We start from the raw sequence: 60139 nt of genomic DNA, 5'->3' as shown, positions 1-60139 counted from the left end.
CCTTCTTGTAGTGAGGGGCCCAAAACTGAACACAGGATTCGAGATGCGGCCTCACCAGTGCCGAGTACAGGGGCACGATCACCTCCCTACTCCTGCTGGCCACACTAGTTCTGATACAGGCCAGGATGCCGTTGGCCTTCTTGGCCACCTGGGCACACTGCCGGCTCATGTTCAGCCGGCTGTCAACCAGCACCCCCACGTCCTTTTCCTCTGGGCAGCTTTGCAGCCACTCTTCCCCAAGCCTGTAGTGTTGCATGGGGTTGTTGTGGCCAAAGCGCACCCTCTGCTAAAACTTCCATTCACGCATGGGTTTGGAAGGTTCAGAGAAAAGCTCCAAAACCTAGATCTTCCCGTAAAACTTCTGTGGGTCATTCCCACTTTCTGACCATATCAAAGCCATTTCCACAACAGCTGGTGCCCAAGTTGCAGTCATAGCAATCTGGGAGGGACTTTGCCCAGTGTGGTCCACCTATGTCATTTTAAATGGCCAGCAGTTTGTATCACAGGGGATACTCAATGCTGAGTTAATCCTTGTCAGAAAACACATTTCCCTGGCATGCAGACAACAGAGAGAATGGAAGTATATAGTTTCATTTGCATAATAAACGATACAAGGTAAAAGTTTTATTTCTCAGTAAAGACAGAATCTCTCTTTGCAGGCACAGCAGCAAAGGAAAGTAGTCCAAAGAGAAGACGCCCCTTGTGTACAGCATTACACTTTATCTGCATTCGTGGAACACAGGACTGGAAGAGACCTTGTTCTGCACTTCCAAGTTCAGACACTTGTTGTTTTAATCCATGTCTCATATAAATGCTTTCACAAATTTCCTGAGCACCATCATCAAAACAGTTGGGCTTCTTCTATGTCCATTACTCAGGATGGGAAGACCACTCCACACTGTCGGTGTCTGAACAGGTATGAACTACCTCTAATTTCCAGGCTATAATTACCTGTTGTCACTCAATACCTATTTGCTGTTGTGTCATTATCATTCACACATATCTTAGCTAGGTCCTCTTCCTCCATATGTATACCTCCTTGATATACTTACTAGAAGCAAGTATAATCTTGGCTTCTCTTTTGCTAAGCTGATCAAAACCAAACTCCCGCCCTCTCCTCTCTTTAGAGCAGCTGTCCATTCGCCCGATTAGTTCATCCACCTTGGAGATGAGGGACAAGAAATGTGTAATTGCAGTCCAAAGGTCTTTGAATAAGACCCTAAAGTGATGTCACCACTACTCCTTTCTCTGCTGGATATCCCAATCTTGCCCATTCTAGGATCACATTTGCCTTTTTCACAGCTGTCCCACACTCTGTTTCATAGTCCTTGCCCAGTCCAGGAGGGCAGGCCTGCTTCAAATCCAATGAGATGGACCATTTTTCTCTTTCCAAAATGAGAAGCTGAGTGAGCTGAAGGCACAGTTCCAGGCTCTCAGCGAGTGCCAAACTTTTGCCTCTTGCCTCCTAGCTCTACTGAGCCAGAATTCACTGTGTGCCATTCAAAATTGGCTCCTGTGCTCTCTTTCACATGCATTTTGTAGACTGCTAATCCCTTCCACAGTCACCTAGCATATGAATGTGAGTTGTTTCCAACTGATAAGATGAAGGTTTGTGTTTTCTTTTAACTAAAATCCTCACCTTGCATTATACTCTTGGATTTCATCCATTCTTATTATCCCAGTCCTCTTGGCTGCTCAGTTCTTCCTGTACAATATTCCTACTCCCCAAAGTACTGCCACCATTTGCTAACATTATGGCATCAGCACATTTCATCCTCGCTCGCGCTCTCTGACTTGTTGTGCCAATATTTGTAATGAAAATATTCAACAAGATATTACGTCCAAGATAAAAACCAGCACCTCTCCTTCAGTGCATAGGGAAAGGGACTGCTCTGATGGGGGTAGGTATCAGAAGAAACTGTCATTTATGTCAGTGGGAAGGTGGCAGCAGTTTGTGGAGAATCAGTGGGTGCCTGTGACTGCCTTTCCTCGCTCCCTGTTTCCAGTAAATGAACCGGATTTCTGAGGCAGCTCATGTGTAAATACAGGATCACACAAGCTTCCTTAGTGTGTTGGTGGGACTGTGCAAGTTGGCAGCATTCTTTTTAACTTTTGCAGCCTACTTATGATTTTGGTGAAAACGGACAGAATTTGAAGGTTTTTTTCCCCTAAGGCATGAGCCAAGATTAACATATACATCATGCCTAATGAGGTCAGAGGCATAACTGCACCAATATCCAAACACCTTTTACCAACCTGAACACTGATATGTGAAGATGTAAATTGAGGTGAAAAATAACCATGCATAACGCTTTACTTTCTAATTATTCCCCATCTTATGGAAGCTCTTTTGCTAAATGAAGACAGTGATGTACGTAAGGATGGATTACCTGTCTGATCCATTCCATGCACATTCAAACTTATCAAAGATGCAGTCATTTTCATAGAGGGAACACAACTTGCTTCTAAGGTAATCATGGACCTGTTTCAAAGAAAATAACTGTTATTCTTGAAATAAAACAAAATATAAAACTCCACAACCAGCCCCCCCACTCTCTGCTTTATCTCCCACGTTCATGTTCAAAATATGCTGCACAGATCGGTAGCTTTGCAGAAGCTACTGTGTTTAAACTCTAAAGAAGCTATCTGTACTTTTCCACAGCCCAATTAACCAGGAGCTACAGAATTATTGTTGCAGGAAGGCATGAAGCATACCTCCCTCAGCAGGCTGCAGACCACCCCTCTTCAACATATTTGTTTCCTGCTTGGGTGATTTTCTCAGTGCTAGCCTAATTCCCAAAGACATTTCACCAGCTGATACCCTAGATGTGCTAATTAATGTGCAAGAAATCTAATTTAAATAGTAACAGAAATGTCATATTCCAAGATCAGTGGACTCTCACTTGTTGTGGCAGAAAGAACTTGACTCTATTAAAAGAAGCTGTAGTGTATGGTATTACATATATTTAGGTAAGGTATTTCCGAACCCAAATACAGTACAAGGTTGCAGTTGCACAGGCTGCAAATTAGAACACTAATTTAGCCCAAGGATATCTCCTATTTGGCTGAGAGTTAAAAACAACATTGTAAATTCTCACTTACATACTTGAAAAGTGGGACTAACCAGCAGAAGACCTCTCCACTGGGCCACACATCTCTGCTGAACAAGGGTTATCATAAAGAGACAGATCTCATGCAAACTGTTTCAGTCCTTTGCTGAATTTGATTAGTTTTCCTTCTGGATGATTGGTTTCATTCCGCAAGGAAATAATGAGCTAGAAAATCCCTGCCTAGACAAATTTACTAATGCACTTTCACTCCTGATGTTTTCTTCTAGCTGTTGTAGAAACTGTAAAACAAAGACGTGTAGATGGCCTCTCAGAGCACACATACCAATCCAATAGCCAAGGGGCATAATTTAGCTCTGGCATACAGAGGTACTGATTCTTGCAAGTCCAGGGAGACTGTTCCTGCTCATGGATGCTCAGCATCCTCCTCTGGCCTGAGGGCGTAAACATTTTTCTTCTAGTAAGATAACTTGTATCAAGACCAGAAGAGGCACAATGACCTTTCACTTATATTTTCTTTAAACTAACCCATTTTCAGTAGCCAAATTGTACAAGTATCCTAAGAATATTTGTAATGTAAGGTTATTAAGGATCATAAATTTTAGTCATGGATCAATTTTCATTAATAGATGGGTGAACACTGAGCTGTATATCAACAGATAATGTATTATCCAGCAAATAATAGGCAAATGGTAGATGCAGATAAAACATTTCACAATTAAATGCATTTACCCTCATGGTGAGTAATAGGTCAGAACACTTTTACTACTGATGCAGTTTCTTGCACCCTCTGTAATTAAATCCTTTCATTTTCTCTTTACGTAAAGCCTATTTATGTTAGCAGTGTAATTTGTTACAGAACTGGAGTTCTTTCCTTTGTCATCTTTGTGAGCTCCCAACACTTGGAAAAAATAGAAAGGTTGGATAAGGCAGGAGAAGGAAGTAGACTGCATTTGCCTCATTGACTGTCATTTCTAGGTCTTCCTCTTGTTACCGTTTCCAGTAGCCATCTGTCATGACCACTGTCATGTATACACGCTTTGTGAAGTATGTCCAACTCCACAGCTTGGATCTGTGCCTTTCTATCAGCTCTGTCAAAAAGCATTTTCAAGTTCCTCTCTCAGATTTCTTACTGATCTCTTCAAGGTCTCAGCTCGTTTTTCTTGACTGACTCTGCCTGCAAACTTGCACAACTGCCTTGAACAACCAGTTTGCTCTTCATGTGGACCCTTTACCACATTTGAACACATTCAGACCCTCAGAATGACTATGAAAAACTAACTGGAAGAAACACTTAATTTTTACCGTGTTTGCATGTTCATCCGCCACTACCAATTGAGGGTAAAATCAGATTTGCCTTGTCTGCTACCATAGATGTTATTGTTCTTACCACATATGAATAGTACTTGATTCCCAACCAAATTAATTCCTAATTACAAAAGGCATTCTCCTTTTCTTCACCGCACTGTTTTAGGTCAGACCTTCATGGAATTATCTAGTAATTCTGTGTTCCAGACTCACACAGCAACATAACTACATGGGGAGCTATTTCACTGGGACTGAATAATCACAATCAGGAATTGCACTGGTAAGTGACACATTAGTCCAAATCCCTATGCAACAAACTTGCCAAAAGTGGATCAAGCTATTATCAGCTATGAACTTGTTCACCTCCGGTTGCTGCTGGTATGGTTCTGCTGGGGTAATTCACCTGGGCAGCATCAAAAGAGTATCCCGTTAGGCAGGGCTGCCTTGCAACTTTCAAGCACTGGCCGTTCCACTGTATTGCTCTTTTAGTGCTGTCCAGTGCACCATACTCTGCCCTTTTTTCTTTTATGTGAAGCATAAACAGGAGAGTATCATGTTGAATCATTGTCAGCTGATAAAATGTTTCAGCAACGCTGTTCTATGCAGTAGCATTCTTTTAGCCACAGCATTGATAAGGAAAAGAACTTGCATGAGGAATTCGATTTTTTTTGTGATACTAAAATTGTAACCTGATAATGAAGCAGTACAGTTACAGACTTTGCTCTTTCTTACAACCCTGTGGGGAAATCTCCTGTTGAGACCCTCTTCATTAGTCTCTCAGCTAGACAATATCTAAGTGGCTACCATGCAGCGGATGAAATGAGAAATTCAATCTTTTAATTAATACCTTTTAATCTTTTAATGATATACATGTCATCATAATTATGTTGGATACGTAACTGAAAATGTTAGGTTTATTTGTTGTCTTCGGGTAATCCACCACAAAAAACTTGTTGAGAGATTTCCAAGTTTATATATGAGATTTATGTATGTGAGAGAGAGAGATACCTCTAAGACAAATCATTTAAAAGAGTAATTTAAACCACTTTTTCTTAAGAACAGAATTCTCTACTCTCTGCAGGTGAAAAACTTTAAAGGTTGCCCAGAGCAGTTGGACTGTGTGAATCCTATGCAGTCCTGTGCTATTGGCTTTCTTTTATTGGCTATTGCCGAGTTCCAGAATCTCCTTTAGTCTGCTGCAGCGCTCAGCAATGCATCTGTATACGCCTTACAAGGCACTGGATAAATATTTGAAAATGAAATGCAATCTATAGGTTAAAGTAAGGCAGCAAGAACACTGACATTTGCAGGGTTTTTGTTGTTCTGGGTCTTTTTTTTTTTTAATAAGCTTCTGATTACAATAATCAGTACTGAAAAATTTACATTATAGCCATTCTCCACATCTTAGCATGGAGAAATACAACTTTTTAATTGGCCCCACTGTTGGGTGTCAGACTGATTTAAAGGTGACCAGCTTGTCTCACAGCTACCTACATGAGGAAATAAAAGCAGATGTCAAAGTCAAGACAAACACGTTGGCCTGACCAGCTATTCCTCTCCAGGGACAAGGTTGCCTACTCCATTAGCATAAGTATAAAATAATATATTACCTAATTTCCTAAAATCTAAGATATGCTTCTGTTATATAAAACACAGTCTCGCCCTTACCCTCCCACTTCATTTTCACAGCATATCAACATTTCTAACACATTTAGCATTACAAGTACTGCCATTTTCAGAGCAAAACCAATTCTGTAGTTTTAAAGGTATACAGGCTCAGACTTTCCAATGCTAACAAGAGAGACACTGAAGAGTATCCACCGCAGTGTAATGGGTGCATTGTAAACACTGGGGCCCACTTTGTCTACTAAACACCAGCTAATAAACACCTCTGATGTTATCGATGTCAAATTTTGGTTGTTTTGACAAGTCACGCTACCAAATTCTCATTACATGTTATTTTAAAACCAATCTTAATGATAGTTACTGTGAACTGCTGTACCCCACCTGCCATTATTCAGACACAGAAAACAAGGGACTGTTGCAGCAGTGTCATAGGACTGTCTACGTAAGCAGTACGAGCCAGATGAATGACATTTTTGCTACTTTGCATACTCTTCTGTAGTAGCTTAACAGCTTTTTCTCATTGCATTTTCATAACAAGCAGTTTCTGTGTCACAGACATATTTTTCTTCTTCAAGGCAGAGTCAAAAAATGTAAGCTGAGCCCTCTACTGCCAAACAGAACAGATGCCAGAGGACAAACTCAGCGCTGGCTGGAGCCACTGGCATTTTGTCTGGATAATATCGCAATGAATTCAGGCAACCAGATGTGTGTGTCTGGCATTCGCAAACTGCTGTGTCAGTGGTGATGTTAGGGTTTAACACTGATTGCTTCTAGAACTAGGCACAAGGGAGAAGCACATAAATGAAGCTTTCAAAAAAAGTTTTGAAATGACAAAGGTGTAAACTCTCAGCAGTCCCAGCGGGAGCAGAATGCTAAGCAACTCACAAAATCCTTTCCTCAGTTTCTTTTAAATGTTAATAGTGAAATACATCACTTGAAAACAGATGCCAAAGCGAAGAGATTATTTCCCTTGTTAGAAGCATCCTTTCATTCAAGAGCCCAATCCACAAGGAGAGTTACCCTGACTCCCCCGGCATTACACTTCCTTACTGACGCTGAAATTCCCCTTTTGCAACTACAGGGCCACTATAAGGTTTTTAACCACCTTGATTAGCAGCTTTCTTAGCTAGCCGCTTCTCAGACCAAGCAGTGAGAAGTTTAGGAAAACATTCAGTTTTTGAACAAAGATGCTTTTATATTGTTGCTATATCAAGATGTAGGAGATACCTACCTGGTACGTTTCTACAGGCTTTGTTTCCATGTTCAGATCCCAAACCTTGACAGTGAGGTAATCTCTTGTTAGCATGTATCTACCGCTGTGACTGAATTTGACATCTGACACTGAAGAGATAATTTCTGAAAAAAATGATCTGTTACTGGGGTCTTCTGGTTCTTCATAAACTGTTCAAAGAAAAAGAAGCAAGACAGAAATTAGAATTCTATAAAAACTGCTCTGTTGTACAATCTCTACTGTGTATTTCTTGTGAAACAATGTAGTTCAATGTACCAATGAACATGATATAAAATTGATTATATGCCCAGCACTTAATTTATTCTTTTATCTTTATATAAAAATACAAACTGTAAGCTTTAAATATTACAGTAATTAACCTTATAGCTATGGGCCCAAAGCATCACTGGGGGAAATTACGTAAATACAGCAGTTAGTTGACTGTAGCTACCTACAGTAGTAGTCCACTACTCACCAACGTCTCTTCATCCTTCCCCAAAAAGCCTGCGCTAACTCTAGCCCTGCCTACAGGCACCTAGGACAACTCCTTTGCTTTTCTGCAGGTATCTGTGGCCCTGTGATCCCAATGGCCTCATATGGTGAACTTTAGTAGAAAGTCAGGCTTTCGGGGCCTTTCAGTTCTCAGCAAAATCAGTAGGGTTTTGGCAACTATGTCTAGAATATTCTTTGAAAACTGGCAATTTGGTGAGCATCATTTTCAAGTTTCAAAAGCAGGTAAAGACAAGCCATGTGATGAGACACAAAAACGTGCTGAAAGTAGAACAACTTTTTACTGTCAGTCAAAACAGATGTTTTTGTGTAGTCCACTGGAACATTTCTCTCTCAATTAATTTATCTATGACTATGATTCAGACTGTGGAAAGCAACAAGGTTACAGTTTCCATCAGGTGAAAAAATGTTCTGCTGAAAGTTAAGGGTGAGTATGTGGGTGAAGTATGTGGGGTAATGCAAAAAATTACGGGCAATTTTCTTTGGGGGCTGGCAATGGCATGCAGCCAGGCGTGCACATGAGAATAAGGTCTATATTTGAACATGTACCACGTATCTAAATGGTAATGAACGACTTCAAAAAGGGGGAAAAAACTTAACTTTTCAGACAGACTGTAAACGAACAACTTTAAATAGCTCTTTAAAAATTTGCCTAGAGATTCTGCAAAGCAGGTATTTTGTAATTATCCTGTCAGACTTTCAATAGAAGTCTGACGAGCACGAAGCAATTATCATTTCTCATACCTCTTCCCTTTAATCTGTCCAAACTATGTATTTGGCTGGCAGGAATTTCATCCTCCTAATTATGATGTGAAGTTGCTATTAAAACCAGGAAAGAAAAAAAAAAACACCGCACTAACTGAACTATACCTTTATTTATAGCTAAGATGTGTTTTCTTGGCTCTATGTGTCTTGTCCAACTCCGAATGATTAGAAAAGGAGTAGTATTTGTACCTAGATACTCTGTATTTTGTTAATTAATGAGATTAAACCATTTCATCCCTTATCTGCACTGTTTATTGCTTTTCTATCCTTACCACAGTAAGTATTAGAAAGGCTTAGATTAATTAACTGCAGAAACTAATGCAGACATGAAAGCCTCATATCACTACAGAAAGATAGTGGTAGAAATTTTATTAGCAGCAATTCTTTGCAGATAGTTCCTATAGTCAGCATAACCAAGCCAGGAAAATTGTTACAGGAAATTAAGCAGCAGCTCCCAGTGTTACAGAGGAAGCTTAGCAACTAGCAGCATATGCCTGAGCAACCAGAACAAGGCACTGGCCTCAAGAAATGAAGGTGAGACATAGTGTCCTTGGGTCTTAGCTATTTCTGGTTTAGCATCAACAGAAGGTTATGCATACACTGCAAAAAAGCACAGTCTTCATTCAGTTTGGCTAATCCAAGTTGAGTAATTGGAAACAGGACGGCAATGACAGCCATGTGACTTGGACTTCAGCTCAGGCAAGCAATCCAAATTCAACCCTGGCCTCTTCAAGCTGATAAGAGAAAACATGGTGCTAACCCACCATTTGCAAAATCAGGTTTGCCAGCCTGCACTGGAAACACAATTTCTGTTCATTACAGTTTAGACTTATCTTTTGGAGGCTGCTCTTCTGCCAGGGGGCAATCAGCACCCAAAACACGAGACTTCAAATCTAGCTTATTTTTCTATATCTAAATAAATCTTGTTAGACCAGGACTTGGAATCAGAACTTTACTGAGATTCGATTACAAATTCTATTATACTCCTCAATTAATTTCTTGATTAACTTCTTAATAACTAACTTTTGCCATGAAAAAGGGTATTTAACTTTCATTAATATTTTTCTTGATAACCTTCACAGTGTTAACTATATGAAAGACACAAAGCTACCTATCTAGTTGCAGACTAGTGAACATAGGAATCACAAATGGTGTGGTGTGCTGAGCTTTCACATGACACTGCTAAGACTTAAATACGACCTTCCACGACTGTGGAATAGAGAAATATCATGGGATTACAGAGGGAAGCTGAGCATATCTCTGAGGACAGCCAGTGTTGGAGAGGAGCCTCCAAGTAAGACACCATTCCTGCCCCTTACTCCACTGGCAAATAGATAGAAAAGCTGGGAAGTCTGCTTAGGGAAATAAAAATGTCCAATCCCTTTCTGCACGGCTTCCTGCTCACAAGTTAAAAACCAGGGTAGCTTTTCACAGAAGTAAGTCCAGACTTCGGAGAGAAGGATGGGTTGGGTGAAGGATACTTGCCAGAGCACTGTTTTCCTGAATCCTGAAGAAAATCTGCAGCATAAAAATATGCTGCTTCTTTCTCAAAAGAAACTGCCATCTGCTGAAAAACAAACTCTCATCTCTTGTAAAAAAAAATTCCTAGTGTCCCTTGAATTTCTCTGATCTAATGTAAACATGGAGACTTTCCTTAGAATCAGCAGACAGAAAAGGCATCTCTAAGGTGTGCATTTATTATGCTGAAATATATGCAGATGTCTAAAGTGAAAAACCAAAAAAGCCAGGAACAGCCAGAGTGGGTGGAAAGGTCCGTCTCACTCAGCTTCCTTCCAGACACTGGCCAAAAGAACGCAGACGCCTCGGGCAGTACCTACGAAGTGTGGTGCACAGGCACTTCCCACTAACACCCTTGCGGCTCTCATCAAGCCAGTGAGCTGCACTCCGGGTGTCGCAGAGCTGCACTCTGGGCGCTGCCACTGCAACTTCCCATTTATTTTAATATGGGCCTGATTCCACAAACCTATACAAAGCTATAAATTTTGGACAAGACGCATCCAATAAAGAAAAAAAAAACCAAAACCCAAACTAATCTTCAAGTTCAATTCTAAACAAGAACTAATGGCTGACAAAAATTACGGCTCTGCATGTGAATATAACCTTTCTTACACATCTTGTTTCTTAGTTTTGCGTTAATTGCCAAAAACGTCTGATAATGCGTAGTCTAGAATGACTCACTCCACTCAAAACACACCATACAAACTGCAAGGGCCACGAGGTGTGAGTGCATGCTTTGAAATCCCACTATAACGGTCCGGAGAGAGACCTGGTAGTCCCCGATGCTGCCTTCCTCTTCAGCTTTGCCAGCTACCTTTAGCTGCTGTACCGTGTTCCAGTTTCCCAAAGACGTAATTGTGAAAGAGGGATATCAAACAGCTAGGAACACAGGAAAGTGATAAATCAAACAGCACTACTGTGCACACTCCACTAAAAAGTAGTGAGTAGACTGTAACTAAAACATATTTTAGGAGTCAACCAACCATTATCCCAACAATGTGGTGTTGGGATAACTCAGCCTCAGAAGACATAAAAACCCATGTTCTCATAAAAGGTTTTTCTCTTTGTTTGTCCCATTTCCAAGAATGCACATTTTTGATGGAGTCACTGGTATTCTCCAGACTCCAGTATCACTGAAAATTAATATTTTGGTTGCTGGGCAGAGCTTTAATCATTGCAGGGTGTAAATTCTGGCATATGTGAACTTTAAAAAATAATAATAATGCTAAAAATGGCTCATATGGTGGGTGCAGTGTCAGAATCCAATATAGCATACAAAATCCTGTACTCCTCCCAAAATCATTGCAACAAGGAGTATGCATGATTCCCTACATTATCCTATAGGACCTTGGGTAATGCCTCAGCTGAATTTTCAACATTCCTTCCACTTCTCCTTTTCCTCTTACCTTCTCTCTTGCCTGGATGAAATAAAAACACAAGCACTCACAGCACTGCTGCAAGGCAGGTGGTTCCAAAATACAAATACAAATAATGTTTTTAAAAACACAAAGAAGGATGATCTAACTAAAGGGAAAGCAATAACAGTATCTGAGATAATATGGGGCAGGGGTTAGAAAAGCTATCTATCTAATATAATGAAAGTCTACCTGGAGCTACTTGTTATTTTTGACCTGAATTTGTAAGTGTATAATGGATTGATGGGATAGAAGAAATGTCAACTGTATACAGTTAAACAAATCTTTCATTGCTTTTAGAAGAGAGAAACATAGAGCATAAGCTTTGGCAAAATTTTGTTATCATGGCCTGAGCACTTGATGGTAACTGCAAGGGTTTAGTGTGAAATATCAGTGAACAAGACAAAGAGAAAAAGAGAACTAGCAAGGGAGAAGATTCTTGATGATAACGCTGTGTACTCCTTCAGGCATAAAGATATGAACCTTGAAAATTTCTGTTACTGCCGACCAAAAGCAGAACTACAGATAAAACCAACTTTTTGCTATTACAAAGCCAAATATATTTAAAAAGAAAAGCAAAGATGAATCATGCTTACATATATTGCAGAACATGTGATCATCTGGGGGGGAACAAAAACAAAACCAGGGAAAACTTGAAGATGAAAGCTTACCAGGTCCACAGATTTGGTAAGAAATTCCATCATTCATAGGATAAAATTATAAGCAGCCTTAAAAAGTCATTCCCTGTAGCAGAAAAACAAAGCTTCTTCTGAACAAATAACAACTTAATAAAGCTTTTTTCTAGAGGATACTGTTAATAGTTTGCATCCTGTCCTGAAAACTTCTGTTTTTACAGCATTTAAATGCTGTTACTTAGATTTAAGTCCTCGGAAATCCTGCACTATGAAATAACTCTCTCTCTCTCCCTCCACAGACAGCTAATGGATGTAAAAAATTGTCCAGTTCTTGTTCAAGGGTCACAGCTACAAATGAGCGAAGACAGTTTTGGCAACACTGGGAAAAGAGGCAGTGGAGTTAACGAGGAGGGAGAAGACCCACAGAGGCCAGAGCCAGCGAAGATGCTGGAACAAGAGAGGGAGAATAATTTTCTTTTTTATTATCCAAGCATGCAAACAGTCTGCAGTTAGCCAGAATTCAGGACGTATTGCAGATAACCTCTGGGTTATACATGTACACAACAGGTGTATTTCAGCTGGACCTGGAAATACTGGGGGTGGATCAGGTAATCTCTCAGCGGGCTTTGAGTTTCATAAACACAGAAAACAGATGCAGTCCCAGGCGAACCAATTTATCATCTAAATAAAGTCTCTCTTTCATTTCAGATCCCAAATGAAAATGGCTGCAATACCTGATTAAAATGTACCAGAAAACGGTACCTTGAAATGTATGGAATCTCACCCATCTTGACAGACCAGCCACAGCAGCTTGCAAAAGGAACAAAAACCAATATGCTCTCCTGACAGCTGATAAACACTTTTAAACATTCTTTTTTTCCGGAATACATGGTCATCCTAATTAAATGTTTCTCACAAACATGATCCTAAGCTAAAAATCTTACAAATTATTTAACTATACTCTAATATATTTAGATGGTAAATTAGCACCATTCCCCAGGACAGCTGTGATTTACTCCACAATATATATTTCACAAAGTTTAGTATAAAAACCCTAAGCTAAATTTCACTGAATTTATATAAAAATACTATTCAAATTCATTTTTTTAAGTCCATGACACCTGTTACTATCCTTCAACACAGAAATCTTTTTTTTTTTGGTGCCATTTAATTCAAGATGTGCTCACATCTTGAGCTATGTGTAGTTCTGGTCTTTTCTCTAATGTGGTAGAGGTCTCAAGAAGACAGAAAAATGGGCAATAACAATGACCAGAAGTATCAAATTACTTCCACGCAGGGAATGACTAAATAGACTGGGACTCCTTAGCCTAGGAAAGACTGAGGGGGTTGTAATTAGGAGTGGCATGGAAAGGATGAATAGGGAATGACAGTTCACTTTGTACACTGTCTCTTCCAATCAACAAGTAGGGGTCACCAAGTGAAACTAGGAAAGGGTAAGTACAGAGCAGATGGTTCTTCATACTATGTCTAATTAAGCTACTAAAGACTTTACTGAAAGATATTGTGAATGGTAAAAATTATACACAGGTTTGAAAGTAACTGCACAAATGCAAGGAAAAAAAACCTCCAAACATCCATTTGAGTATTGTTAAATGCAATCAGTTCACTCTCATTAAAGTCCCTGAACCCCAAGTGTCCAACTGCAAATTGCAGAGGCTAAAGATTATACACTTGCTGTGTTCTTACATTTTCTGCTGATGTTGCTACTGCCCACTATCAGAGCCAGAATACTGGGCTAGAAGGACCTCTGGTCTGCCCAGCTATAGTCATTATTATGCACTGTTTAAAATCTACTTTAGGATTTCATACTGAAGAGTTCCTGAGTTCACTCTAAGTGAATCAAGACCAACTGCAAAGCTTCCTTTGAAATTCATGGTCTCTTTATGCCTTTTAGCTTCATTGTTTATGATAATAGTTTGATTTACCATTATTATTTACTCTATCTTTCACTATCTCTGAATGTTTTACTGTTTTGTATTAAGCCAATCCACTTATACATTCACCTCCTTCAGAAATTCTCTTTCAAGATCAGGATGTTTTGTTAATATGTCAATCTTGCCTTCATGTTCTACACTGATTAATATGGTTATCAATACGGTGTGGGAATTTTTGAGTCCACCTTCATAAGCAATCTAAAATACAATTATTTTATAAGACATGAAGTATAAACAACTAACTACAATTATTTAACATTTTATATTACCATAGCCTGTAGTTACTTATGCTGTTTTAAACTGAAAAGGTAGTATCTTTTTATATTTCAATTTTCTATTTGTTTTTATATAATTCAGAGGACACCTCTTCATGCCCTGGTCACTGACCCATCATTTTCCTTCTCTGAGTAAAAGCAAGTTTCTGAAGCTACTTCCACACCACAAGACTGAAATTCCACCTACTGTAAAGCATTCCTTTATCCAATGACCCAATATTAAAACCAGGCTTCTCATCAATACCTCTAGAGAGTATAGCTTTTAAAAGTGGAGCCTCAAATCAATATTTAAGAATCTGTTCTACCATCTGCAGTGAGTTGCTGCAGCTTGTCACAAACCACAAGAGAGAGTGCATTAGTGCTGAAAGGCAAAGCCAGATCAATAGCTAAAGATCAGTGGGTGGGAGATTGACTACAGAGTTGCTTATATTAATGTAACTTTGCCAATGAGTTTGTTAATAAAAAGAAATAGCACTAAAGAGAGCAAGGAAGTGAAAAAACGCAAAGCTAATCTGGAAGATCAAGCGTCTTTAAACCTTGGTCTCACAAAGACTTATGTGCGTGTTTAATGCCACGTGTTGTGAGCAATTCCATGGAGTTAATGGGACATAAAACTACTACTCCTCTACAGCCAAATTCATGCGTAAGTCTTTCTGATCTTGATATATAAGGTTAGTGATAACTGGTTCTTTTTTTCTCCCAGTGAAACAGGATCTTGAAAGAATAATGTTGGTTTCATGAGACGTTGAAAAGCAGTATTTGTTGCTATTAAAAAATTAAGCAAACAAGACAGGAATTTTAATAGACTGAATAATTAAAGCAATCTTACAGCAATTATTTGCTTTATCTGTGTGTGGTTGGGGGAGAGGGGTTAATGAAACACCTCTTCAATCATAAATCATTTACCATTGCTTCAGGCTTTTATCTTTCTTCTTACTATTTGATAGCTAGAAGTACATAAACTAGTTTTTTTCTTTCTCTGATTTAATTTTAACATATCTTGCACAACTGGAGGAAATACTATATAGACATAATTGCATTTCTGTAGAAACACTTTTGAATTTTCCTTAGCCATGTTTTAAATGTCTTTATTATACATTCATCCAAACTGAGCAGAATGGAAGCTTTAGAGCCCATGCTAAAGGGAATCTTCTACCAAATTTCGATGGGATTCCTGCACAAGGAAGGATCCCTTCCAGGATCTAGTTTAGCACGTGTGAAATTGTGGTAACAGATCTTTAGTGACAGTCACAATTACAAAATTATCAGGATACAGGCACATTTTTTCATTGGGGATATAAAATCAGCAATGAATATATGCCTTTGCAGTGCATATTTATAAAATAAATCCAGAATTAGGATCAGGAGAACAAGCCTTTATTAAAGCACGGGGTCAAATCATTACGGAAGCTCAGATAAGTTTCACTCCTGTCACATGAAACCTTGCAGATTTTGCCTGAAGTGGACATTACTTTGACAGTGGCCTCTCAATGCACAAAGGGAGAATGCCAGCTGTCTCTGCCTCAGATGACAACCTGACACGAGACCAGATGCAGAAATAAAAAGCATATTTTAAATGTAAAGCTCACATAAAAGAAAAACAAGTTGTCTCTTTTCCAGTCATACAATAAGCATCATTCATTCGGAAAAGTCGATATTAATTAGCAAATCCAGCAGGGATATTCTGTCATAGGCTTTTTTGTGCATCTAGTTGTTCTCTGTTGCAAATGAAAGATAATCCATATTCAGTTAGAGGTCTGAAAGCTGTCTTGTCTCTGAAATTCTAACCTCTTTTAAACGACTGGTAAATATAATTAATTTAATTTTAAAAATTCAACATGTTCAAGTAGATTATCCTTGATTTCTGTTTTGGCTGCTTCCACAGTTCTGAATTCTTAAGTTTAAAATCAAAGGTAATCTCAAAAAAAACCCAGCAGATAACCAAACTGAGTTACATGCCAGACTGACAGGATAGTGGCATTTATCCTTGGGGAAGGGCTGGCATGTCTTTCATGCCTGGATTTCAAGTAAAAATGTGGTAAAGGACTCTCAAGGAAAAAAGACACCACCACCATCTTTGGCTGGCATCTTTGGGTCACAAACCAAACCTCAAATTCACTCTGCATTGCTCCGAAGACCATTTTATACTTTTAAGATACTGGTTATCCATCCCATGGAATTGGGAAGTCACCAGCTGAGATGCTTTGCCACTTTCAGGGAGATTCCAGAGAAAACGGCTGTTAGGATTGCCTGTCATCTACAAATGCTTCTTCGGTCAAAGGGAGGGGGGCTCTCAATGGCTCCTGTTATAGACCCAGATGTCAGAAGCTTGTGAAGTCTGTATGGAGGATGGAAAGCATGAACTAATGGTGACAGAGGCTAACTGCATTATGTAACCCCGAAGTTTTATTTTAAAGACCACCATGGCACATGGAGCAATAAACTTGAAACTGCAGCTTCTCCTTCCTTGAAGTATTTTGTTGTAAATTTTGCACATGGGTAATGGGTAATTAGAAATAGGGTTTTAGTCTACAAATACATATTAAGAAATGAACACTTTAAAAACCCTTAAAGCAACATTTAAATAGATTATAACTTCTGAAGTATGCAATGACTTTAAGATATTAAGGCTATTACACAGAATATCAATAGGAGTTATACTCCTGAGTGACTCAAATTTCCATGTTGCATAACTATACAGTTATTTACTTAATTCTGAATTTAATAATTCTGATGAACTACTGAAAAAGCTCTTCATTTTTTTCCAACTTCACATGCTCAAGCTCAGTTTTCTTTAGCTGATTGCTTTATTAGATGATTTGTACCTATGTACCTATCTAGTCTACAAGCTGTTTGGAAGAATGGTATTATCTCCATGCACATTTATAAGGACCTCTGAACATCATATTAGCAAGAAAAGATCAAAACCAAATTAGCAACTATTTGTTAATTGAACAGTTGCATATTATACTGCTGTAAGTGTTTTTTAGTCAGGACGCTCTTACTGCAACAGTATCCTTATGCTTGTCTTCCTTGTCACCTGAATCCCTTGCATGAGAATTTATGGAGTTTTGAGTGGGGGGTAGTTCTTTTATTTCTTGGATGTTCCCAGCTAACTGCTCTAACAACAAATTCTTTTGCAGCTGTTAGCTTCCCTTGTTTGGCTGCTGTCACCGATTTCCAGTATACTGCCGTCTTTCTACACTGCATTGCCATGCATGTTGCCTGAATAACACCTCAAAGATGATCTTTGGATGTTTTGCCACATACGCTATTTAGATGACAGCTTCCATATTATTTAAATTAATTCCTTATTTCTTGCTACTTGAGTCTGACTTTCACATCTGTTTTAAATCTTTACCTATAACCCTGTGGACTGCAAGAACACCTTCTTCTTTATTCTCATCCCTCTAATATTCTAAATAAGCAGGGACATGCATCTCTTTTTTACCTTCTCTACAGATTATTTTGATGGAATTCTCTCCACTACTTGCGAAGTCTAATAATACCACGGAACAGTATTATGTATGTATCTCCCCTATGGTTACAGATTGGGCTTTCCTGGATATCCATTCGTAATGGCCACATACGTTCTGCTTCCGATTGCTCACCCAGCATTGCATGATCTATTAAAGAGGTGTTATAAGAAGCAGTTTCAAGTAGTCTATTAGAAAAACAACACATTTTATCACACCTTATCAGTATCTCAATGAGAATTTAAAACTCAGCTACTGACCTGATATTCTGTCAATGCCTTATGGATGGATTTGGTGGTCTGAGACCATTTTTCTAAGGGACAGAGTTCCCCATTATAGCTCATCACACAAATTGGCAGCTTGCTAATAAATCTCAGCATAGGCACAAAGGATAAGTAAATATGGAAGAAGTCTCTTGTCTCTTCCATGTCAGAGCCATGAAAGATTTATAAGGGAAACCTTGTAGTGTTGCTGTCACTAATGCTGAACAGAGAGATTTTGCCACTGAGTTTAGCAAAACAGAAATCTTCAAGAACACTATAATTTATTAACATCCTGTGTCAGTGACTTACACTACAGATATTAGTATGTAATTTATTTGTACAGTATGGCACAGTAATTATTTGTGGCACTCTCTAGACTTGTACAAATGGAAGGGCCCTTCCCCTAAAAGCTGCAACTGACTTTAGCCCAGCTATAAAGATTTGGATAACAAAGGGTCTGAAAAAGGAGTGAAACCAAAATTCACCACGTATGCTCAGCATCCAGGTATTTTTTGTAAGTTTTACATTGGATCTTTTATCCCTAAAAATATGTATATCCATTACCATTTCGGAACAGCATCTGAAATACAGCACATAGTGATATTAGACTGAATTAAGAAAGTAGGGTTGCATGGCAGAACGTGAGGGTTTACATTGACTATGGTCGTAGCTGTTTTGGTTGAGAAGTGAAGTCAGTTATGGGGAAAGGTAGAAAGGCAAGCTGAGCTAGGAGAGTAGGTACCGATCGTGCATATGCACCACCTGTAAAGCAACTGTAAAGAGGCATCAGATGCACAGTGAAGGTACTGGAGGGACAATTGTGCAAATATTTGATTTCCCAGACTTATTGTTTTTTATGATATATCCTTTTAGCTTGCTATGGGCTTTATATATTTAGCTTTGCTTGCCTCTGAGAGCTGTACTCAAACCCCTCCAATCAGCAGTACACGGGCCTACTCCTTTTAATGCTTTGGAAGTTCTACCACTGCTGTATCAATTTTGTATTGTACACACTCAGCTTCTCAATGAGCTTGACTTGAGTTCAGTGCAGCAATGCTACATTAAATGGCTATTTTCTAACTCATAGATCTGGAAAATAGGGTTTAATCAATGACCATTAGACCTTGCGCTCCCTTCTGGCATAAAATGCCTTCTTTCATCCAGGGTTACTGTATTGTTGTTTTAATAAGTTACAGTTGGCATTTGGCACTGAGTTACAGGGGCACGGAGGCCTTATTAGCAAGAAGAAATGAAAGTACTATAGAACAAAACAATTAAGCGGGACAGGATAACTCACAACAACGTGCCAGATTGTATCATGCTTGCATTTCACTTCATGGTATTGAATTTCCCCTACAAGTACAAGGGGATACAGCTAACTAAAGTAAAACACTTCTCTGCTTAGGAAATTGTCCTGAAAGGTTATTTTCTATAATTGGAGACCACACCCTAAGAGGTTCTGAGCACGTGCACTTCTTGCAGCCAAAAGGCCTAGTCATAGGTTCTTTAGTACATTTACTTCAGTTAAAAAAATAGCTTGTGTGCTAAATCTGTGCACCACTTATGTCTCACTTGAATCTTCAGATGTTTTCTTCCCCCCCCTCCCACCCCTACTAATAAGACCCGCCTACCTCAAAAGATTCAAGTAGGAACTGAATGACATAAAACCTCTTATGTGCCCCTGGCACTAAGAGAATTTCTCCTGAATTTCCTTCCCAATGTTTCAACATTGCAAAAGAAATTGAAGAGCCAATTCTGTGAGATGGAATTGTCCTGGAAGCCCCAGTCCTGAGGGTGGCTAAAGCAGAGCCACCACAGTTCATTTATTAGGTTCTCAGCTCCTCACAGGAACCAGCCACATGACACAATGCCTTTGTCTGGTGGTTTTCAGTCTCAGAAGATCAGGAATAAACAGGTTGTTTGCACAAGGCAAAGTGCCCAGGCTTGCCAGATTACTGGTGGGAAGAACCATATTCTGTTTTATCTGGTCTATAAATAGCTGATAGCAAGACGTTATGAACATGCATTTTCCTTCATCCTTTACTTCGAGAACAGACAGCCCCACATTTTTACATTTTACTTCCTTGTTCTTATGTAGGTTTCAGATATGAACTGTCATGGATTTGTGGTTCTGTCTCAAAATTTCACAGGATACAGAAAATCACTTTAGGACAGATGGCCCCTTCTATACCAATACAATATCTTCCCCTCCTCCCCCAGTATTACTTATTGCATTATTTCCTGTGTATCTGTACAGACACATTATTGAAAAAGTACATATAGGGAATGCTGGGCTAAATTTTTAGGAAGGACTCCGACATATTTTAATCCAGAAAATGGATTCAAAATTTTGAAGGCAGTTTGAATGACAAAATTTACTTGCTGCAGTATTCAGAACAGTAGTGGTGTATACAAAACAGTATGCTCATCTACGTAAGTACTCCTCCGTCCCAATATTTTATTTGTAGGGAATCATCTCTCTTGTGCTAGAGAGTTGTGGGTTCTTCACTGATCCCTGCAATAAGAACCACAAGGGCAACCAGTCACAGACACGACTGTTATCAAGTTCCTAGGTAATACTTGTATAGATGAGGAAATTTTCTTCCTTTTGCTGTTTTTCTTTTTAACTGTGCCTGCAACTGGGAAGCTAATACACTGGGGTATGCACACATCTACATGCTGTCCATGAATAAGACGACTTTAATGACATCTGGGGCTCAATGAAGCAAGGACTTACGCTTGGAATGTTTGTCACAGAGAGCCGATGCCCTCATGTCGCAGAGTCTCAGGGATCCTTTGCTGCTGCTGTAGACAAAGAGATTGCAGTGATGGGGATGAAACTCAGAGGCTGTAATCACTTCCGTCAGGTCCTCCATATTGGCTGGCTTTATATCTACAATGTCTGAATGGAAGTTTCATTAAGGAAAATGCAGTTGTTTGCAGGTAAACCAAGACTCTTCCTGCCTTCTTGAAGGAAGCATGTAAACGTCCATACATTTAATGCTTTTAGATAAAGATATACTCATTTGTTTGGCAGTAGGGTGTTTTTAAACTTCCATACCTGCCCCATCTATACCAAACTCAAAGAGCCACTAGTCAGCAACGGTTTTACAGCAGATGCCATTAGTAGGTCAACATTTGTCCATGCTGTGCAAACAAAGACATCAAAGAAACCGTATTCCAGGGGATATGGAATTCTCACCTTCATTAAAACTATAGAGAGCAGGTAGCTGTATCTCCTGTAGTTGCTATTGAAATCGCTGCTCTATCCCAGTTTATACTGATTGATAGGGAACAATGTACAGCTCAGAACTGCTCACTCGAGTAAAGGCTCACTGGCTTTTATGATCATGCAACTTAAGCTAAAAAATACACACAACTTAAGCCTCAAACAATAAATGTACTTTTTTGCAAAGGCAAATGTGGCAAACACAGACGGATTGATGCAAATAGTTTTGTGTGAATATATACTAAGATAATATCATTTCTAAAAAAAATTGTGCACAACATTGATTTTGCTATTTGAATACTTGCGAAGGAAGTATCTGAAATGGCATTCTTGGATTTTTATGTAAACGATGCTCGCTACTGAAATCAATATGAATTTCTGTGACTGAGAATTGTACATCTGAATCATTTAAGTGGACATATCTGGAACAAAAACACATCAAAGATCTAGTTTCCCAAGCACAAACCTGTCAGTCGGATCACCAAAGATTATCCACATGAAGTACAGCCCCAGCTCACATAGTGCCTCTCTAACACATATATATCCACTCATACATATGACCTGCCTTGGTGAGCTTAAAAACCAGGACCCAATTAGCATGTATTTGGAGGAGAAGGCCAGTCTGTGGAAGATTGCTTATAAAGAAAAGAATGAAAGAAAGAGTCCCATGAGGGGGCTGTAAGAAAGCAGTAGGTGTAGAAGCATAAAATGAAAGAAGGATATATATGTAAAGCAGTACATTTAAATAAGATTGTACATTTTCATATGGCCCTCAGCAATCCACTGTAGATAAGCCATCCAAATGTTAACAAATCCTTCGAACAAGAAGAGTAGTAACATTACCCTATTTTACTGATGAGGCTGTGCGAGAGGCAATAAAGGATTTGCATAAGATCACATGGGAAATGCATGACAGAACAAACCCAGATCTACCGAGTCCCAGTTCAGTGCCCTGAACACAAATCATCTCAGTGCCTGGATTCCCCAAACATAAAATTTGAATCAGCTGATGTTCAAAATTTAAACATCTCAGAGGATAAGATAAATGAGAAAATCTGTTTTACTGATGGCAAGAGAAACCACATATCATGATAGTAAGCTTGTTTCTGTTCCCACTGTGCCCACTTCCCAAATAGAAGACCTTTAATTGATTTCTGTGGGAATGGGGTACAGTCTATCACCACCTTTACAGTCTATACTTTGATCTTTCCCAAAAATGCAGATCTGGGACGCTACATTGAAATTAAACATAATACAAAAGATTCATAGATTATTATCTTGATGACTTTGCATAGACAAATATATCACACTGATGATTTTTTTTTACACCAAGTGGTTTAAAAAGGAAAATATCAGCAAAACTATGAATATCTTGTGACATTTAATAACAACTGGGAATGAATTAATGTTGCATTTCAACTGCATTCCCACTTACTTGCACTATCACATTTGCATCCATCTCCAAGAATCCATCATGATTAAAATTAGTGCAATGAATATTAAGATGTTGCATCATTGATTTACCCCTTTTATAAAGCATCACTAAATATTCTTGAAAATCAATAGGAAAAAATAACCTTTATTCAGTTATTTGTATTTGGTGAATCTGTCTCAAGAAATATCTTTAAGTAAAAGCAATTGTTTTCAGTGATTGAATTGCTTTCAGGAGTTCAGAGAAATTACAGTAACTCAGTACAAGAATTTCACCTCTCAGCAGAGATGAATAATTGCTGAGTGATGAGAAAGATATAAAATATAAATAGAGTATGTGAAACAGTCATGGTAAGTATTATTTTTCTGGATGCTGAAGACAATATTGATGAATTTCCCTTCATTGCATGAAATGAATAACCCTGTGCTGAATAATGAAATTAAATATTCCATTCTCCTGCCAGAAAAGCAGAAAACACTTGAAACAGACTGCATTTCCAGATGTGAGCTAAATCTCCACTGAGAAAGAACCTCAGTTGCCTGAGGATCATAGAGATTGCCTGCTGAGGATCATAGAGAAAATGCACCACTGAAAATTTAGAAAAAATAAAACAGTAACACTTGTATTGAAGTAAACAATCAAGGGAATAGAGAGTTGCAGAAGAGATTTACCCAAATGCATTTGTAATAATAGATGGAAAAACAGCCTTTGCTTTGACAGCTACAGAACCCAATGTATCAAAAGAAGAACATGTCACACAAAAGAACATCTTCCTCCTCTCATGATTTTTGCCATCTATTTGAAAACAATCAAGTACAGCTTGACATGTGATGTGTGGGAACTGTATTTAAACGAGCATGACATGGTAAGGGCAAGCATCTCCCATCAGACATTTCACATTTCTATTTTTCCATCTTCCCTTTGTGTCTTTTTCTTCCTTTTAAGCACAACGTCGCATGGCAGGAAAATATAAAAAAAATTGGACCAGACAGTGTGCTTCAGAAACAGGCCCTATGGTGAACTTGAAGAGCTCAAAGAAGAGGGAATCTGGCAGAAACTGATTAAATGAAAATTCCATTTCTAAAGGGAAAAGTATTCTACTGGCACAAATCTGCAGAGTCGCCTCCTATGCTATCAACTTCCCTTGGAATCGTATCTTGTGGAGGGATGTCTTGAGTGGGGCACGGTCCCTCTCCCCCAGTTCACTCACATCTGAAATACCAGTCACATCTGTCTCCTGTTGTACCACACGTAGTGCGGTTCATTTTCAGAGTGTGGACAAAACAACTAGGACCAAAGCTATCTAAGACAGGACGACCAAAGAGTTTACCATTGGCAGTGCACTAGGGTATAATTCTGTCGTCCTAAAAAAGCTGGTGTTCCTGTGCCTGAACAGGGTAGGAATCTCCCCTAAGAAAATGAAAAAGATCTTCACACTGCTTTGACTCCCACACATGCTTGCCAAGAACGAGGCATTTCGACCCCTGGTAGATACTTGCACTAAGGGAAGGCTGAACTGGCACCTTGCCAGCGATGGGCCGGAATGCATTGGCAGTCTTTTAATTCATTAACATTAAAACAAGGAACAGAAAATATCTTCTTGCTCACAGAAAACAGAACAGGTCTGTCCCTCCTAACCCAACTGTTTGCCGTCTTACATACCAGGCCTTCCCTCCATTGTTTGGCTCAGGGAAACGGGATAAAGCTATGAAGAGGCCAACAGATTTTCTAGATGCTCTCCACAGCAAAATGGAAATGAAAGGTCTACTATGCTTCAGACCACAATGGTGAGAGATTATGTTCTTACAGTTGGGTTAGCAGAGCTACAAGACCAGGAGTTAATTTTGGGAAAGGCAACCAAGATACTCTAAGGCAATGTAACCTTTACCTTTGGCTAAGTGTGTCTATGTTGCTTTCCCAAAATGATTCAAGAACAAGGTACAACATCGGAGAGCGAGCAGGCAGGACAGGACCTGACTGAGAGGAGAAAGGAGGCTTTAGGAAAAGACCTGAGGGAGGGGAGGGAGGGAAGGAAGCAAAACAGTGGGAGAGGAAGGAGGAAAGAGCATAAGGAAAGGCATGATTAACAACCTGCAATGATATGCAGTGTGAGGGATGCGATCTGAGTACATGATTCAGTTATACGGTATGTTTAGTTCTAATCCAGTATTTTGTGCTGCTGTTATGCAGCTGATATTAAAATGAGGATGACAGGAGGAAGAAGATTTGTTCCACTGCCTCTGGGCCATTGATCTAACGGAAATATCCCCCTCTGGGAGAAGTTACTCCATAAAGTTCCTTTTAATGCAGGTTACAAAGATGACCCTCACCTTGATCCAAAATTCACATTAATCAGACTTCTCCTCTTGATCAGCTAGAATATAAACAAGCATGCCTGCTTTATGCTCATGCCAAAACATGTATAATGAGAATGTGGAAATTTCTGCTGAGCAAAAAAGGCTCCAGAATGAGTTTTCTTGTATGATACTGGAAACATAGCGGTCTCCTCAAAACAGATTAAAACCTCTTTGAAGCAAACAGTATGCATAAAGAAATAGCTGCTTTGTCTTCCTGAAACCATCAAGGAATTCTACAAGAAACTGAATTTTGTAGAAAACAAACTTGCAACTCACAAGCTATAGCATATAAAGGACTGAATCTTACATCATTTTTTTGAATCATTTTTATATGACTTGAGGATTCACTGCAAGAAGGAAATAATTTGTATAGTCAGATGAAGGCTCCAGAAAAAAAATTAATTGTGCCCCCCTTTATTCAAATGCAATGGAGGAGAGAGGCTTTCTTTAAAAAGCCAGACAGAATTTTCCATAATAACTTCACAAGAAAACCAAAATTCTCATCTTTCTCATTTCAATATATGCTGATGTGACGCTTCATTTTTACCCCTGCGTGGGACTTGGGTTTTTGCAATTTTTAAGCACTTTCAAAAAATAAACTTCAGCATAACATATCTTCCCAAACCTGGCTGTTCCCTGTGTTTTCCACAGAGGTTTGTTCCAGCTCCTAATTTTGTCTGCACTCTCACACCTACATTCCAGCCTAGTCCTTGAAAGATTCACTGACTAGTAGTTGAAATCAATAGCAATTCATAGAAGCTGCCAGGGCTTCAGTTTAGGGCAATTGATTACTGTGGGCCTGCTGAGGCTTTACGCTTTTAATATAAGCATTTCGCTGAGTGGTTTCCTCTGTTAGTCATTTAGTGCACCCTATTTTCATTACAAGAAGGGAACTGTGATGCTTACAAATCAAGCTTTACCAGTTTTACACTTCCTACACGGTGGTTATATCATTCCTATACCATGCACCAGCTGAGGGAATTCATTCCAAATGGCTACAGTTTTCTTGCAGGTTGTGTACATCAGGGGAGCAGGGACAGAATCAGGCCTCAGTATGCTTGATAACACGATGATGTGATTACGTCAATCTTATTATGAAAGAAAGAAGCAAGCCTTAACTTTTAAATAACCATCCACTTATTCCTTTCTTTTCATTTCTTAAAGATACACTATATGGTTTCACTGTTGAATGACAATTCTACAATAGGCATGTCATGACAGTAAGGACACCATTGGATAGGGTCCAGCTTCTGAATCTCTGTCTTTCAGACCTGTTGTCCAAGAGTCAAGGGTTTCTGGAATGGATTGTCAATAGGTTAATAGATTTGGCCTTTTCTTCAAATTCCAGTGTTTTACCTTAGGCAGAGAGACGAGCCAGTATTTATATTCTAAGTACTCCTAATAGCCACAGTGTCAATGCTTTTTATCACACAGCATTCGCCCACTGCTCCACTAAAAGCATGTATTGTATGGGTTTGGTTTTACTAAAAGCCCAGAGAGTTGCAATTCCATTGTCTGTACCATTTGACTCTTCTGAACCACAAAAGCAGAAGCTGCTGCATAAGTGTGTGTTCCTTCAAGCTGTCTTGGACCTAATATCTGCTAATGCAAGGTATTGATCCATACTTGAAAATTACTTAATAGAACAATGTCAGCCCAATTCCTTTTTTATTTCCATGGTTTTTATAACAATGATTCTTCAGACATCATACTGGAGTTGGGAACTCTGGCAACAGTCTCACACCAGTGGTGATTTGCTGAAAATATCAATTTAAATGGCTTGATTTTGATTGGCAATAAAATGTCTCCATCAAAGGTGTTTACATGTTGCCATTATGATAGTACAAAGGCTTCTGACAGCTTTTTTTTCTGTATTTTTCCTCATATCAGGATTATGAGATACAGAAAGAGTAAAAACTGCTATGGGCTTTTAGCTCCATGTGGAAGGCCAAGTCATAGACAATTATGGTAGGTGCTGCACAAATACAAAGTAAAGGGATTGCTCATAATATAAAGAACAAGTACAAAGCGCACACAAAGAAGAGATTAAGTAATGTTAACACAGTTCTGTGGACTTCTGAGATTTCTTAACTCAAGGATTACAGCCTAAGTTACATGAAAAAGAGATGTTAGTGGAAAAAAAAATGACATGGTCATAGCTAAGAGGCTGCAGTAGCAAGAAACTTTCCAGCTACTCAGCTAGAACTAGCCATGAAAGAGAATTTGGCCATACAAGATGGCCTCACAATCTAATATCTAAAGCTTCAGCCAGATTCGTGCCTAATTTAGCTTTCTATTTCTGTCTTCTAACACCATAAAACTTATAAAACATGAGGGGCACAGAGATGTGTTTAGGAACCAAGATGTCACTGGTTTAACTGGCAGCTGATGGGAACCAGAGTCCCTCAGGACTAAGGGGCTAACAAGATTTGTTCAAGGCCAAATGGGAAGCCAGGGTCGGAACTTAAATACCAAACTTCTGAACCAAAGCTGCAACTCCTGGACTTTCCATCTCAAGTTTCTATATCTATATCAAGGAGATATTTGGCAAGAAATTCAAAGTAGTAGGGTCGGAACTTAAATACCAAACTTCTGAACCAAAGCTGCAACTCCTGGACTTTCCATCTCAAGTTTCATTTGGAATAGGAGATATTTGGCAAGAAATTAAAAGTAGTATTAGGAAACCTTTTCCACTCATTAAGTTCAAAGCAAAGGAGAGTCAGTATTGGTGTCAATGTTTTACAGATAGTGAAACTGAGTCATGAAGTGGCAAAGATTTGGCCAAGGTCAGTTTAAGGGCCAGGAAGAGCAACTGTTCTGGATTCTGCTTTAGTGGTATCTCCCCTCCCTACCCACAGTACTCCAGGCATGTGAGTATTCACTCAGTTCTTTTCTTGGTTGGTTGGTTTTGAGAGGTTCTTTTGTTATTATTACATTTGTCCTTTGGAAATTTTTCCCCAGAATGCAGACCAGTCTAAAGACTCATTCTGAATTTGAGAGATCTCATTCTGATCTTTGTAACATCAGAATTACTTTGCATTCCTATTACGTGGGTAGAATAAAATCAGAAAGCAGCAAGAAAGCCCCAAGTCTCCACTATGCAAATATTACTTGAAAAAAGAATCAAAGTATTTTAAATGTATTTAGTCAAATTTTAGGAAATTGCTTTTACTGCCATAGATTCAGTAAACGTCACAGATTCTGCTGTATGCAAGTTGAAAAAAACCAAATCTAATATATAAAAGAAACTGCCTATGGAGTAGCTGCAACATTTGAATAAGTGTTGAAAGCAGAGAATTGTAGAATAGCACTGCTAGGAAAGAGAGTGTTTAAAATGGTGCAAGTCACATCCAAACTATCTCATAGATAGGCCTGTTCATATACATTGCAACCATTAATTTACTTAGAGAATAATGAATTTAGAAGTAGATACTGGAAAATTTTAATTTGTGTAAGAACTGAATTTTTGGCTTGTTTTTTTAGAACAGAACACCTGCATTTTCATCTGTAGACCCAGTCACATGCCTGCTTTAGCCACAACAATATGCACATTCAAATTTTCAAGAGCAAAGAAATCATTATCTGCCTATACACAGCTGAGAGCAAAATTAAGTGGATGAGTCAACAGAGGAAGACCTGTCTTCATAAATGCACATCGGCATTGTACAGTACTCAATAACTGAAAGGCTGCAAAGTCATATTCAGTTGATATATTTGCATATTAATTAATTATTATTTGTCTGAAACTATTGTGGGATGCCTAATGTTACATTTGGAACATAACAAATACCATAAGAGCCTCAGGTACATGTAAATTATTAATAGAAGAAACCTATTAAGTCACCTAGCTCAGCTCTTAGGCAGTGCTCTTCTAGGTAGTATGGTAAGTGGCACCATGTATCACATCCTAGCAAGGGTTCTAAGAAGAGAGTGCAACCTCAACATAATAAGGCAAGGACAAATTATAAACTAAAGCAATATCATCTCATCATTCACAAAGCTGCTTTCCTGAAATCAATGAGATGTTTAAAAGAGAACTGAGAGGGATCTACTTGATTTGCTGAATCCAGTTCCTGGTTGTACAGAGAAATATAACATATATAACTTCCTAAACTCCAACTTAAAAGTAGCCAGGGATTGTCTCCCACATAACTTACAAGAAAGAGGAGACAAAATGTCTTTTTTTTTTTTTTAAATGAATAACCTATGCACCAACAGGTAATACCATCAAGAAATTTCTTCTTGATAATTATTAAAATCCCATGCAGCTGAGGAAGATCTGCCTATTAAAAGGCAGACACAGAAATTCCAGCTGGAGGGTATAGACTCTTCAGAGCATTTTGGTGGGGATTTTTTTCTATATGCAATTTATTTTTCCATATACCTTGCAGAAAACCCCAATACAGCAGTATTAGTACCCAGTAGAGTAGAATAATTCCATATTTTAACTGAAGTTAAAATTCAAGTCACAAAGGACTCATTTTTTGCAAAATTTAGCTAGCTACAAGTGTCTTCTAGAGCGTAACACTCTCCCCTTCCCTGCATGTTTGTTATGGAAGTAGTCAAATAAAACTGTCTTCAAAAATACCCAGATGCTTCTGAAAAATAGGTACTAATAAAGGCTTCCATTCAGAATGTATACTGATATTTCTGCCTGCAACTAACTTTGCACTGCCAAGAAATCCCTGAACATGAGCAATGGGAAAATGAAATGAGGAACAGATTCAGTTCTCATGAGAAACTCCATAGTGAAAGTCTTCCAAATCATCTATATTAAATTATATAAGACACCTGATTAAAGCTTTTTGGCAGGACTTATTATCTAGTTGCTTAATTTATGTGAAAGGATTTACAAAAATGCCCATCAGCTTGGTCTCTAGGCACTGCAGAGAAATACGGATTTCAGGAGTTTGAAACACCACTATTATTCTCCAAGGCAAAGGGGTTCTATATCCACAGCTGTATGCCTGTTTGTTTACTTGATGTGCTTTCAGAATATTGATTCCAGACAAGTCACACAGCTTGTAGTCAGTATGAAAACAGTCCAACTGTGTTGACTTTTCTTAACTCTGGTGGTGTAACTTTGTTAAAGTTAATACTGACTTTATTTACAGAGCATTTTTATTCCAAAGGCCCTAAAAGTGACCTCCCTTAACTATGGCAATTTCACATGCAATGGCACTACTCAAGCGCAGTCCTTGCCAGTGTATATTATGACAACAGAAAAGAGAGCAATGTCTACGTTAATGAGAAGTACCCTGGCTACTTCAATAGTGAGAAAAGCTTCCACGGTCTCAGGTTTTAAAGACTCAAAGAGAACACAGAGGTACAGACTGCAAGCTTTACAAGACCTGAGATGACCGTGTGAGCATTTTTGTGACACCTCCATTCTTGTATGGAATACTCTTCAAGCTAAAATATTTTAGCCAATGAGCAAAGCAAGTTATATTTTCTTCTCCTTTATGTTAATACTCTGCAAAAGATTGTGCTTTGCAAGGTTAATTTCAAGTCCAAACTCACATGGGAACGAGAATAATTAGACTCATTTAAGAGAATTCTCCCCTCTGGCAGAGCTGATTAAATTATTTATACATTATCTTTTCGTATAATTGTACCTAGAACTGTGTAAATGGTTTTTTGTCTAACTTTCAATAAATTCATAACATGTGTTTTTCAACTTGGATACACCACCTGCACCTGTGACAATAGAGAATGGCTCATCTTTAAAATGCTTCAGTGAGAAATTAATCCAGAGGGAAACAGAAGCATGCAATTTAAAAGCTTCCACAATGACACCATACTGATTAAAACTCATCAACTGAAGAAATAAAATTAGTAAGACAATAAATCTTGGACTGAATCCTGCTACCCATTTCCACAGGAATAACTTCATTGACTGCAGCCACATTACACTAAAATATGAGTAGCTACTTAGCTGAGTATCAGCTCTGTGACGTGACCCTTTATCTGTAATTTAATATTCCTTGCTATATTTCCCAAGTCCTTCTTTGCTAAGAATCTCAGATTCTGGATAAAACCTGAAAATTCTAATGGAATAAACTACTAGGGTGAAAAAGGAAATCTGGTTGGTGATGCTAACATTCATTTCAGCTCTAGTAAGTGCTCTTTCTCTCTTCAATAGCAATAAACTTGAGAAAACTTGGGATAATGATATTTTAAAGGACATTCCTGGTACAAAACAGTAACTTGTTTGCTACAATCAGAAGAATAACAGTCCCAATTAAATTGGAAAGCAATTGGCTCTATGGAGATCTGTGAAAAGACATCTTTGCACCTATTGTAAAATTCTAAGTACCTTCTATAGTTGCGTTGCCTAGATCACTCTACAAACACATGAATATAGTGAAATCCCAGTGCTGTTCTTTAATGTACTATTAAAGAGTTCTGAAATGGCTTTCACAGGTTCAGGATTTCACACTATTCTTTACCATTTGCTGCATTTCCAGTTAATTTTCTTTTTCCTTTTTGCAATTCACTATACAGTTTTAAAAACCAAGAGTATTTTAATGCCTCTGACTATGTTTTTCCTTACCTCTGCAGCAACTAAATAATGGGTATGGATCTTTATTTGGGGACAACTGCATTAGAGAAGACAGAGGGCTAGATAAAGAAATCCATTAAAAGGGTAACGTAATCACATATGTATTCATTCAAGTTGTGTATGGACAGGAGTGATAAGAAAATTAAGTATTCTGATTAACCAATTAATATTTTTATTAAGCAATAAATCTACAGTGCAGTAATTATCCCAAGGCTATAGCTATGCTCAAATCACCTTAAAATTAACTTCTTTAAAAGCAACTCCAGAAAAACTAAGAGACTGGTCTTTGCCAAGAATGCAAAGGCCTCAGCTATAATTAGGTTTTCACAGCCAGGCTCAACTCTTCCAATTTATTTATTTTTGGGCAATGGCTAGATAGGGAATATTTTCATAGCGCTATCCCATGCCCTGAAGACACTGACATCTGACACTCCAGCCATGTATTGTTTGCTTTTGCTGCAATGTACATTTCAGCTGTATGTCAGGAGGGTTTCAGTCAGTGATTCAATGCTAAAATACTGTTTAACTAGCTCTGATACCGCTCCTTTGGCTATCAGATGTGCTCTGTCATCCAATTCTCTCTGACTGGCTAATAGTCAAATTCCCAAGATAGGAGTCAATTTAAGGTGATGAGAATAGTTAAAAAGCAATTGTTTCTGACAAGGATCATAAAGTTTCCTCTGGCAAGAAACAAAACCAAACAAAGAACTTGAAAGACCACTTTTGCAAATTTATTCATGGTTTTCAGAGCTCTCTAAAGCTGGACTTAAAGTCTCCTAAAAGATGCTGAGACTTCTCTGTATTTCTTGAAAACAAATCATCCTTAAGGTCCTTATAGTCCCTACGCACACAGCCTTACTGCTATAATTATTATCTATTATTTGAATTACAGCAGTTAGTTATAAAGACTGCAATTTGCACAAGGTAACATATAAACACACAACTGCTCCTGCTCTAAAAAGCTTAAAAACTGTACTCAATTAAGATACTTTACAATAGAGGATGACCACATCAGAAATAATGTTGTGTCCAAACTGGACATAGTTCTACCTCAACAGAAGCAGAAGAACCAATTCAATGCCTGTTGCAGAAGCTGTATCTACATTAGTGTCTACAAGACAAAGTCATTTAGGTGATCCTAAAATGCAGTTCTCTCTTGGCACTTTGCACTAGGGACACACAGAATTTTTCTTACAAATGAGTCTGTTGAGAGTTCATGAAAGGCTCTGTTTACTATCTGGATGCTATACAGTTCAGAGAAGATGACAACTTACAGTTACACATACTTACCTGTTTACTAATTTTATTCCTCAGTTGACACTAAAAACATTTCTTGTGTGATTTTAATAAAGACTCCCTACTGCATTCTTCCTAAAAGGCAGCAAAAACACACATCAAGGACTTTCCCAGCTACCACATTTCTAAAAATCCTTATTCTGGTGGCCACATGAGATATTTTGTTTAAAGCTTAGAATTCTTTACTTTATGCCACATTTGACTACAGTGGTTACAAAGAACAGGTGCCTGACGCATTGTTTCATTATACACCCACGGAGCCAGCGTGGTCCCCAGTCTAGCAGTCAGAGAATTCTTTCCTCCTTTTACATTCTTATTAATTATTATTTATCTAGTATTACATATCCAATTAGGATGGACCCCTGCAGAATCTAAAACAGTTTAAAGAAAAATCAGCCTTTATTTGATCATTGCTATCTAGTAATACTGCTTAACAGCTCCATTAAAACGATGATTGGGGTTTATTCTGTTAAGAGCTGTCTTTCTTCAGTTTGATGTATATTAAAATATTCTTTTTACAGTGCATACACAATTTTGACATTGGAACTCTGCCTAGCTTTGCTTGTACACATAGGTAAGGTGTGGTATGTAGTTAATATTTTAACATAAAGTGGTTACTGTACTTTGTTTAAACCATCACAGTTTGAGGCTTAATGTTACAAACATCATATAAAGTAAATACAAATTGATGCATGAAAAAAAATACAGAAGAGGCCAAAATGCTTTTCAGTATACCTTTTTTGTCTCCAAAATTACTGGTTAAATTTACTTGAACTCTTATGTAGGCTAACAAAGATTCAGTCACCTTCCTAGCTCTTGAATCTCCTAGGTTGATGCATAACCTTGATATTTGGAAATTCAAGCTATTCTAAACCCACCTGACTACAAATCTGTGTCTTGATTTCCGGTGGGGTTTGTTTCGGATACCATTATTTGTGAACTTCTCAGCACAGTGAGGAAGTCCTCCCAACAACTAAAGAAAATACAAAGTGTTTTTTACTTTCATGCAGTCAAGGATTTATTTCTGAATAAGCCCACCAAGAGGAAAATAAAAGGAGAATATCAGAATTTGGGTGGGTCAGCACCTTAGACAAGAAATAACATATATGTACTTCACCTTGACGGTAGCAAAACATCCTTCTTTCCTCTTCTATAACGACTGTAGTCAGATCACATAGTATAGTTATAGTTGGTTTTCCAGGTCCACAACACTAATTGAAAAAGCCCAAAAATACTGTATGGAAGAGCCCAACTCAGGCAACCATTTATAAACTCGATGTATTTGTTAAGCTTTAAGTCAGTATGCAAAAAGCATGAAAATTCTAGTCAGATATGAAAGACATCTCAGGCCTCCCTTCCACACAGAACATTATCCTCTAGTTTCCTGGGGCATCTGAAAAAGACAATATGAATTGTTTATACTACTTAATGCAGAGAATCTTTCCAGAAATGAAGGACTATTTTTCACAATTTCAAGAATTCTTTTAAGTACCCTTAAGCACCATCCTATATATACAGGACAGCACTTTCTTGCAGTCCCATCAGCAGTACTTTATAAGCTTTATGCTGGAGCTTGTTCCTATTCCTGAGCCTCGATATATGACCTATGATCTGTTGCCACTCATATGTATGGTGCTTTGCTGACACAGAAATATTCAGCATTGCGAATAAGAATTACATAAGAACTACAGGACCTGCTGCCAATCTATTAATTACATCTTAGCAAAACTAAATACTGAACTACACCAGTGTAAATGATCCTCAAGTTACTGGGTGATTTGGTATCTACAGTTGCACAGGTAATTTCAAAACAATTTATTTTTAATGCACAAATACTCTAAGCTGAAAGATTTCAAACCCAAAAGTTAACAGGCAAAGTCAATGGAAACTGCCATTTTGCAGAGCTTCGAAAATCAGATTACTTAAAAACAACCTGAAACTAATCGCTAATCATTGCTAAATGGATAACCACGAATTTCCACCTAGTATAGTCATTTTTCAAATGAAAAACTTTTCCATTGCTTCAGATAAGAGTAACTTAAACAGAAAATTCTTGGGAGAGATAAGCAGGTTTAGGTACTACAACCCTTTTCCTAAATTCATCATCAAATTACTAAATGCTAAGCATTGGCAATGTAAAGATTCGTTTCAGTGGACAATAAAGTTTTTGCTTCTGATTACCTTTTGTAAGGTTAGAATTATCTTTTTTTTTTTTTTTAAAAAACAGTAAATTATTTTTCTCTGTCCATTAAAGCAAGTGATCCCTAGCAAAAAACCTCTATTGGTGCTCAGTGAAATTCCATCTCACTCCATTCTGGCAGTTAACAGGTCCCTACGGAGCAAAGATGTACTGACTTACATTTTTCCAAAACGAAACCATTTTCCTACCATTTCTTCATCTCTGTTACCTTTTTTACAGGATTTCTCTCTCCTGAACAGTCTGCCACTTTATCTAATGCAGAATTAGAGTATGGATGGAAGTAATGGAAAGTGGGATCTCACCGGGCAACATTCAGATTCTGGGTTGAAATTCCAGCATATCTATTTGATTCTAACAGTCTTTGTTTAATTGAGTATAAAGTGAGGCTAAGACTGACTAACCTCAAAATTTTATTACAATTATTTTAAAATATTTTTATTGCAAAGTATTTAATTGTGTTAAAGTATGTCAAGCACTTCAGTAATACAGAGGAGGAAAGATCTCTATCATGACCAGTTTGCAATGTAATTATCAAAGATGAGAAATGGCAATGCAGCAAAGAACCTAACAGTTAAGTATCGATACTTGGTGTGAACTTCGTGTATTCACAAGTTTCACGCAATAGAATTTCTTCTTGTTTATTTTTTTTATCCTTTTTCCTCTACATACTGTTCTTCCCCATGGCTTTGCAAGATAGGGCACTGGAGCCCTAGTAGTTTTAGTTTCTAGTAGTTTACCTCAAATTAGAGTACAATTCAACATTTACCAAAATGCACAGAAAACCTCCAGTTGGCAGTACTCACATGTGAGTTAGGTGTCAAAATCTTTATTTTTACTACTGTCAACTCTTATTTTTACTAGAAGGCCAGTATTCCCATGCTGAAAAAAATGGAGACTAAAGAGTGCGTTACATCAATCCACAATCTAATCAGCTTGTTGAAAATAGCTTTTTTCCCTCAGTTGTTCACGTAGGAGTGTTTTAATTAGAAAAGCAAAGCAACCATTTCTCAATAGTTACACTTTAAAAGAGCTCGCCAAACCATGAAAACAGGGTACATAGTACCTCTACAATCCTCTAATTCTAACTTACAGACCTGATTTTAGCTTTGCAGACATCTTCATTCTCCTTTAAAGTAGAGAGAGACAAAGACAATGCATGTGGGAGAAGGAGAGACTCTGGGAAGTGAAGAATAAAAGAAGAACACAAATTTGAGGAAAAGCTACTCAAATGTTGCTAGTAGCAACTCAGCTACAATATGACTCCATGGTATAATATATACCTTTTAAATACATGATACAGATTGGCCGAATCTTTCTTGATAGAATAGGAAGTGCTAAAATGTATTACACAGAGCTCTCAAAAGAAGAGAAATGATGTCTGCCATCTCCCCAAACAGAAAGTGTATGCTTGAGGAAAACAGTGCTGTGGGTGGGGGTGGCAGCACGTTGTCACACAGTACAGGCATTTTTTCAAGAGCGCAGAAGATGCATCCTTGCGCACACAGCTTGTGCACAGTCATCCTGGCTGAGGAATTTTTATAGAAACAACCTTATCTCACTCAAGGGCATAAATTTGCCAGCTTACAGCTCCACAAATGCCAAGAGAATATTGCAGATTTGCTTTCAGTTTAGCATTCAAATGCTTAGCACTGAGGCAGGTAACAGGAATTTTGTAAGGCTAGCTATCTTCCCCAGCCTGGGGGCTGCTCCCAGAGCACTGTATATGTCCTATATATGCACTATATTCAGGTGCACAACGGGCTGCCACAGACTTGGTCTCCATCAATGTACCATGATATTTTAGTTTTTGTATTTCTTTTCTTTTTTGTTGTTGTTTACTTCTTAAGTAAATTAATTTCCCCAAGATACGGTGCCTAACGATCTGACTATCCATGATATGCTTCAAATACTGGAATATATTAGACTATAAGAAGGCCCTATGGTGATTTGCTAATTAGCTTAACCCTTTTGGGACACAGAAGAAGGAATTTTTTATTAAAGCAGGATAACCCTGGACTATATTGATCTGACTGAGGAATGAGTATTTTAGTCAAGATGAGTCTCAAGATGAGTACATGCTGGAAACAGTGATGTTGTTTCCATAGCAATGCCATGACAGCCTCTAGAGTGAAATAGTGTGCTACCAGGAAATGAAGGGAGTTCAAGTGCTACATAGTTCTGTGAACAATCCAAATACATTCTCATAAAGAATATTTAGTACAGCTAGATAGTCCAAAGATTGCTGCTGATGTGAAGTAAGCCTTATCAGTATGCTTCCAGCAGTCCTGTTTTCTTATTCACTACACCCAAGATGACTTATCTAAAGGCTTAAGCTATGGGCAACACTGCTAAGCCATTTCAGACCGAACATTAACAAATACAGCAACCTTTACCTCACTTCTTTTCCAGTGAATAGTATCATCCATAATTAAGGACACTGGCTCTCGTTCTCCGTAACACAACCAAACACATTAAACCTTTTAGCGAAGAAAAGCCTCATATGTGCAATTATTTACCAGCTGACCTTCCCCCTTCCTTTTCTCTCACCTCCTCCTCTCTTGCCTCCTCCTGCCCAAACGATACTGAGCGAATCTGCTTGCAAGTGGGAAGCAATCTACAGAATTCTCGCATATTCCTCATGAAAATTTACACAGCCATAGCATAAAACTCACTTGTCAGCTTTTTACCCCAGTTAGTGTTTATGCTAATACAAAAGCAAACCAGAAAACCACTAATTGTATTTTATTTGCCTAAGGCTTTACCTAAGGCAAATATTCTGGTAAAATTCTACAAAGCTGATTTAAAATATTTTCCAAAGGAGACAGAAAGAGAATTAACTTAAGATCTGCATTGCTTTGTCTTTTCATTTTCAAAGAAATGAACAATTCTCGTGATTTGTAAAACTGCTAACATAATGGTTATAACCCAACTGTTCTCAAATAAAATTCTACAAGACACAGTACTTGAAAAACACCCTAGCATACCGCTGCTAATCCATTCTTTGTCCAGCGTTTCCCATACAATTTGTAAAGATGTTCAAACATGAGCTGAATGTCCAGAAACTCTACCACTGTATTGGTTGTTTGTGTCATTGCCACAACTAGCCTCTTGGGTAAACAGATTGTAGTTCATTATATGTAGCAGTGCTGCCTCTGAGGGAAAGTAGAAAGACAAATACACATCACTGCCAGATCCCTTATTAACAAATGCCACTTCAAACCAAAATGTTTTCTATTTATTGTTTTAAACGTATTTCAAGGAATCAAACCTTGCATGTAAAACAGCAAGATGCTTCACTTCCATTTTGCATCTAGTAAAAAGATGTGAAGCATTTTTAAAACTGCCTCAGCCTCCTCCTGCCTGTCCCCCTAAGTGTGTTGTAGAAGGCACTAAGCCCAGCAACATTCATTTGTAATTTAAACTGTTTGCTTGGCAGAATTTTTTCATCTTAATATGTCTAGTCCTCATTGCAACCAGCACACCCCATGTTTCTACCAGAAGCTCATCTACTTCCAGGAGTTTTATGCAACTGGGTTTTGTGTAAGACAGATGGGATAGATGTTGAAATCTAGTGGAAAATGTGCCCCTGCAATTTTACAAGGACTTACAGGGCTCTATATGGACAAAAAGATACCTGTGGAAGGACTGATGCAAGTTTAACTTACTCATCTCCTTCTTCCAGTTATCGTGGTCTCCCAGTTAATTTCCCAATATGAGCAATATTATATAACCATCTCACCTTCTTTTGGAACACCCATCTCAACTTTTTTGTTTATCATATAATTAAGTAAAAGTAATCTGCCTAATGATCTGGTTGGGACAACTGAGTACAGATACACCTTATATTGCCTGAAACAGAAGTGGATACAGCCTATTTAACTCAGTCTACTCTCTTGAATACATACTGGTATCCAGCCACAAAAGTCAATCTGCTGCCACCATGGCCAGCTTAGCATTGATCATCCCTTTACCTACTGTTCTGTCCTATCACTGCCTAAATTCTCTCATCACAGTCCTCCCAGATGTTCGTTCATGTATCGAAAAGAAGCAACAATATCTGTATCCCAATCCAGGATAGAAATCTAGTTATCCCGAAGTTATCCGTATAAGTATCCCAAAGCCACTTAGATACAGGAAAAATTTCCTATCCTAAAACCCCGAAACATACTCTTAATTTCCCCCTCATCATCACTCTTAGAACATACTCAGAAATTGAGTGTGGTCCTATAAATTGTATCATGTTTTAACAGTTAAATCAATGATTCAATCAGAAACTCTAAAACACTTTTTATCAGTAAATATTCACCGACAGGGGTGTGCTAATTCTTGAAACAGAGTCCACGCAGCTGTCGCCGAATATAGCAGTTGAACATACAGGAGTAGAAGCAATAACATCCTAAACAGTTACTCAATCTGAAATAATTTTGCTATCCATTCTGTTCTATCAAGACATATGGTAGTAGTTATGATCGTAAGACTAAGTCTGTTTTTCAGCTCTTCCCTAGTATATTGCTAGAATTTGAAACATCATTGGAGGCCAAGTGCTTCTGAAGCCTGCATACAAGTGTTTTCATACAAAGGGCAAATGAAATCTTGTTAATCAGGGCTATGAAATTTATAGTTTTCATAAGCAATTTCTTTAAATTTTCTTCCTCAATTTCCTAATCGACAAAATAGTAGACAAATTCATCTATCTACCAGCTTCTTAATCTTTTGTAAGGACAAACTGATCAACGTATATAAAGAATGTGAAGATAAAAAGCTCTGCATAAATGCCAAGAATTATTTTACACTACCATATTCACAATGCTTTTGTTCTGATTGTATCAATACTCCCATAGTAAGCCTTTTCTTTTCATGGATTTACACACATTTGGGGTTTAAAAATTCATTTCGGGCTGATACTTCTGTCAGTAAGCTCTTAGCGTGGCAAATGACTTAATAAAAACTCATGTTGTCCTCACGAACTGTAATAACTATTTATTCGTTTTTTAAAACTTGTCAGAAACATTTCTTTTGGCAATCCATAGTTTATAAAACAGCTTTTAACACAATAAAAAGGATTGCCAAAAGCAAAGACTTACCTCATATAAGCATTCTGGAATGTGATCTGGTTATCAAATACAGACATACAGAGATTGCTGTGCTTTGTGTGACACTCTGCTCTGCTTTAGAGGAGGAGGATGCACAGTAGAGGAGAACACACAGTAGCCACGTATAAAAGTGTCCAGGACAGAGACAAGACTGGAGGGTGAAGCTACAGTGAGGAAGACACTGTCAGGAGCCACGCTGCTACTCCATATAGGCGTGCTGGTGAACAATTTTCCCACTCTGTTCTCTCTTACTAAAGAATGAAGTAAGTTGTTTGGATACTGAAGGCAGACATAGCTAGACTTTGAAGAACTACATATAAATTGGTCCTATATAAACAGTCATATTGAAGAGGGCACCATTTAGCTTGCTTAATCTAGACAGGTGAAAGAAAAAGAATATGAACTCGGAAACGAATTGAGGAAATATCCCCTGCAATCCCCAGGGTAAAGGCACTTGTCACTTGATCCTGCAAAGGCAGTTCTTTAAGGACATTAAGATTTGTTTGATTTAATGAAAATGTTTCCTGTGACATTAACAAAGCATGGGTTAAGCTCCACAGATGATCTGGGCTCTCAGAGACAGGGAGAACACCCCGTCACATTGGTACTTTCTTTTAGGAATTTGCCCCCAGTAGGACAACTTCACTTGAAGTCTAATAGTCCCTCATACAAATTTACAGAGAAATATTCTTCTAACTTCTTTTGAAATACTTAAAAAGAAATCACCAAAGGAACACAACATTCTGAGCTGGCGCCATTTCTCTTCTTACCGGTCCCTTTATGTTCTGCAAAACACAGAGAATCACTTTTCTTGGCTACATTTTCTTTTGCTCCTCCTCCAAGCCAGGCTGTTGCAGTGCAAGGGGCAGCCTCACAGATGACTGGAATGATCCCACAACCCAGCTTTCCGGGTGATGCCAGCACTTGATACAGCAGTGACTGCACTAATCACAGACACAACAACTCACACAACGCAGCTGCGCCTTACCCCCGAACTGTGCACACCTCGGGCATTAGGGTTCTGGGAAGCAGGATGATGGAGAACAGGGGGCACGGCCAGGGTAAGGACTGAGCTTTCAGCAAAACAAGGCAGAGTAGCTCAGCATGAAAAGTCTTCAGGAAATAACAGTATAGAGTATTCTTGTCAGGTGGATAGTTACCATTCAGCTGGCATCAGTTTCCTATTTACTTGTCATTAACCAACTCCAAGACTGTTATTTTTCACATAAAATTCCCTGATTTTTGCAACCTCTTATCTGTCTCTTATGATACCCGAGCATTTTCTGCCACAAATACTGCAGGGATTCTGATAAGTAAAGGTATATTTTAAAATCTGCAGAAAAATATTTTAAAACAGCTCTCTTAAGCCCCACTAATACTATCAACCCTAAGCAAGGAACCACAATAAAGGATACTGAAGCTCCTATCTGTGATTGCTAAATGCCAGAGGTTAATCCTGAGATCATCCGCTGACATGTATGTCTCACAGTCACTGTTGACGGATATTGAGTTGACATGATAGGTGTGACCATTAGCAAAGATTCTCCGGGGAGTGACTTCTACCATCAAATCCATAGGTTTCAATACGGGCACCTGCCAAAAAAACAAAACACAAAGGGAATAAGATTTATATAATTTTTTGCTAGGATGATGAGAGTTTCAATAGAGAGCAAGCATTCAAAGACGGTGACATTATAAAACTTCTCCACAGTGTGTGCAAGAATTTCCCCATGGATGAATTGCTGGGCAAGGCCATCCCTGCCAAGGAGGAAGGGAGATATAGGAGAGCCATGGAAAGCCAAGCAGAGCGATGAAAAGCCTGGACTGTGGGAAGGGAGGCACTGGAAAGCCTGGACTGTGGGAAGGGAGGCACTGGCAGCTGCCACAGAACAGGCCAGTCCCACAGCAGGAGCTACTGTCCCACATATGCAGGAGGCTCTGGCTCTGACAAGCAGTGAAGTCCTAGTATTTTGCTTTTGCTAACGAGTTTGCTGTTAGTTGTAAATCACAGTACTTTTGCTACCTGATGTCTCTCTTTCAAAAAAGTCAAGTAGTGAAAAGGTTATAATCTCAGCAAAACATAATAAACGAAGTCTTGGAAAACAAAGCCAACATGTGTATTGACACACCATACATACACACATACTCCTGAAAAGCCAAGACCACAGACTATCACTCATCATTGCACCCCCGTTATTTCCCTCTGTGTCACTTCAATGTCATGCTTCAATAACTAGACACTGTCAATTTATTCCCTATTGGTAAAGCATTAAACACTGTAAGGCTGTGGTCCATGATTGGGGCTATGCAATGCTGTTGAATGTGCATCAGAAACAATCTATCATACATCAATCCACAAGATAGTTTAAAGAGGTACACAGAGAAGTTAAAGCTTTGAGTTTAGCTTGCCACTAAAGGAATAAAACAGTGGTTCGCTCAACCTTTGAATTCTCAGACTATAACCAATCTGGAATTGTTTTGTTTGCCTAATCATACAGAATAGAAAAATATTCCATTAATGTAGTCATTTTTACACTTTGGAGGCTTTTTTCACAATAGACAATATTGGCTTGTTTTGGAGGTGGGGGTTCGTTGGTTATTTTTAATAATAAAGAAATACTAGTGTTTATACAAAATAGCCTTCCAGTTCTAACCTTTAGCCACTTCCTTCACCAAAACACCTGGAGTGAATTCAGCCATTAAAGTCCGAGAGCAAAAATCTATTACATTATCATACACACTTATAAGAGTTCCATGACTGCATCTGTTCAGCAGTGCAGAACCTCACGTTCACTGGAGCACAGACTACTGCAAATCCCACTCTTCAGATAGGAGATAATTCTTTATTACTACTGAAAAAAAGATGAGGCTGAAATTTGGTGTACTGTCTTTAACTCAGTTGCTCTGAATGAGGCAAGAATACTGACTGTTTAATATTAATTACAAGTAGAATGCTTCCAGCACACCAGGCTAAAGAATCCTGTGTGAAAGCACGTTAAGTCACGCTGAGAGAATTTTATTAGGAAGAATAAAACTGACATAAACTCTCTAAACATATTTGTGTTGGTCACTATATCATACAGCATTTGTGACTTGAAAATGTGTGACAGATTCAAGACCATTATCAGTCAGCTAAAACTTCAATGAGAATAATCATATATATGCTTAACATTAGGTACATATTTAGATCTTTTACTGAGTTAGCACCCATGACTACCTTCTTCGTACAGAAACAACTGGATTTTGGACAAAGACAGCACTCACCTGCAGTGATGTTACTGTAGAAAGATCTTTAAGTTTTCCTTCTTCATCTTTTAAGTTGTACCCCTCTGGTCTCTTATCTCTTTCAGTAATTTTCCATAACTTGATTGTTTTATCTTTAAAAGAAAAGACAAACAACTGTCAGCATAGGAATTCTGAATGTGGTTACTCACCTTTCACAATATATTTCTTAAAGAAGTTTCCACACCTTGCTTTAGACAAGTCCCGTGCGGAAACAGTCTGGGTCACTTAATTTTGCACATCCAGAAAATGTTGCCAACAGAAAAAATACTCATAAAGCACATCCCATACCTTCAAACCGAGTCAGAGGTTCCTGGCAGCTGACAGACCATGTAGAGCATGTAGAGCACATGCTGCTCTCGTATCCAACTTGGCAGTTTGCAAGTGGGACAGACCAAAAGCACTCAATGCTCACTGCCGAAGTTCAGTTTGACAATTTGACTTTGCAAGGAAATAATCTTGATATTAAAGCCAGTTTGCTAGGTTACTTATAAACAGCACAAGAAGAGCATGAAGTAGACAGACAGACCAATGATACCTGCCTGACCCATTGTGGGAATGGGCAGTGGTGTATTGGTGTAACATCAGAAGCTCCAGCAAATGAAAGGCTGTGTGAAAAATGAGACATTTCTCCCTCCTAAGGGAAAGTAGCTGAGAAATAACAGACAAAAAAACCTGAGAGAATTGTGTTGTAAAGGTAAGAGAGAGAAGTGGGGAGAAAAATATATTAATCTTGCATGCAATGGAATTAAATCTAAACTCTCCTTTTTTCATGATGGGTGAAGCATATGATGATAGAATAACGATGACTCTCGTTTAGCAAAGAGCCTCTGAAGCCAACAAATAGAAGTTTTGAACATTTCAGACGGAGCTTGTCCTTGTTTTTGTAGTAGCTGAAGCTGCAGATTTCCCTAACGTTGATCGTCCACTTCCACTCTGGTCGTGCACCCAACGACCAACCCTAACACTCCATAGGCTGAAAAATCAATGCCAACTCTTCTCCTGCAAAAAATCTGTCCCCAAGCTTCTAATGGTTGTTTCACTCATCTGTTCATGGAGCAGCTAAAGCCTTTCCTTCAGCTGCCACCACAGCTTTCATTAACCTCAGTTCCTGCATCATTTCTGATTTCGTCCCACTTTCTTCCTTTATCCCTTCTTCCCCAAGTACACAGCAGAGCATAATTCTTTCCCCGGTGTGGCTCATCCAAATACTTCTTTCAAATGCTAGTACAAATCATTTTAAAGGCAGGATATACGAATACATGAGTCATTTTGCATTTCTATAGCAACTTTAACTTTGACCTTTTTTTGTTTCAAAAATCAATCCCTCCACTATTCTGAGTGTTTTTACTATTATGCGTCTCCTAACAAGATCGATATGCTAATTTTCAAGCAACAAAAATAATACAATTGATCAATCTAAAAAGCTCCATTTAAATATTCAATACATTTCGTTTGTATTGGTCACTAAAATACATAATACTAAATACTAAAAATACATATAGATCACGTAATGCACTTGGGATTTTTATTACATGTAATGCTTATCTATTCTAACATTTATAAATACTGCAATTGTAAAATGAATTGTAAGAAAAAACACAAACAATTTTCCATTGTTGGACTTGACTGCTATTGATAAACGTATCCCTTTCCTGAGTGAAAACTATTTTATTAGTGGTTAAGGCTATCACGTGTTGGTTTTCTTCTCCTTCATCTGCCTCTAGACTTTAAAAACTCCCTAGAAATTCTAAGCATGCTTGTATTTTGCAAAATATATCTGTGAGGTTCAGTATTCATTCAGTCTCAAGGGTGTTGTGAAGTTTAAATTAATTAATGCCTGGTAAGCAGTCTGAAATCCTCAGATGAAAGGATCTGTATGGGCCAAATTCTGATCTACCCGATGTAGCTCACATCGAAAGTGGCCCCAATATATTCTGGTACAAAAGATACCAATGAATCCTAATAATTTATGATCACACTACAAAATCAGTTCAGTTTACAGAGCAAACCAGAAATTTGCTAACTGCAAGCACTGCAAATCCACAGTGGGATTCAAAAGCCTTGGTGGTTTCCTTCTGCCTCCATTAATTAAAACGCTGCAGTCAAAGGTTAGTTGATGACTTGGTGGTAACGCGTGAACTGGAAAGGAACCAAGATCCCCTGTGAGAGAGGTGACCTGTGCAGGAACAGCCTCAGACAAAAGTCCTCCTTAGGAGGACGGAAACAGATTTGGGCAGGTGCGGACCTGTCAAGTCTCATATGTTGAGGGTGAGATTTAGACGGACTCTCCCCTCGTGTTCCCTAACAGAGGGATGCTCCTTCCAGCAAATTCAGCGGGCACTGTCCACCTGTGCCTGCGGAAAGAAAGGGTGCTGTTTCACAGTTCTCACTTTTCTGACCAAAACTGCGCTTTAGATCCTAAACTACCAGAGACCAAAATATCAACGATTGCATTAAAATATCAGGCTCAGAAATTAGTAAATATAAACCAATACTCAAGATGTTTCTACAACGTGCCCAATATGAGCATGTGTGACATGCTACAAGTTAGAAAATGAAGAATTTTTTTTAATATTACATACTATCCCTTTTTATAGGCATGGAATTGATATACATTGTCAATGACTTCTCACAGGTAATCTGTGAAACAGCAAGGAATTCAGCATGGGCCTTCTGTATCCTGAAGTTAAAACTATCTTTAAGAGTAGGGCAAGAGGTGAATCTTCAGACTTCAACCCTGCTGTACCAGGAAGCTAGGAATTCCTCCTTGGCACACAAAAATGTTTCGTAATTCAAAGCCAAAATCCAAAGGCCATGCCAGGGGCACCACTTCTGTTCTCCTCACCATAAAGAGGTCGGGATGCTCCAGAATTAAGAAGGGGGAAAAACAGAGGCCAAAGGATTTTGCCAGGTCCTAGGCTTGCTCAGTGTTGGGTGCAACTGGATTAACCCACAGCAACACTAAGACTGATTATTTCTTCCTTTCTCCCCTCCCATGTTAGTATCAACCAGAAAACTGATACAAAGGTCTACTAGGCCAACCTAAAAGCAGTGTATCTGAGGACTCGGCTGTATTCCTCAGTGTTTCCAAAAACAAACTTTGAAATGAAAAGGGAGAGGTTTACTTTTAATAATCTGCTTTTGTATCATGCACTTAGAAGAAGCCGTTCTTAGTCTAAGTTATCTGAATAGAAGGGATATTTTGACCAAGGGAGAAGCGCAGAAGTAAACTCCCTTAACTTCATAATTAGCTGACTAATCATTAAATTAGCACAAATCACCTAGCTGTAACAGATGTGTTTCATTTCAAATATTGCAGTGCCCCCAAAAAGTCAAAAGACAACTTTAAGGAAAACAGACTGCAAAACATAAAATAATTTGCTATCTACTGTGAATTAATGTGAATATTTTTTATTGCTATAAATTTTAACTAGAAGTAATCACTTTGCCTTAAAGCGTCAATTCCCAAAGGTGAGATTACACTATTTTCTATCAGCAATTCCCAATTATGCTCAAACTTCTACAAGAAAAATTCTTTTCTGATTACAATGAGATCTAAGATTTAAAATTGGATAGTTTTGTCTCATGCATCACCAGTGGTAATAAAGGTTGTGGGTGTCCAAATGTTTCCTAAATAACCCTGTGCATGTTAGGCTTCATTTAGTTTCTTCCCCCATGTCACATCTGCATATCCCCTCTTAGCAATAATACTGCATTTTTTAAATCAATAGGCCTTAAGCACGTTAGAAAGATGAGTCGGTATCAATATCCTATTATTATTCTTACCGCCTTCCAAAGATTTGTGTAACTCTTTAGAACTTGAATAAACCATTCTAATGTTAATGAATGAAAAGAAATTCATCTCTCTCACCTACATTCATTTACACATCTACAAAGAACAAAAGTTATGACAAATACAGCAGACAAAATTCTAAATCCCCAGTGAAACACAGCTGCTGAGCAAGATGATGCCTCTCTCACAAAATTTGTTTCAGGATAACACTGCACGTTAATAGCAAAAATGGATAGCTCTCTAAATGTCTATGGATAGTCAATAGGAAAAACCCTACGACTATGAATAAAATACATAAATAACAGGTATCAGAGTCAGTATGACAGTCCTGGTAAACTCTGAAAGAGGAAATTACTAAAACAGTAGATTAAAATGAACAAATATATACAGTCAGCACTAAAATGCACAAGAGCAGAATGCTGATATGTCCTGTATACTCTCATCTATCTTACCATTTGTTGATAAAAGTGAGTGAGCTGCATTTTGCTGTGGTAACCACTTGATCTTGTTTATTTTTTCTTCTATCTCCAAGCTCTTCAAATAATCAAATTCAGGTTCATGGCTCTGGAAAGTGCTGTAAACATTGTACTCCCCCTGATTGTAAGGCTCATTTTTACTCTACGGAGAATAAGAAAAACAAAAACATGTGGTTTATGATGGCAATATATCTCCATCTCTTACGAAAGGTGTATAAGCAGCCTTATAACTATAAAAATATTGAAAGCGTAATTTAATTTCTCATTTAAAACATGATATTGACAGATTTGTTTCTACAGGAATTAAATTTCCTGTAAGTATTGAAGCAACATTTAATAAAAGGCAGAATTTTTGAAGAAATGTCAATTATTCGGGAAAGCTTTCTACAAAAGATAGTGCAGATGGACTGAATTTAAAAGTGAAACATAAAGGTATCACAGCAAAGGTGTTGTTTTAAATGGAATGGGTCCATCAAACAGGCAAAAGCTATTAAAACAATGCAGAAGTAAAACACAAACAACCTTCTTTTTTCTCGGCTTAGAATTTTGCAGCTTTGAAGCATTTTTGTTTGGGGCAGCAAACTTCCGAGTAAAAGATCCTTACCCTCTTTCACTTCCTCTCCAAAGAGGTGACATTCTGTTTTACTGAATCTTGAAATTATAAAGTAGTTTGTTAGTTAGATCCAATTAAAGTATTAATAAAGCCAGGTTTTAGCAACCTATTAAGGACCACATTATTGGTAACTTACATACCTCAGGTTCCCTTTGGAATATAACAACCCGACCCCCCTTGTCACCAGTAGCCAGCAGTTCTCCAGTGTGGTTGAACTCAACTGTAGAAATAATATCAGCTGGAGGGACAAAGAGAAAAAAGGCAAATTTTAGACTGCTACTACAACACAAAGCCGCTAGAAATATCAAGCACTCCACAAAAAATGCAACAAATGTGGGATTTGAAGGAATACAGATGAATTCAACAGCAAGTCACTAATGCAAACAGGCTGCATGCCATTACAATCTGAGGTTGCTACACAATGAAACAAGTGCAAACATACGAGGCAAATTTGTGTTTCCAGCACATCTGGAGTTTGGGAGCGGAGGAGATCTCTGGAGAGGTTATGCTTCAAGAAGAGCAATCTCAGGCTGCTGCTACAAAGCTTTTTTCAGTACTGGAGATAGCAACAGTATTGGCCTCCTGCTATTTCCTCTAGCAAGGACCAACATAACATCTCAGTCCTGTTGCTTGTATTAATTATTCTTCACCCTTTATGAGGGTTTTAATATAACCCCCTAGCATTAGTTTTGTCAAATATGTGTTTGAGCCAAAGCAAAGTATATTTAGCCTGTCCTACCACAGAGGAATGAAGGCAAAACCAAAACTGCTCACTGTGCAACGCTAGCAAGAGCCCATTCAAATCATCATTTTCAGTAAATCATTTCAGCACCATAAAAATGTGTCATCAGAAGATAAAAAGATCCCAGTCTCTTCTTTTCCTAATTTTCAACAACTCCCTTTCCCTAAGCAGTTGCATCAGCTCAAACAAGAAACCTCATCAAAACCTGCGGCCAGTCTTGAGTACAGATTATTATACATCAGGATGAGAAGGGAGAAAGAGACTGTAGGCGCAAAAGAAATGGTTCTTCTGTTTGTATGACAGTAAATGCTAGAATCATAATCCACGGTTAATCCTACACTATTGGCATAATTTAAATTAAAATGCCTAGTGCAATAGTAAATTAAGAAGCCATCATATATACAATCGCAGACAAATGCAGGGTATTACTCAGAAACTGCATGTCTGAATCCTCTATAATGATCAGTATTCACTCATCAGAATCACGGGCCAGATTTTTAGAAGTGTCAGTAGTTAGCAGCTCCCCTTTAGGCATAAAAAGCTGTGGTTTTCAAACACGTTCATCATCCATCAGTTTATACTGAGAACAATGACGCGACAGTGGGCTAAGCTCTTTTAAAAACCTAGTCCCAAATGAGTTCACTAAAATTCAAAGGGATTGAAATAACAAGTGGATGTACCATTTACTTGATACATTTTATGAACTGAAAACATCTGTTCCCATTATTCTTTTAATAAACTAGCTGTTGAGTGTTAGAAAGCTTCTATTGCCAGTAGCTCTCATCAGCAACACAGCCATCCAAAAGCCAGATTCTTACTGGAATGTTATAAACAATTCACCATCTAAAAAAGGAAAACTTTATCCTAATCATGGTAAAGAAAAATAGCTTTTGATTTTTTTAAGAAATCTTCACCATCAAATTCTTCTGTCTAAAAAACCACACCAACAAAAACTAACAAACCTTCCTCTTTTTTTCCTCCACACACTACATATATAAAGGAGGAAGGGGAAATCATAAAGCGTGTATGTACTTTTCTTTTTTGCTGAATAAAATGTATGGATGTGTAGACTTTGAGAAAAATGGAACATGACAACTTACAATATTTTGGGTCTAAACCCAAAGCTTCTCAAAGTTAATGGCACTTGATTTTTATGTGGACTTCCACAGATTGTATATTTTATAGGTAATAACCCCAAAAGCCCTAGTCTTATTAGAGTACAGGAGGAGTAGAGAGACTCTGCTTATGGTTGGTGATGCTCTGGGGCTTGGGATGGGTTGAGTTTGATCTAAAAAATTGCATGTCTTTTTTTTTAATCTAAACAGCTCATCAACTTTTCTGGCATGTAAAGTTCATTTCCAGTGGAAGAACATTTCTTGGCTATTTTGTTCTTATCCTGCAAAATTCATACTGATAGTAGGTGTGGGCTCCTGCTTATAAAATGATACCTGCATGATTTTATTCATTTAAAGCTGTATCTTACCCCAACCATACAGGCAGAACTGCAGAAGTCTCATACTGACAGTCCTTTCAGAATGGAGACCCTTATCTTAAGCGTGCAATAGGGCAGAGGGGTAAATGCAGAGGGGAGGAATGTAATATCTATTAAAGTATGTGTGTATTTGTGTGTGTGTGCGTGCACATATGTAATGTATATGTGATCTTCTCAACAGGTCACAAAAGAATCAGATAAAATAACTGTGCAAAAGGAATAAATGGCATTTGAACTTGTATGTGTGAATACACTTACTATTGGCCTGGAATACTTCCACAACGGCATGAAATACTCTTCTGTATGGTCACAATGGTCACAAAATATTATATTGCACTTTACAGAGGGCATCGGCCAATGCCCGGTAAAGTCCACAGGAGTATTCAATAATAACTGAACCAGATTTATAATAAAACAGCTCTGCATTTTGTTATTATATTGCATTTGTCATTAAAATACTGCATGCAGTTAAGTGATTACTGTTCAAAGAAAAGCAGCTAAAACATTAAGTATCTGTGGGCAGTGTGTAATGATGTTGTTCTGAAGCAAAATTCTCTCTCCCCCAAGGTCTTTCTTCCAGATGCATCCCTCCTTTCTACTAGAAAAACTAATTCTGAACTGGAAACTACCTATCATTTTTAAATTAACTTGTTCTGAAAAAGAGCAGATCCAATATTCCGACCTTAGAGGCTATGCAGCCTGTTGGTAAAAAATTACCCTCGAATTGGAAAATCACTTTTATTGATCCTGTAAATAACAGCTGAAAACAACAGCCAAAAAAAAAAAAATCTTATCCAGCACATAGCAGGCGAACATTAGTCATGCTGTTTTCAGAAAAAAGATTAGCCAGGCTGGTTCTTCCTAAGACAGAGGAGGTAGAAACAGAATCAATCAACAAAGCTCTTCATACCCTTCTGCAGAACATTCCCCTACATATTTATTAATGCTGTAGCAACATCAGCCACTACAGTCCCATCCTGCAGATTCTTCCACTGGAGAAAGGCCCCCTGAGCGTACAGAGCAATTAACTACCAGATTTCACCCTCTCCAGGATATATAAATGCTCCACAATGGAAGAGCTGATGAATTTGCATGTACAGTAAGCCCTTGGGAAGGGATGGCAGAGATGAAAGGCTCCTTCCAGCCTTCTTCTGCACCACACCTTCCATATCTCTGCTGGCAGTGCCAAGCTTTGCACTAACGATTAGGATTATCAGAGACAGAGATAATTTACCTATTAAGAACAATTATGAGTAACCTCAATGCCAACGGGCAAATGTTTCCAATCAGATTGCAAATCCCAACTTTTATCCAATATTAATCTTCCTACTCCATTTTTAAATTCCCCATTTTGTCTATGCAGAATTGTATATAAACTTGGATTTAAAAGTCACAATGCTCAACATTTTCACTCAGTTAAAAAGCACAACTTGGAAACTCAAAATACAGACGCTGACTGAGAAAAGCAAACCGAAAACCTTCAAAAGACAAAAATACTCCAGGGGGGGATACACCTGGTCATCTGTTTCACATCCTGCCGCAGCAAATTGTTCCAGCAGGTACGACGCATGACAGACTTCATTCCCCAGACTAATTTTACATATTCACAGAAAGACATCACATTACTCTACAGCTTAAACTGACAGGAAGCTTTTCCTGATCCAGTCTGAAGTACTTCATTCCCTGACTCCCAGTCACCTCTGCCCTTTTGTACCTCACTAACTAATTCCTCTGCAGCTTCACAATTTACACTCTTTAAATGTGCTTAATGGCTATGTTGTACCCAACAGCTGCTGCTGCTTAGCTAGATATATTCAGTTTTTCTAATAGATCTAAGTCTATCAATGTACATCTGTGCACGTCAAGATATCTCTAGCTGATTGTAATGCTGTTCCCTCAACTTCATGAGTTCCAGCATGGACGCAGGCAAACGAACCCTCCAGCAGCCCTCCCTCAGGCTCAGTGTGGGGTGGGATGAAACAAAGGTTGGTACACGTAGCCCAAATTAATTCTGGCCTGTATTTCACACCATCATATAGTTTTTGTTGTTCACTTTCTAGCCTCTTACAGGTTTATTTTAAGGGTTTTTAATAGCTTATTCCTATACAACACAAACAGGTCCAAATACCTTTACAATAATTAGAAAAGCCTTATCTATATAATAAATCTTTGCATTATTTTGGGGCACTCTCGCATAATTGCATGCCATTTTCCACTAGTATGCACTCAGCGAAGCAAAGTCTGAACATACTCATCTTCATACAGTCTTTTGGTCAGAAACCTCAAGCAACTCTAAGAAAAAGTTGGCTATAATTTTCTGTATGTTACTTTTACTAGTAATTTCTATCTTTCTGGGGCCTTTCATTTGAAGGTCTTTATTTTGCTTCAGAAGATCAGGAAAGCAAAGAAAATTTCAAAACTATTTCACCCAGCACAGAAATGCAGCTTTTTGGACAGCAGTAGCAAGTTTTGAGGGCAAACAACATCACGTAACGGTACAGGGAAAAGAAGATCAGAGAATACAATATTCTGTTGAATTGCAGTGTAATCCTGATAGAGAATTAAAGGATTTGGAATGGGCCAGAACATTGGAATTAACATCAGTACTTTTCTAAAAAAAAAAAAAAAAAAGCTGTGAAATCCTACCAGCCAGAACAGGTCAGAACTTCTCCTTTATAGCACGTCCACCACAGTCAGCATGGCAACACTGTCGGCCTGAGCTGACTGAATCAGCATCTAGGTCAGGTTTTTGTTGTGCGTGTTCCCAGTGGCTAGCCGGCAATCTTGTAGTCTACGTTATTTCAACCAAGTTCTGACCTGGCCTAACCTTGGTTTGTGAAATTCAATAAGATCACAGCACAATCTGGCGTGGCTGCAAGCAATGTTCAGTCATACTGATACAAAAGTCCCTGAGGAGCATAATCTGGAAGAAACAACAAAGAAGCTTGCAACAAAGAGAGCCATAAAACAAAAGGACAAATGGTAGATAAAAGAGGAGTAGTATTACAGTATCTAATGTGAAGGGAAGGCTATTACAGTGAGCTGCGTTGTCAGAATTTAGTTTAGACTTGGACAAAAAAAAAAAAAGGCGAAAGAAAAAAAATGGATGGAAAGAAAAAGCCTGCTACCTTTTTTTTAAGCTAAAGTTTCAAAGGTTTCCTCAAGCAGCTAGAAAACAAGGTATGCAAAACCTCAAAGGTATGAGGGTCAGATGAATCCTTCTTTTCTGAAAAAGCTGGCACAGAGATCCTTGACAACAGAAAAATTTCCTACTTGAAGCAGCAGACTCTGTAACACACATTTATTCTGGTTCACAGCGGTGTTACTCACCATCTTGGATCCAGGGATTGTATGACACCAGACACCACCCCTCACAATTCAAATAAACACAATGCAAAATCTCATACATCACACTGTCCACCTTGGCTGGGTCAGAAACTTAATGCTAAAAGCCAACACACCAGAAAGCCAGCTCCACTCTGCTGGCAGACAAGACATTTTGTTGACCTGTACAAACTACCTGATCACCTCTCCAAGTCACCAAAACAACATAGGATACAAGCCAGTACACAGTTGGGTGGCCGTATGAGAAGGACAGATGAGAGAAAAAGAGAACGCAAGGATGCACGAGATGGAGCATGCAAGAGAGAGCATGCAAACATGTTTAAAAGAGCAAGAGCATGACCAAGGGCGCAAAAGAGCGTACGTGAGAGGGCGTATGCACACACGAGAGCTTGAGAAAGCATGAAAGAGCACAAGGAAATGCCACAGCAGAAGATAAGAAAGTAGTTTGAAATGAAGGATCTATCTGCCCCTTTTCCCCTGGGATTATCTGTCACCTTGGCAAATCTTTCGCTTTGCTTTTTTTTCCTCATTTATTATGGCTTTAAAACCTGACGGAACTTGTGCTGCAAAACGGTAAGTGTTTGCTCCATTGTTAGATATACGGGCAATGCAAAAGACAACAGGAAGCTGATTTCGGCCAAAGCAAACTTTGAACATAGATGCTAATAGTGTAAGTGCTTCAGGGATCAGCGAAACAAGGTGATCAATCAATAACAGAATGAAATCCAGAGATGTGTGTCCACTACGCTTCATGTAGTTGTTTTCCTAACTGACACCTTGCCCACCTTCATTGCTAGCAAGGACAAATATATCAAGGGCAAAATCCAAACAGCCCCATTTAATCCTGTCAAGCAAGAACAAGGAAGTTTATCAGGCTAAGTATCACCTTTCTTCCTGAGTATAACAATCTCTTCCTGATGTGAAATCCAAAACCACAGGGTCAAATGCTGAACAGCTCTTGAAAGGCTGCTTGAAACAAGAACACTTCAGCTGGGGATTTTAGTACATAATAGTAAAAAAAAAAAAAAAAAGGAAGTAACAAATTTCCTAACCTCTAATCCTGGCAAGCACTGAGCAAATCTTTCCCTTTTATCCCTCTTTAATCTCCAACTTTTGGATTTTAGAAATGCTACACGTACACGCCTCAGTGGCCTGCAGCAGCCCTGGCTGATCATGAGACCATCACGATACCGCTGAGTTTCACAGGTCCATGCATCCCTATATCCCCAGGGACCACAGAAAACACCTTCCCATTCAGAACATTTGAATGTAGGGTCAGTGCTCACTCAAAGAGAGAATTTACTTGAAACAGAATCTAAAAACCAAATCCAAAATTTGCACCCCCTCTATGAGCACCCACGACCACTGTGATTTACTGTTTCTAGCCTCAAGCTTTAATAGAGTTGGGTTTTTTCTCCAATATTTTTGTATGTATTTTTTTTAAGAGCTTAGAAAATGTTTTCAACAGCTTTTTAATCACATGCTAATTTCTAGCTGTATTTCTCAAATTAGAAGATCAGGAAATGACACCCAACTAGTGGAGCACAGTCAATGTGAAAAAATTTTTTTTGCATACAGGACAAATACGTGAAATAGATCATCTGGGTTCTGTGCTCTGTGCTAAAAAAACACTTCATACTGAATACAAGTCACTGAGATTCAGTTTTTCGTAAAGTGACACCCCCACACTTTTATTCCTAATTTAAAAGCTCAAAGCCCTTATTTCAGAGGTTCTGGCACCCATTTCCCTCCTGCAGAGTACAAGGCCTCCAGGAAAAGAGGCCAAAGAGACTTGACCTTCTGCCCACTGAGGTAAATGGAAAGTTTTCCACTAGTTCAGTAATAAATAAGGTCAAGGAACATTTGTCAGATGTGGTGTAGCTGAAAATTAGGACACATTTCTCAAAATTTTGGCTACAGTTTACATGCTCTTCAGTTTCTTCATGTTCAAGGTGACCTGCTTAGATCAGTAAGAAGTTGCAAAGCTTCAGTAGTTAGTTCTGCAGAATGCCTAATTAACGTTACTATTATCCTTGCTGAAGTCACTAAGTGCACTGCTTTGTGCCTTCATAATCTGAAATACTCAGTGGACTGATAAAAAGCTTGCTACAATTCCTTTTAATACCTATTTAGGGGCTCCCAAATAGTGGTACTGCATCACCTGCAGTAACGAGCAGCCTCGCGGTGCTGAGACTGGCAGCCCTCCCTCTATAGCAACAGGCAACGCAGGGGTGACTCCAGCCCGGCTCCAGCAGGTACCTCAGCCGCTGGGGATCTCCAAAGCAGCTAAGCCTGGGAAGCACTGATCCCTCCATCCTGTTCAACCTGACCAAACTGGAAAACTCACTAGAAAGGCTTTCACCTTTGGTAAATCTAAGCCGTTCGGTAACACTGCTCATAGCTATTCTTACAAGCAACACTTAAAACTAAGAAAACGCTGCAGATCAATCTCTATCTTAGCATAAAGATACGCACAGAAAGCTTCTAAACACCACATCCCCTAAAAGCTTCTTCACCGCTTACACTGTGTAACGCAGGCTAGTAATTTACTCTTCTGAGATTTCTGGGGGAAAAAAAAAAAAAAAAGAAGAAAATGCAGCCGGACCTTTCTTCCTTTCTTTCTGTGTTTGCTGTCAGATGAGGCAGTCATCTAAGCTAAGGATTCAGCAACAGGCTTGAAACACTCCACTTTATAAACATTAGTGCAATTAGGAAACGTGCCAGTCCACTCCTCTTACCAACCAACACTGAAGGGCAAAAAGGAAAAATCGCCACGGGCATCACATTATGTATTTACAATTTCCAGGGCGGGGTTTAAACTGGCACTCAGAGAAGGAAGCCTGCCTGAGCTGGGAGCTTCGGCTCAGCTCCATGTTACTTCCCACCGAGGAGCTGCACAGCCTGGCTGCCAGCAAAAGACAGATTAGAAATGGTGCTGCCAAGTGTTAAAAATGCTAGGCAACGAGGTTTTATTGAGAGCATAGAAAGACCTTGAACCTCACCCCTCGTTTTGTAGCAAATAAATGCCAAAAATGGAAAGTGTACAAATTATTAAAATATACTAATTTTACTTTCACTGTCAGAAGTGATTATGCTTGTGCATAATAATTGCAATGATCTACAATAAGCAAACATCAAGTTTTGCTAAAAGGCTATTATAAAACAAGGACAAAAAAAATCTCACCCATATTTAGAATTTTAAAGGAAAATCATTAATTTAAAATATATCAAAGAGTAATTAAAAGTCATCCAAAATTTAAAATACAATCCTGAATAACCAGATTCAATGAGAATGTTATTTCCCATGTATTACATCCAAACTTCAATAGAATTTCACTGCCAGCTGGTTCTGAACGACTTTTTTTTTTTTTTCATCTTAACCAAGCAATTAAATTCCAAAGGCAAAGCTCTCGGTAATTCTGTCACAGCAGTTCTCATGTTCAAAGCGCTTTCCTGGCATTAAACCCCCCAGCAATCCAAGGAAGTCAGTAAGGAAATGTTAGCATTCCCATTTTACACAAAGGAAAAAAAATGAGACAGATACTCCAGAATTTTATCCAAGATCAGAGCAGCAGTTTTGATTATACACATACTAAGGGACAGATAATCCAGGCTGTGGCTCAGCAAAACATTTCTATTTAATAAAGCTCTTAATCACTTGTCTAGAGACTTAAATGTTCCTGCATTCAGTTCAAATGAGTATGCATGTTGTTAAATGAATATACTGATGGAGCCCTAAAAAACAAAGCCTCACAATACCGTGTGCCTAGGAAGAAAAAGCCCCATTGAGCAGGCTTTTGGGTAAAGTGGGGGGGAATATAATCTTAAAAATCATGAAAGGCTGGAGGTAGGAGCTGGACTAGAGCCAGAGTCTTTAAGCACAGAGTGATGACAGGGAAAGCAGAGACGCAACAGCCAGGTTGGTGCTAGTAAATGAAGGAGAGCTCCAGGACGTTCTTGGGCTTTGCAGTGCTATGATTCATACTGTTAAATTGCTAAAGGTGGACCTTGACAGGCTTTTGGCTGTGATAAATTGCTCTCCCCCAAACACCACTTCGGCACGGCTCAGGAGTTATCACAAGCCAGGGCCATTTCTCAACAGGTAGCACGCGCAGCCACGGTGTTTTGGAAACAGCGGAATGTCACCCTCACAGGCACCGGCCCCTCCATGCCAGCTGGTCCAGTTCTCCCAAACATTCGCTTTACTCAGGCAGATGTACTTAGTGACTGCAACTCATAAGAACCAGCGTTGCACATAGACCAGTAACACTCACATTCTGCTATATCACATTATATTAGGGTTTTCTGCTACTACTGGCAGAGGCTGGCGTTTCCCAGAGTACAAGGGGCTCTGGAGCCTGTAGAACTACCACAGGGAATACAAACCGCATTTGCTTTTCTCAGTCTTAACACACGAGGGTAGATGGCAGTGTTCAGATCTACTGATTGGATACTTTGACTACAGGATCCAATTAAACTATATCCAAATACCGTGTGCAACATACAGCTCTAAGTTATACATCACTGGACATCTCCTCTGTGACTCCCAGCAGTGGACCAGCAAGCTAAGGTTACACACAGGGCTCGTTGGCTGTCACGGGAGCTTGATGCCAAGATACTCATCTAACATTAGCATCTGTTTGCTTGGCAGGCTCCAAAGGCAATTCAGCTGACAACTCTGATTTTGCCTCTGGGTCTGTCACAAGATCATATAACTGTGGGACTTCTGGGAGTGCCTAATACTTCTGTGATGAAGATCTTGCACATCATAATATATTAGATCCATTCTAAGCATCCTTTGAAATCAGTGTTTGTGACCTTTCAGAATTATCCAGGTAGTGTGGCTGGCTATGGCTGGCTTAAGTGGTAAACTAAAGCCAAGCTCAAACATCATGCAATTAATTCTTGCTTGCATCAAGATCTCTTCAGCAAGTTTATATAATGATCTTAAGACCACAAAAATCAGATTTTTTTTGTGTTAACATGGGTTGCTGCTACTGATGGAACACCAAAGGCTGCTCCTAAGCTGGACTAAAAATGAACAGAACAACTGTTCTGTATCAACTTCACTATCAATCCCACTGCTTTAAGGTTTGATATGAGTGTGGAAATAATAAAAAATTTAGTAGTGGCTTACAGAACTTTACATCGGTCTAAAAGCTCATCTCATAAGATTCAGTTCACAAAAGACCAAAGTATTTATTTTTATATATGTTTTCATATACGTATCCAACTAAATAAATGTGAGGAAAGATGGGATTACTCATGTGCTTAAAATGAAGAGCATGCTAAATCACCCTATTATGTCAGGAACTAGAGGAACTCCTAGCCCTGAAAGATTGAATTCTAGATAGCTGGAGTGTGCAAAACCCAATGATAAATTTGCCCTCAAGTTTAAATGCATCATATTTCTATAATTACTCATTAAAAAAGATTACTTAAAGAACAGAAGGCATTAAAAATCAATGCACCTTTCCCCAGTCTGTGTCTGATAAAGAAACTTCAAACACTGTTTACAGCCTCAGGAAATAAACATTCCTGTTTTGGGATATTCCCAAAGGACATCAATTACATAACAGGACTAGATCAGCATATATTACAAATGCTACGGACAGCATCTAAAACAGCAACTGTTTGCTGGTTAGGCAATTTCAGACTTTTTTCCTACTCTGAGGAATATAGCAGCATGCAGGTAACCCAGTAATTACACATATCAGCCCTGAAAGCTCTTTCTAGTCTAATACTACAATATTGCAAGCGGGAACTCGGATGGTTCCCACTGCATTCACAACCGGAGAACATGGACTTCAAAGCTTCAAGCCTATCATGTTTTAACACTATGCACAATCATTCCTTCTTCATCAAAAGGTTAAATGCAAAATATAGCTTCTGCCAGCATAAAGCAGCTAAAGCTGAAAAGTTAAAAAAAACCAAAACGGTCTGGAAAAACAAACATTAGTAGGTCAGATTTCTGTCTCCTCTAGAGGAATTTGAAAAGCTCCCCCCAGACCAGGGGGGCTTCAAAGCATATGGTGATGGCTGATGGCTCAGGAATCTGCAGGTACCTTCCCCAAGGCCATGCCTCCTGGAGCCATATAGTTTGAGAGCCGCTAATTTGCAGCCCACACAGATAACATTTAGACATCTAAGCCCTTGAAAGAAGTGCAAGGCTTCCACCC

General features: G+C 38.6%; 1 protein-coding gene across 1 annotated transcript; it reads right to left on the bottom strand.

Moving 5' to 3' along the window:
- Positions 1-2375: 2375 nt before the first annotated feature.
- Positions 2376-48624, bottom strand: LOC104078816 (serine/threonine-protein phosphatase 2A 55 kDa regulatory subunit B gamma isoform). Its single transcript, XM_009580600.1, has 7 exons — positions 48522-48624; positions 47745-47910; positions 43479-43591; positions 41630-41807; positions 20783-20947; positions 7234-7403; positions 2376-2482 (listed from the first exon to the last, which is right to left on the bottom strand). Exons 4-7 carry the CDS (start codon positions 41787-41789, stop codon positions 2387-2389), a joined length of 591 nt encoding a protein of 196 aa, XP_009578895.1. The 5' UTR covers positions 41790-41807; positions 43479-43591; positions 47745-47910; positions 48522-48624; the 3' UTR covers positions 2376-2386.
- Positions 48625-60139: the final 11515 nt, after the last annotated feature.

Source organism: Fulmarus glacialis, unplaced genomic scaffold, assembly GCF_000690835.1.
Source record: "Fulmarus glacialis isolate BGI_N327 unplaced genomic scaffold, ASM69083v1 scaffold8566, whole genome shotgun sequence".
NCBI classification, from domain to species: Eukaryota; Metazoa; Chordata; class Aves; order Procellariiformes; family Procellariidae; genus Fulmarus; species Fulmarus glacialis.
The sequence above is the reverse complement of the archived record's forward strand: the minus strand, read 5'-3'. Positions and strand labels throughout refer to the sequence as shown.

Coding starts and splice junctions, on each gene's coding strand:
- LOC104078816 (XM_009580600.1), bottom strand. CDS start 41,789: ATGGATTTGATGGTAGAAGTCACTCCCCGGAGAATCTTTGCTAATGGT. Junction 20,948..41,629: donor AATCACAGATAGGAGCTTCA/GTATCCTTTATT, acceptor ACTTCCATTCAG/ACATTGTAGATATAAAGCCA. Junction 2,483..7,233: donor AGCCTGTAGAAACGTACCAG/GTAGGTATCTCC, acceptor TCTTTGAAACAG/GTCCATGATTACCTTAGAAG.